Source organism: Brachypodium distachyon, chromosome 4 (genome assembly GCF_000005505.3).
Source record: "Brachypodium distachyon strain Bd21 chromosome 4, Brachypodium_distachyon_v3.0, whole genome shotgun sequence".
NCBI lineage: Eukaryota > Viridiplantae > Streptophyta > Magnoliopsida > Poales > Poaceae > Brachypodium > Brachypodium distachyon.
This window is the reverse complement of record NC_016134.3, coordinates 27,375,953-27,448,041: the sequence shown is the minus strand read 5'-3', so window position 1 is coordinate 27,448,041 and position 72,089 is coordinate 27,375,953. Positions and strand designations below refer to the sequence as shown.

Sequence of the window (72,089 nt, the reverse complement as noted above, 5' to 3'; positions counted from 1 at the left end):
TACCTGTAGTAGTGCAACATTTCCTCGGGGCCATTGAATAATCGAGTCACCCTTTTTCACCTTGCCAAACCCATCAAACAAGATGACAACGTGAACGCATTCCAGTTAAACAGGCGCATTCTTTTGATATCTTCCACAAGTGCATAATATTCTTTGGGTACAATGAGTCCATTATCAGGCGCGAGCAGTATGCCAATAAGGACTAGGACAGAACATCGGAGGAAGTCGTCATCCCCCGTCCCATCCCTTACAGTATCCTTGATGAGTTGGTCAATCACAAGGTTGTGTGTTTGTCTACTAACAAACCTCGAAGGAATGTGATCTCGTACGTCTAAACCTTCTTCAATTAAAACATCGTCTACACCAAGGCTGGTGTTAACTAAGCCTAAAATGCTTGTGACATCCCGGTGATCCAATGAAATTGAGCCGTACTCTGACTTTTCTATCACGAATTTTTTAGAGCTGGTATCAAATCTTTCAATCATGTACCTTAAGAGTCCTCATGTGCATCTTCACGGACGGCGCACCCTAGGTTGGTACCGGTAATGAATTTTTGCCGTTGCGCGGGTGTCCATCTGTTGACAAAGAGCAACCACTTCTCAACGGAGCATCTGATCTCGCCACACTCCTCCATACTGTATGGAAGAAAAAGAAAAATCGCCGGTGATCAAACCCTAGATGCAACCGAGCAGATCGGCGTATTAGAACATGATGACGCCATAGATGCGATGGAACATACCTATCAAGGAGCTGGCGTACGAGACAACGAAGGAGGATTCGACCGTTGACGCTGCAGCAAGCAGATCCTTTCTGGCCGTGAGAGTCGATGGGCGGCGAAGTACGTAGATCTCAAAGGTGGCCGGCGAAACGGGTAAGAAGCGGATCGTCCTGCCTACGGATTTCCCAAGCTGATAAGAAGCAGTCCATAATTTACGTCGTGGTAGTTACCTAAATGCTCGCACGTACGGCGTGATGATGGATGCCGGTTTGGACCAAAGTAGCCGGGCCGTACTAGGCGAACCAGCCCAGCTACGATAATAAAAAAGAGCCCATTGCGTGTCAGCTACTGGGCAAACCGGCCCAAATATGATAACCATCAAATTTAAATGAATTTGAAATTGTGCATTATGAAATTTAAATATGAGATTAATAAATCACATAATATTGACACTCTGGCAATGAATTCACAATTTTCTCACATTCTTTTAATTTGACACATAAAATTTAAATGAATTTTAAATTCAGAAAATATGGAAACATCTTCAAATTGAAAATGATTTTGCATGCACGCAATACACACCGAATATGGTAAGTGGACCAAACTTCAAAATGCCTTCGTATCTCCAACATCTCCAAGAGGTGCTTCAGAAACAACTCGGAGGCTTATTGTGTTTTATACATGAAATGCATTGTTAAATTGTGCATTATGATATTTAAATATGTGATTAATAAATCACTATATATTGACAATCTGGCAAACAATTCATAATTTTCAAACATTATTTTAATTCGACACATCAAATTTAAATTAATTTGACATTCAAAAAATATGGAAACATCTTCAAATTGAAAATGATTTTGCATGCACACAATACACACCGAATATGGTAAGTGCACCAAATTTCACAACATTTGGATAAAGTTAAGAAGTCAAAATCTCAAAATGCCTTCAAATCTCCAACATCTCCAAAAGATATTTCAAAACAACTCGGAGGCTTGTTGTGTTTTCTACATGAAGTGCATGGTTAAATTGTGCATTATGAAATTTAAATATGTGATTAATAAATCACTATATATTGACAATCTGGCAAACAATTCACAATTTTCTAACATTATTTTAATTTGACACATCAAATTTAAATGAATTTGAAATTCAAAAAATATGAAAACATATTCAAATTGAAAGTTCTTTTGCATGCACGCAATACACACCGAATATGGTAAGTGCACCAAATTTCACAAGATTTGGATAAAGTTAAGAAGTCAAAATCTCAAAATGTCTTCATATATCCAACATCTCCAAGAGGTGTTTGAGAACCAACTCGGAGGCTTGTTGTGTTTTCTACATGAAGTGCATTGTCAAATTGTGCAATATGAAATTTAAATATGTGATTAATAAATCACTATATATTGACACTCTGACAAAGAATTCACAATTTTCTAACATTAAATGAATTTGAAATTCAAAAAATATGGAAACATCTTCAAATTGACAATGCTTTTGCATGCACGTAATACACACCGAAAATGGTTAGTGCACAAAATTTCACAAGATTTGGATAAAGTCATGAAGTCAAAATCTCAAAATGCCTTCATATCTCAAACATCTCTAAGAGGTGTTTCAGAAAAACCTCGGATGCTTGTGGTGTTTTCTACATGAAGTGCATTGTCACATATTGATAATGTTTTGATTTTTTTTATGTGATGAATGTGTCACTAAATATTGATACTTGAAAAACTTCACAATTTTCTAACAAGTATTTCATATTATTAAGATTATTTTAATTTGTGACAAGAATTTCCATTTACCACCCAAAATTGAAATAATTCAAATGTGGTACGAAATAAAGCAAATTGGGTTTGGAAAATCTGAAAATCCTATTAAATACCTATAATGTATTCATAAGACGGTACAAAAAATCTTAGCTATAGAACACGAGGAAATTTGGTTCGAATTCGCCATAACAATTTACAGCCGAATTTACAAAACGTATATTGGTCATTTTTTTCGGTCCTTCTTTATTAAATGTGCCTGTCACGTATGCTAACCGCCGAGTCGTGCAGTCTTCACGGCGGTTTCCAAGGCCAGCGGAATCTCGCGTCTTGACGGGCCGCGGTTTTCGCACATTCTGCAGTTGCATCTCCCGACGCTTGGTTTTTACGCGTGCACTAAGGCCCCCAACCAACCCCGGTATGCCTCCCTCCCCGCTAAAAGCCGGCCGCAAGCGTAAATCAACGCCTCCACCGGAAACAAGCCGCCTCGCATCCCCTTTTCCTCTCTCTCCTTCCTTCCTCAACGAGAACCCATGGATACCACGCCGCCGCCGCTGCCTTCACCCGCGGTACCCGTGCCCCATTGGCCCAGCTGGAGAATGTTGCAAGAAATGCAACTCCGACCGGATCCACTCCCCCGCGGGGGACCCCGGACTCGTGTGCCCTCGAGGCGGGGCAACTAAATGCCCGACATCTTCCCGTTCGGGCATAACCAAGGCCGCCGCGGATTTCAGGGGCGCGGCAATCCCTACCACGAGGAGAACTTCGTGGAGAGCGTCGGAGAATGCTCCACGGGAAGCGACGGCGAGACCTACACGGAGACCACGCCGGCACGGGATGAGGCGAAGAGTGCCCGCTCGACGCAGCGACGGGCCTCCCGCCCGGAAGACGGAGCCGTCATGGACAGTGACGGCGCCGACGCATCCAAGGAGTTTAGTATTATTATTTTACAAAGTTTAAAATAATAGATTAACTAGTCCTCATATTTCCTGTGTAATCTAGTCTTTTACTTTATGAACGTGTTAAGTACTCCGCACCGTAACTGCCGGGATATTATTCCTGCATTTAAATAATTGCAAGTGTTTTTGTATTAGTTATAGTTACGTCGATTTAAATAATTGCAAGTGTTTGTGTATTAGTTATACGATACGTCGATTTAAATACTTGCAAGTGTTTACATGATTATCGGCGCGTTAATCCGCATCCCATGTGGCTGTAACTGTGCCGGGATATTATTTCTGCTTTTAATCTTACCCTGGCGCGGTTACGTCGTATTGCCTTAACCACGATTCATGCAATCAGACAAGGTAAAATGCCAGCGAGCCAACGGCTAACCAAAAAAAAAAGTTTGGCCTCCCCTAGGTGCACCACCCTCACATAGTACCCAATGAGGTGCTTAAGCATCAGCGCTGAAGGTTTCAGAAGGTACTAGGTGTGGGTGATGCGAGAGTGGAAGAGGCGCTGCTATTGATTTTTGCGTTCGGCCGAACCCTTTTATGCCGGTGACGGCGCCACTAAGGGGGCGAGGTGGGACTAAACCACCCCCCTCCCTAGCGCAAGCGATGAGTGCGGACGCTTTTGGGCCGCGACGCTAGCATTTAACCTCGTCTCGGCCCAAAAGCACGCGCGCATCGCTTGCGCCAAGGGCATGGGGTGTTTTAGTCCCACCTCGCCCGTTTAGAGGCGTCGTCACCGGCATAAAAGGGTTCGGCAAACCCTAGAATAACATTGCATCGACCTCATGGACTAACTAGTTTGTTCGTACCTCTGGTTCCAAGTCGCTGAGGACTTCATCAAACACCGACCCGTTATGGATTGGAGCCACGCTGTAGTCGGCCAAATCGTCGAAGAAGTCCCAGTCGTGCGGCAGAGGAATGGGGTCGAGGACGCCGACAACGTCGTCCTCCTCTAGGCGGGTATTGGACCCCGCGGCGATCTCGGACGGCGAAGATGTCACAACGCAGTCACACCTTCCTTCTCCTCGGTTGCATCTGCCATGATCACAACCTCCTCCTCCTCCTCCTCCTCCTCCACTGGATCTGTCACGACGGCAACTTCCTTGACAACAGCCACGACGTTGTCTGCTCCGTGCATTCGCTTCATCGCCGAAGGTGGTTGTGTGTCCGGGGCGGTTTTTTTCTTTGCTAGATTAGAGGAAGTCGTGGGGGCAAGTCGATGCGGACGACGCGGGTTTTATTCCATAACGGGTGCGTCCAGGACATTATTTCTTTCCCTAGATTAGAGGGAATAGTGGGGCAAGTCTATGCGGACGATGCGGGTATTATTCCATAACGGGCGTATGCCGTCCGAGGACGTATACACGTCGACGCCAACCAATACAGCCGCGTACAACCCCTTGTGGCCCGCATGGGCTTTCTAGTGCCAAACGTTGGTTCTACGCGGCGATATTTACAAAATTGCCACGGTGGGCGAAGGAGTACGCGTCAATCCCAGCTGTCCTTGTGTTTTCGCCCATCCGACGGGGGTCGTATAGAATGAGAAGTGTTAGGACAATATAAACATGAGACACAAGAAAAACATATGCAATGATCGCAACTAGGGCATTACAGAAATGATCAAATTGACGTTTTTTCGCCAAAATATATCAATGACAAGGAATCTAATTTTGATTATAGGATTTAAATTGTGGGTCATTGAACTTAGCAAGGTGATCAGTTTAGTCCTCGAAGTTGCAAAAAACGAACCAAGGTCACCCGACTTTGCCTAAACTGATCACCCCAGGTTCCAAACAGGTATCGCCAAGTACGCGCTGACGTGGACATAAGTGGGACCCATACAGGTGGCTGCCGGGCAGCCCGTCGGTCGCTCTGGGAGCTGGAGCTGCACGTGCCGCCGTGGCGCGCGCGAGAGCCGCAGCCGCTACGAGCTCGCCAGTGTCTGCCTCATCGCGGACGGCAACGCTTCCGGCGCCCACCGGGATCAATTGCTGTGTCGCCGGCGGCGAGGATCAAGTAGCACGAAGAGAGATCCATTGATCAGCTCCGGTTCCTACAAACACTTTGGGTTGCTCTGAAGAGGAATTATTTGTTTCTGTACAGAATTTTCCGTGGGGGTATGGAAAGAGCAATTTTTTCTTGTAAGTTATGAAAAAAGTTATTGGAGTTCTATTTTTGATCCGAGAAAGAACCCACTCTAGGAGACTTCTGCTCCCGGAGTGCCACATGTCGCGTGAGCGCACGGCCGCACACACAACATCCACCCTCTTTTACTGTTTGCTTTCAACAATGTAGAGCAAGTATAACAAGGTTATGTAAATGGGCTACAAGAGTTTAAATATTAGATATATATTTTTAGTTTGGAAGAAGAGAAGGGCAGAGAGAAAATGAGTGGGCTATAAGTTTAGTATCTAGCTGCAGCACGTGTTCCAATAAACCATGTGAGATGCATCGTTGGTCAAGTATTAATAAAGTAGTACGGTTTTATAATCAACCACTATGCATGCTAGTTATTGCATTAATTATATATAGATGACATGACACCAACTTATAGTCCAATAAACCATGTGAGATGCATCGTTGGTCAAGTATTAATAAAGTAGTACGGTTTTATAATCAACCACTATGCATGCTAGTTATTGCATTAATTATATATAGATGACATGACACCAACTTATAGCCGATAGTTGGTTATACTATTAATCTTGTTCTTAAGAAGATAAATATGGAGACGGAGCCACCAGAATTCATTGAAGAAACTATATATTCGTAACTAGTGAATATATAGAAGAAGCAGAACATCCTACTCTCGATCATAGTAATAAGAGTGGGCACGAGAGGCATCAGAAATTCATTCACCACCACACCGGTATCTTGCATGGTCTACCAATTTGCGTGCTACTACCCTTTCATTGCAAACTATAGTGAGCTTCTTTCTAAGCTTTAGGGCGAGCTTTAAGTTTGAAGTCCCAGCTAGCTTAAGCCAAAACGGAGGCGAAACTCCTGCCGCGCTCTCTGAGCAGACCATCAACCCAAAACATCGACCTCGCTCGTCAGCCCTCGCTAGCTCCACGTTTCATGATAGTTCCGCCTGATAACTATCCTCACTGGTAGCTTGTACATATATTGTTATTGGGCCTTTTGCATTGTTCTTCATCCTTTTTTAACTAGTTGCTTGTACCGGTCCTTCTGCATTCCCCGATCCTTTATTAATTTGTTGCTTGTAGCGGTCTTACCCATCTAATTAAGTTCTTGCCATGCATGTGCGATGATTTTGTTCAGCATGATAAATATATCGTCCCAAATAATTCTTGAAAAAAAAAATGGTACCCATGGATGCTAGGCTGCTAGCACGGGCAGGTCACATCTCAAAGAACAAGGTGATGATGAGTGGTCAGCGTTCCTCATTGTGCACGTTTGCATTTAATGTACCGTATTTCATTAAGTCTTTTTCTTCTTCTGATGTACAGAATACGTGGCTGCTTAGCAGAAGAACCATCTGTAGGATTACTGACACTAGCTGTCTCTTTCATTTGGGAAATTAGAGAGGAAATATATATATCGAAGCCTTGGCACAACATTCTGGCCATCAATTTCAAACCGTTTCAAACTTTCGTGGAACTGTACAGAATTTTGTTTATTACCACAATGTGAAATTTTGTCGTGATCCAACGCTGGACTCTTCGGAAAACTTGAAAACAGCAAGTGTTAGTTTGGATTTCTCACAGCCGTGCGGGACAGCACGAAGTCTGACTTGTTCACATGTTTGCCACTGCCTCAAGAAATTTTTCGCCAATCCCTTTGGTGGTATTGCGTGGAATTATGTCTACTACGAGCTCCTCAAAATTTCATCGCGATCCAATAACGTAATCTCTGGCAAACTCCAAAACACAGAGTGCCTTTTGGAGACAGATGGAAAGGAGAGAAGGAAATATTATTAAATGCACATCGTACCCTTCATCGGCCCTCCAAATTTTGAGGCCTGTTCTCCTGGCGAGCTGTGCACGCAGCCGGCGGGATGGAGTAGCAGAAGGTAGCGAACAATGAGATTGGATTGTGGGCGCAACGACGGATTTGTGGCGTATTCGTCCTGAGGCCGGGAATGTCTTATTATATAGGCACGCATGCGGACGTTGGTTTAGAAAACCATCAATTTAGGAACCTTCAGTTTAGAACACCAACAGACGTTGATTCAGAAAACCTTCGGTTTAGGAAACCAACCGACGTTGATTTATGAAACCTTCGGTTTATGAAACCTTCGACAAAGATTTTGCCATGGGCCTTTTGCCGTGGCCTTCAGCAAAGGGGAACGAACGGAAACGATCATGAGTTTCGATTGAAAATGAAGGGTGTGTTTGGTTTGAGCCCACGCTTGCCCTACCAAAATTTGGCAAGCCAAATGATATGTTGTAGTTTTGGTTGCCCTTAAATTGGCCAACTTTGACGAAAATATTGAACTAGAGTTGGCTAAAAAAAGTTGGCTTGCCAAATAGTTGGCAATGATCCAAACAGCCACCAAATTTTGGTTAATGACCAAAAATTTGGCATGGCTCACATTGGAAGCAAACCAAACACAATGATCTTTGTCGGCTCGGTAGTGTTAGACGAGCACAGAGGGGGCTTTCAAATATGAGTAAATAAAACAAGAACTAGCTAGCTCGTACATGCATATCTTTCGTAAAAAGGTTTAATGAAATAGCACACATCTGTGCACTGCATATAATCATTGTATATATTGGGCCCAAATAGATGGCATACATCAAAATTTTAACATCCGTGGTTCTCACAAGAGCCAGTCTTCTACAGCAGTTGCTTAGGCTCTGTTTGTTTGGTCTTAGTTGCCAAAACAGGACCTTAGTTGCCAAGGTTTGAAACTTAGCCTATATACCGGCACTCGGCTTATAACCTATATTCTCCCGTAGTGTGTACATATCTCTCGTCGAGCAGCCAGAACTCACAGGTTGGTTTGGCCCGTCAAAGATGTGGACCACTGCTGACATCCATCTACCAGCCCGTCAAAGATGATACATCACGGATAATTGATTCTCTGTGATCCTTAAGATCTTAACAGTTCACTGGCCGGTGGAAGCCAATGTCTCGGCACTCATTCTGGTACAGACAAGGCCAGGGTCGGTCTTTGCCTACTTCCGAACTGAAGATTTAGGGACGGGGCAGCGCACTCTTCATTTTCATTCGAAGCTCATGAATGTAAAGTACATTCCGTCCTTGGACGAGCACAGGGTAATAAAGAAAGAATTCGTGCGTGCATTTTTCTTTTTTCTTTTCTAAAAGGAGGACATTTCCTCGGCCTCTGCATTTCGTGCGTGCGTATTTTCAATTAGGTAGCCTTGTGCAATATATGTCCGCAACTCTTTCTAATTTACTAGTAGCATTAACTTGCACAGATATGCCAATTCACTGCTACTTGCGGGTACAAATGTGCCAGCAATTACTGAACCCGTCATTGTTCAACCAACCTATCGTATTTTTTTCATGTACTTTCTCTGTCCCAAAATTAGATTTTTATAGAAATCATCTCACTTATTTTAGGATGAGGGAATAACAAACTTACAGCAAATGGTTTAATGAACAGTATGTAGATATATAATAAGTGCATATATATAAGGCCTGAATAGGTACATCGAAATTCTAACAACTGTGTACTACAGTCTAGCTAAGGATAGCTGCCAAGGTTTGAAACTTAGCCATATAGGGTTAGAAAGCATCGGAAAAATATGCGTGTGTGTAGTCACAGTATCGAGTTAGCAGTTAGCGTATGCACCTTGGCCAGAGGAGATTGTGAGCGAAAAAGCTTGGCCGTACGCTTGCTCTTGCTCCCCGTCCTAACATAAAGATCGTTGAAGCCATAAATTAATTTTCAAATAATTTCAACACTACCCTCGCATTTGCAAGGGCCACGGTGCTAGTTTATAAATAAATGTATATACACTATTACTGAAAGGGTTATTAGTGGCGGTTCAGAAAAAGCCTCAAAGATGCGTGCTACTGCTGACGTCCAACTACCAGGCCGTCAAAGATGACCCATCACAAATAACTGATTCTATAGTAGTGTGATCCTTAAGACATTAACAGTTGATCACTGGTGGAAGCCAATGTCCGAGCATTCATTTTGACATAAACAAGGGGTGGGTCTTTACCAACTTCCAAACTGAAGATTTAGGGACAGAGCAGGGGCACTCTTCATTTTCATTGGAAGCCCGTGAATGTAAAGAAAGCTCCCTCGGACAAGCACACAGGGCTTAGTCAACTAGAACAGGTTAAATAAAAGAAGAAGAGTGTGCAGGCATATTTTTCAATCTGGTAGCCTTGTTGAATATACATGCAAGAACGAGATGAAACGTGTGCATGTGTTTGCTATGAATCTTTATAATTTACTAGCATTAATTTACATAGATATGCCAATTGCTACTTCCTGGCATTCATGTGCCAGCAACTAATTACTGAAACATTCAATTGTTCAACCAACCTATCATACTTTTTGCATGTAACAAATTTACTGAATCAGAGTTATAAGTCATGCAAAAAGGTTCAATGAACAGTACATTTTTGCACCGCATATAATAAGTGTATACTTAGCCATACAGGAGTAGAGGAAATTGCATTAGAGATCCTTAAACTTGGCCACCATGTTCACTTTCAACCATAAACTTGCGGATTTGAAAAACGGCTCCTTAAACTTGACAAATTGGATCATTTTAGTCCAAAATGACAATTTCAGACCAAATTAGGCCGCGCTGACATCTGACGTGGCTCGGGAGGTTCTTTTTGCAAAATTGCGGCTTCTGGAATCTTGCGTTGGTCCCCCCGGAAAAATATGGGTTCTAACCCGCAGCTTAAATCCCTAACCCTAGCCTCAGAAATTCCCAAATCTTCCCACTGCTCTCCTGAAAAGCAAGCGCCGGCCGTGTCGCTGTTCCAGTAGTTGCCGCAGAAGCCATCGACGTCATTCGTGTGGACGTTGATGGAGCCGCCGTTCAAGTCGTCGTCATCTACGCGATTCCATCTGTGTGGGTGTCACTAGTTGTGCCGTCGGAGATTGTTGACAATCGCCTCCGGCAGTCCGGCCCTTCTGTTCCGTCGCTTCGTCTCCCTCGGGCGAGGCAGTGTAACTGAGGAGGACAAAGGCCCAACGGTCTAACACGCAACGAGTGAGTTTTTTTAATAAATCAAACATGCCACCTCTTTGTAGCGATTCCTGGACTGCGGGTTATAGGCCAAAAAATACCTGGGGTTCAATGAAAGAAAAACAACGGACGCAAATTTGCCAAGAAGACCCACCCAGTCACGTAAGATGACAGAGTAGCCTAATTTAGCCCGAATTCATCAATTTGAACTATAAGTGAACCCACATGCCAAGTTTAAGGGGACGTTTTTCAAATCCGCAAGTTTATGGACGAAAGTGAACATCACTGCCAAGTTTATGGATCATGCATGCAATTTCCTCTACAGGAGTATATAGGGACCAAATGGGTATTAAAATTTAATCATCTCGTTTTCACACAGGGGCAAGTTCTAAGAGCTTTAGTTGCCAAGCTTTGAAACTTAGCCATACAGGATTAGAAAGCATCAGGACAATATGTGTGTAGCCGCAATATTGAGTCCGGAGGTAGCATATGTACATTGAGTCTTTGTATTGTGTTCCGACTCATATTATCCTCGCTATGTTGTGATGTGATTCTGGTGTTGTGTCCTGCATTGTGTCATTGTATTGTGTTCTGACTCATATATATTATCTTGCCTATGTCGTGACGTGACTCATATTATCCTGCCTATGTCTTAAGTCAAGTAGAATTATTAGAACAATATAACCATGAGACAGAAGATAACACAATGATTGTGCGCTAATAGAACATTACAAAAATGATGATTTTTTTGCCAAATTATATCAACGACAAGGAATCCAATTTTGATTATCTCATCATGAGAAGCCCTGTAATTTAGATGCCCTGTGCAATAGATGTTGGAGTTCTAATTTCTGACCAAAAGAAGAAAGAATCCACCCCACGGGAGAGTTCCCCTGGTTGAGGGCCACATGTCAGGTGGGCGCACACACAACAGCCACCCTTTTACTCGTTGCTGTCAACAATTGAAGAAGTTAAATGCAGAGAGGGAGCCAGCTGAATTCATTCATGAAACTATCCGTAAACAATGGATAGAAGAACCACAACACCTTTATTCTCAATCATATCAAACGTGTAGGCATGAGAGACATAGGAGATTAAGTCACTGTTCTAGTACCTGGTCTATCCATTTGCGTGCTCATTGTCCTTCGAGTGGCACTACGGGAAAACATGACGTTGCCGGCGGCAACATTCTCTGCCGGCGGAAGCAACTATGCCGTGGGCCGGCGGAAAAACCCACAGCATAGGTGGGCCGCCGGCAAATCCTTAGAAAGGCCGTCGGCAAAGGACGGCCAACGGTAAAGAAACCCTGCACGTGGGCCCGCGTGCGAGGTTAACGGCGGACGAAACGGCCGGCAGGGAAGGAAAAAAAAGGCTATCTTTGCCAGCGGCCATCAAAAAATGCCACCGGTAAAGTGATTCGTTTTTCCTATGGTGACATTCAAGTTTAGACGCGCCGCTTCTCTGAGTTGCCCATCCACCATTTTTCGTCGAGTCGTTGGTGACAAAAATGTTTGCCTCCGAACAGTTTTCCGAGCTTCTCATGTGGCCCTTGCTGATTTCCCTCAAACAAAATTAAGCTCAGAATGCTACCGCGTGACCCCCTATCTAACTCCCTCGTCCTGAGCCGTCTCCCCCGTATTGCTGGTGACCCTCTAGTCGCATGCCCTTAGCTCTCTCTCTCTCTCTCTGCTGTTCCTCATCACCGTACACAGCTGGTTCTTTGACATGCGGGCTGCCCGTGCTAGTATACAAGGGTACATCATGTATTCAATTTCGATTTGTATCCTTTTTTCCGAACCATTTGTGCTGATATATTGATGAGAAGAACAAAACTATAAAAAACATCGCTTCATGGCAAGTACTTGCATGAATAAGACAGCATTCGTGCAAGACATATACAAGCAACCAGTTCATAAAGGATCAATGTAAATAGACGAAGAGTAATATGTGTGCAACAAGTTACCGGTGAGCATAGTTTCAGGTGAGCTATCAAGAAACGTTGAGCTAGCAAGGACCGAGGAAGGACTCGTGTCAGATGTATCCATTTTTATGTCATAGTTCATGATAATGTATCCATTTTTGTACAAAGGTACATCTTGTCATGACAAACAACATTGTCAAAGAGTTTACAAATTTTTGGTTATACAAAATGATTTTCTATTTTCCAAATGCAAACAATGGAGTATTTTGCGAAACAAATACACTTAATATGGTTCCAAATGGCACATATACCATTTTCACACAAAGTACAACTTTTTTGAATTTTAGCTTTCTTGATGACTTCTCTTATTTAAATGAGTTTCTAACGATTTTGCAAAAGTAATTCCAATTTGAACTAAAAGTGTGTGATAGTTCGTTCCAAATAAATTAAAAAATCATTAAGGTACCCAAGTAAGTATTGTATAAAATTCATAAAGGGTGTTGAAATATTGAAAACCGTTCAAAAAAAATTCTTAACAAAATAGACTATGAGGTATGAATGTTATGTGTTTCTAGCCAAATGACCAAAGTTATGCCCATTAATTTCTATGCCATAATTCATGATATTATATTCATTTTTTGCACAGAGATGCATTTTTCCATGTTAACAGTATTGCCAAAGAGATTTACAAATGCTTGGTTTTAAAATAATTAATTTTTTTCATTTTTAAATTCAAAATACAATGTTTCTAGCCAAATGATGCCTCACATACCTACATAGCCATTGAAGTTGCATGTTTGTTGTACCAGTGTCCAAAAATGTCTCTCATCCCGTTGCTCTCTTACCCTCCTCTTCTATTTTATAGTTCAAAAGGTGACAGCACATTTAACAAAATATATGTACTCACTCCGATCCATAATAAGTGTCACTGATTTATGTACAAGTTTGTACTAAAGTTGGACTAAATCAGCGAGTAAGACAGGTAATTGTGGGAGCTTCTTCACATCACACGGATCACATGCCTAGATAGGTGCAGCCCATAGTAATATCCGACCAGCCACATGTGTCAGGAGGCAGGAGTGTTTTCTTTTTGAAAAAAAAGAAACAATAACTTAGGAATTTACTATACAAATTAGGAATCATTTTCACTCTATTGCATTTCTCATGTCGAGATCTTTCAAACAAGGTCACTTTTTATATGTTTTTGTGTCTCTTAGTTTTCATGTCTTGTGTCTTTGTGTTGCCTTATTTTGTCATAGTTGATTTGTTTCTCATAGTTGTCCTTTCTAATGTGTCATGTCTTATGTCTTTGTAAACCGTTGTGTCTCATAGTCGTTCTGTCCAATGGCTAGTAGTTGTCATGTCTTACGTATCATAGTTAATTTGTCTCATGTGTCATAATTTGTTTGGCTTGTCTCCCAAAAAAAAAATTTGTTTGGCTTGTGTTAGGTAGTAAATACATACATACGAGGGACAGTTCAATGATAGCATGCAACTTGAGCAGTATAAAAATGAGCCATATCAGCAGATAATCTAGCCATTTTTGAAGATCTTATTCTTGGAGACAAATTGGGGAAAATAGATCGTAATAATTTAAATGCTCGCTTCAAAAGTTGGTGTGGTCTGACTTTACTATCAAAGGACAAATCACTCTAGGCCTCTAGGGGTACTTCCGCCCCTGTACGGTGCCGCCTGTCATGCAGGAGGCCGCCTATATGCAGGGGTCACTCTTCACTATTCGCTTCAAACAATTTAAAGTGTTAAATACAGAGATCGAGGGAGTTAGCGGGAACCATTCGACAAACCAGATACCGCGCGATAGTAGAGAGAAGAATAAGCAGAATGATCTTACCCCAGCATAGGCATGAGAGGCATCCGAAATACAGACACCACGCGTATGCTTGAACATGTCACTAGTGTGGCACCTCCCCTATCAGTCTTCTTGTTTTGATCTCACGGTGCCGTTATCACAGACTCCCAGGCTAGCTAGCTCGATGATAGGAAGCCTTTCTCGAGAACGCAAATGGGCTTTCACTCTAAACAGGTACCTAAGAGAAGAGGAAGACCGAAAAGATTCAGAATGTTGGCATGAGCAGGTTGAGCAGCGATTTGCGTTCACGAGTTGCCAAGAACTATGGCTTTTGCAGAACTACTTTTTGGCATGAAATGTGGCGGTTGCAAAAAGTTTTTTTGCCATGAAATTTCTGTTTCAAAAAAATTTATTTGTTGCAAAAGAATTTAATTTAATTGTTGCAACTTGATTATTCCCACTGAACAGGTCTGTTGCGATGTGCTGTTTCTTACCACGATATGTATAATTTTTGGTGTAGTATACCTATCACCATGCGACTCATTGCAACAATAAGCTTGTCACTTTGCCACAAATTCATTAATTTTAGTGCAATAAGTACCTTTTGCAGCGATTGCGTGTAGTAGACAGGAACACATCCATAATAGATCCTAGCTATGGACGAGTTTTAGTACAGATGCAAAATACAGATAGCCTAAAAGAGGATCAAATCTCTTCGTCTTCTACACTAACAAAAAAACTCGGATTCTAAGAAAACTCCAAAACATTTGTCATGTCGCCAAATATATTCTAGTTCACAACTACATCTTCCTTGTCGCATAAGTCTACCCTGAAAAAACAGAGCACATTCACATCGCTGGGTTAATTTTGAAGCCCACAGGATTATCCAGAATGCATCATCGTATATTAGAACAGGTCACGGACAAAAGACCGCCTAATTGATCTAGGTACTCATAGTCATAGCCCTCTGAGGGGAACCTCGGTTAACCGAGGCGAGAGACCAAATTAACCGAACAAACTTCGGTTCTTTGAGTTTGCTGACCGAAGTTTTAAAAGGTTCTTCGGTTTCGGTCGAATCGGTTTCGGTTTCCAGTTCTTCGGTGATCGGTTTCGGTTTCTCGGTTTTTAGTCCCACCCCTGGGGAACAGCATAGGGATCAGTGATGAGAACGACGTTCCAATTGAGTAGGATGTGCCTGACAGAACATCACATAGCTAGCTAGGAACTATAGAGCACCAATGCAATACATTGCCTGTATTTTTTTTTCCAATGAACATGTACTATAATACTCCCTTTGTTTCTAAATTCTTGTCGCTGTTTTAGTTCAAATTTGTACTAAAACAAAAGAATTTAAGAACATAGGTGGTATCTTCTAATTTTTCCTATGCTCTACCATGAGGTTGGTCACAGAGTAATTGACACTAATTAAGACAGGTATATTCTTCTCCATTCATCATGCATTCGCTGACATTCATATTTGTTTGGCATATCCTCTCTACATGGTGCTTTGTTTCCTATTTGTTTGGTATTTTAATGGTATAGGAGACTAATTAAGTGATGAGGCTTGCTCCTGCATGTACAACCCCCCAACCCCAAAATCACAAGGGTATGGTGGTCTTTTCACGTTTTTCCTTCTTCTTCCTATTGCTCTCCCGTCGCCTGCTCTGTCTTTCCTCCTACATCCTCTCTCTCTCTCCCAATGTATCCGTTGTCACAAATATTGTTTCAACGAACTAACCGGTGGCATTGTGTGGAATTGTGTCTACTGCGACTCTATGAAATTTCGTCTTGATCCAGCATTGGAATATCCAAAACACCGAGTGTTGTTCGAAATTCTCACGACTGTATGTGACAACACGAATGTCTGAGTTTTTCGCTTATTTCTCGCTGACTCAATAATATTGTCGATGATCCCTTCCGTGGAACTATGCAGAATTTTGTCTATTATTACAATGTGAAATTTCGTCACGATCCAAAAGTGGAATCTTCGGAAAACTTGAAAACACCGAGTGTTTTTTGGATTTCTCGTGGCCGTGCGGGACAGCACGAATTCTGCTTGTTCACATGTTTTTCACTGCCTCAAGAAATTTTTTGCCAATCCCTTTGGTGGTATTGCGTGGAATTATGTCTACTACGAGCTCATCAAAATTTCGTCGAGATCCAACAGTGTAATCTCCGGCAAACTCCAAAACACCGAGTGCTTTACGGAGACAGGTGGAAAGCAGAGAAAGAAATATTATTTAATACCCATCGTACCCTTCATCTTTTTTATGATGGGTATAGAGTGATCTGGACCGTCTTTATGTTTTCGTTAGAAGACGGGGGTGTACAGGAGGAGAAACGTTAAGTGACTTATATTAATGGAAATCAGATGGGTGTCTCTCTTTTCCAAAAACAAAAGGCTCTGCAACCTCATTGTTGATTTATGCAAAACAAATTACACATGTAGAAAAAGATGTCCTTAATTACTTCAACATCTCCAGCGATAAATAATATCTAATTTTTATTTACCATTATTAATTCATCCAAAATATAGTTTCCCCACCGTGGAATCATGTGTTACGTTTTAGCCAATCTCTTTAGTACCATATTGCAGTCACATGAACGAAGCGGCAAATCTGCAAAGGAGAGTAGATTAACTTCCCTTTCCCAAAGTCTCATAAAAAGCCTTGAAAGAAACGGGCGCAACTTATGCCCATCAATATGCTTAGGCCGATAGGTTGGTGGTAGGCTTGACAGAAAGGTAGTAACTTATATGTCCAAGAAACAATGTAAAAGGAGATAAATACCGAGAGTGAGCCAGCAGGAATCATTCAACCAACTAGAAATGCACAGTGCAGACAAGAAGCAGGAGATCGTATTAAGCGTAGACATGAGAGGCATCAGCAATTCAGCTACACTGCATGTGTTAGGACAGGTCCGTGTCAAGAGAGCACTGAGTTGATCTAGGTTCTCACAGCCCTCAGAGCTGAGTTCGGTTGGCACCATCGGATCAATGATAAGAAGGAAGCTCGATGGTATGCTGGATGGGCCCGACAGATTGGCGAGAACCAGCCTGCCACGAGCATGCATTCCGATGAACCTTTGGCGAGGAATATGCAACGTCGTTAGAGTTGCCGCGGCAGCCTGTAACATCACATCAATTCGCAGAATCAGCACCGCCACAAGCCTACGATTCTCATGCGCCCACGGCGACAGGCCATTCTAATCAACTCCAACCACCGAGCCATATACGCCTTGCAAAAAGTTTAATGAACAGTACATTTGCACACTCCATATAATAAGTGTATATATAGGGACCAAAGAGGTACATCAAAATTTTAACATCCGTGGTTCTCACAAGAGCAAGTTCTAAGGGTCTTAGTTGCCAATGTTTGGAACTTAGCCATATAGGGTTAGAAAGCATCGGGAAAAAATGTGTGTAGTCGCACCATTGAGGATGCAATTATAATTAATCATATGTCTTTCGGCCTGCATGGCAGATTTCTTCAACTCCTTGATCATCTTGTTCATGATCTCAGTGAAAGGTCGAGCAAATTTCAAAGCTTCAATGTTAGGGATTTCTCGTCAAATTGGGGGATTCTTTTGACAGGCGAATTGAGGGATTTTTGGCCTGGCTGTGTGAGTTGCTCGAGGAAAAGGGGGATGGAGTGCCCATATGGTTTTGTGAAAAATCGCGAAGGATGTCTTTCAACGAAGCCCATGGGGTGGGTCCCACTTGGTCCACGTCATTGCCTACGTGGCAACTTAACCACTCGTTAACTTGGCGTTACCTCTTTTAGACCTCGGGTGCTCAATTTAGGCCAAGTTGGTGACCACGGTTCAAGTTTTGCAACTTGAAGAATAAAATTGATCCCCATGCCAAGTTAGGCAACCCCAATCTAATTTCCTCTTTTGATATCTGACGAGATCAAGCACAATGGTGAAACGTCTTTTAATTTAGATACCCCGTTAAAAAGGTGTGGGATTTTCAATTTTTCACCCAAGTAGGAGTAAGAAAGAACCCACTCCATGAGACTTCTGCTCCTGGAGTGCCACATGTCGGGAGGGTGCACGGCCACACGCACAACAGACACCCTCTTCTACTGTTTGCTCTCAGCAACTTAAGAAGATAAATACGGAGATGGAGCCAGCAGAATTCATTCAAGAACTATTCATAAATAGTGGATAGAACAAGCAGAACATCTTACTCTCGATCATATTTAGCGTAGGCATGAGAGGCATCGGAAATTCATTCACCACTACATAGTTGTTCCAACTTCGAAATAATCAGTGTTATGGTACATGGTCTATCAATCTGAGCGCTACTTCCCTTTGAGTGCAAACTCTGCTTCCCTTCTGTAGTAGTGCTAGCTTAAGCCAAAACGAAGGCGAAACTCCTGCCCCGCTCTCTGAGCAGACCATCAACCAAAACATTGACACATCTCCCTCTCATCAGTCTCAACGTTTCATGATAGTTCAACCTGAGAACTATCCTCACTGGTAATTTTTTGCATTTATCCTTTACTAACTGGCTGCTTGTAGCGGTCTTATTCATGTAAGGTCTTGCTGTAGAGAGATTAGAGGCAGGGTGGCATGTAGGCATGGAACAAGAGGGTGCGGACGCAATCATTGAGGGTGCGGAGGATGTGTTCAGCGCGACCGTTCTGTTGAGAAGTGTAGGGACACGTGAGACGGAAGACAGTGCCATGAGTAGCGAGGAGGGTGCAAACAGTGAGGTTGTCAAATTCTTTTCCATTATCGGTCTGGAGGGCGTGGATGGTTCTACCGAATTGGGTGGAGACATAGGAAAAGAAGGAAGTTAAGGTGGTGGAAACATCGGATTTACGGCGGAGAGGAAAAGTCCAGACAAAATGTGAATAGTCATCCAATATCACAAGATAGTAAAGAAAGTCAGAATTACTCGGAATTGGAGAGGTCCACACATCACTATGAATTAATTGAAACGGAAAAGACGCTACAGTGGAGGATGAACTAAAGGGAGGACGAACATGTTTGCCTAGACGACAAGCTTCACAAGAGTGAGACTCTGTTTTATGACAAGAAAACGAAAATCCTTGCATTATTTGGCGAAGTGCGGTGGAACTAGGATGGCCGAGGCGTGCGTGCCAAAGGTCGACACCGGCGGAGAGAGCGAGGTGGCTGGTAGCAGTGGAGGACGGCTGAATGGGGTACAGGGCGTCGTCGGGGCTGTCACAACGGTGGAGGAGCATCCGAGTATGACCATCCTTCACAGAAAAGCCGATATCGTCAAACTCCACAGTCACAGAGTTATCACGAGAAAGACGTTTAAAAACGACTAAATTCTGAATAAGAGATGGAGAAACTATGACATTATGGAGAGAAAGAGGCCTAGAGTAAGACGGGAAATTGGTAGAACCGGTGTGGGTGATCGGAAGAGCATGGCCGTAACCGACAATGATGCGGGAGGAAGTGGTGGTGGGAGGTCATGTGTAAGGAGGCGCTAGTGTCCATGAACCAATCACCACCGCCACCGTATGAGCCAGTGTTGGGGGCGGAGTGGAGGGCGTGCATCAACGCGGGGTCGACCTGCGGCGGCGACGCGCCGTGGAAGGAGGGCGCGGTGGAGCCGGGCGGGGCGGTGTACACCGGAGGGGCGCCGTACTGGGGCGCCGCGAAGAACGCCTGGTGAGTCGCTGGTCGGGGGCCCAGGATGCCAGGGTGCGGGGCCCGAGGCACCGGCATCATGTAGGCGTGGACGACTCCAGTTCAGGGATTGTGGCCCGTGGTCCAGGGCGGCGTGGGCGTGAACCGCTGGGGAGGAGTCAGGTTGGCAGGACCGCCGGTGCGCTCGCCGCCGTTGCCACCACGACCGCGTCGACGCTGGCAGCCGCCGTTCCCGCCGTTGCCACCCGTGGCAGGAGGAGTCTGGTAGGCCGGCGGCTAGGGCGGGTCGGGTGGGGGAGCCGACGGTGAGTGCGCGGGCGCTCCACGGGAGAGGCCAGCGGCTAAGGCGGTGTGAACCGCGCGAGCCCGCAGGTGTTGTTGCAGCCGCTCCTCGTTACGAAGATAGGCCACGGCCTGCTCGAAGGTCGGCGTGGTGAGCAACGTGAGGTTGGAGGCGGCGTGGCTGAGATCCTCGCCAAGACCAGCCGCGAGCGTAGAGAGGAGGAGGGCGTCAGTGAACGGAAACTCCAAGTCACGGAGCTCGTCGGAGAGGATCTTGAGGCGCAAGCAGAAGGCATCGAGGGAGAGATCGTTCTGGTGGAGGCCGAAGAACTCCTGCTGGAGGAAGGTGATGCACTGGATCTTGTTGTCGGTGAAGAGGCCGGTGATATTCTTCCATACGTCGCGCGCGGTGTCGCCATCGCGGACAACGGTGTGAAAGATGTCGGTGGAGACGGTCTGGAAGAACCAACGGATGATGGTGGCGTCGATGGTGCTCCAGTCAGGGTCGTGCGGCATGGCGAGGAGGTCGGTGGTGCCGTCGACGTGGTCGAGGAGATCGTACTCACGGAAGAGGAGGCCGAAGTACATCTTCCACGCGAAGAAGTTGGCCGCGGTGTGGGAGAGCTTGATCGGCACACGCTCGAAGACGGGGACGTCGCGGATGACGACGACGGAGGGGCCGGCGAAGGGGTTGGAGCTCCCAGACCGCGAGGAGTTGAAGGGGTCGGAGGGGCCGGAGCTAGACATCTCGGCCGTGGCAGAAGCGTGGACGCGGCGGCGCCAAGGGGAGGCGGCGCGGCTAGGGTTAGGGTTAGGATCTGTTTTGAGGCTGATACCATGTAGAGAGATTAGAGGAGATTGCACAGCTCCAATAAGGCCGGCTGTCACGTGTATATATATAGGAGGCATACGGATTACAACCCTTGGTGTACAAAGAAACTACCAAGAAGACCCGTACACATACGTACATCTCAACACTTGCAATGCATGTGCGATGATTCTGTTCAGTGTAGTTGCTTTGCTCATAAATATATCGGCACAAATAATTCTTGAAAGAAAAAAAAGGTACCCATGTATTCTATCACGGGCAGCTCACTTTTCAAAGAACCAGCTGTGTGTAAGGTGATGATGAGTGGTCACCGTTCCTCATTGTGAGCTACACGGTTGGATTTACCGTATTTCATTCATTTTTTATCTTCTTCTGACGTACAGAATACGTGGTAGCTTAGCAGAAGAACCATCTGTAGGATTACTGGCATTAGCCCTCGCTTTCATTTGGGAAATTAGACAGGAAATACATTGAAGCATTGGCAGTTTGGCACAGCATTCTGGCCATCCATTTCAAACCGTTTCAATACAATCTTATTACAGGGATATCATGGCAAGCATGTAATGCAAATGAGGTAACTCACATTTTCCAAATTCTAGTGGGGAAAAGGCTAAAAATGCCTTGAAAGAAAACAACTTGGTGTTATCCATCTATGCGTTGGTCCATGGGCCTGGCGTTATGCATAAGAAATTCATATTGGAAGCAATACAATAAATAAAGCTTGACAAAATTATACTGAAAGCGAGGTACGGTAACCGCTGCATACGTTGCAGGAGTATTACCACGACAGCAAAAGTGCACGGAAAATAACATGGCAATATCATAACAAACTACCCCAGGTTGAACTACTCATATTTCACGCAGCTGAAACCAAAATTGGATAACTCGAAAAGACGAAACACGGCAGCAGCCTTGTCACATCATGCATAACCATTTGCTTGTGAATAACCAAATTCATCAGAAGCCCAAAATCTCTCAGTTATTAAAGCAGAAACCTGCACAGAAGCACAAAAAAATTCACAGCACGCGGTCACATGGAGAAATGACGTAAAAACTGGACAGCAGCATTAGCCTGCAAAATTACAATGACATAAAACTCTGGATGTGTGGAAGATGCATGGTGCCTTCCTGCTAGAAAATCACAAGTGGTGCCCTTTCTGCTACTGCATTGAAGAATCTTCTGTGCATATTTGCACTAGCTGTACCTATACTCCCGATCTGTCGAAGATGGCGGCGAATTGGACTAGTGCTCAAGCTGGGATTTATTTATATGGCCGAGCTTCTTCTCGATCAAGCAATGGTGGTGCTCAATCCTGGACCTGGCTAAGTTAGGAGGAAAGCAGCATGGTAAAGCAATCTCCTCGGTCACTTTGCTGGTTCTTGGGAGGTCTGGAAAGAGAGAAACCATCATATTTTTCAGCACAAGCTTCAATCTAGTTTAGGTGTCCTGAATATGATCAAAAGGGGAGGCTGTTATTTGGGAGAAGGCCGGCGCAAACATTGCAGTTGCTTTACTCTGGATCTGACGTTCGGTACGTGATTTTACCTCTCCTTTTCTATTATGTAATCTTTGACCTGGGCTATTCAGAACCTGAACCTCTATGGCAATAAATGGATCGTTGTATCCGTTTCGTCAAAAACATAACTCCGGATAATAAGAAAATGAAATTACTACCTCCGAACGGGTTTACAAGGCCTCTATTGGGTTTTGCCAAACTTTGACCAACAATTATGCAAATAACATTTGAGATATGTATATAAAAGTTATGCCATTAAAAATAGTTTTGCAATACGAATCCAACAATACATCTTTTTTGTCACAATAAACTCATAGTAAATATGGCGGTCAGGGTGCTGTCACCCAACCTGTTTTTTCTGTTGTCTGCTGCTATTTGATGTGTAGTAGGGATTTGTTTGCATCTGTAGTTGGACAGGAAGGAGCAGGGTAAAGTTTTGTTTCGTGGACTAATGTAATTTTTGGTCAAAGTATGACATAAAATTCCGTGCGGACCTTACATACCCGGACAGAGGGAGTATGAGCTTTCAGTCTAAGCACAAGATAAGACCTAAATGAACACTAACAACATACACTCACACAAAACTTAGATACTGATAACAAATATAGTTTTGCAAAGAAATAGATTATGGAGATTTCAATACAAAACAAAAACAGACGTGCCAACAACAAACCAACTTCAAATCAACTCGCAAAACTAGCCATATCACTTTTGCTACTCAAGCTTTCCATATCTAATTAATAAGCTTTAGAGAATCATATTAAGTATCACTACAGGACATACATTCGCTTGGATTGCTAGCCCCTTGTGATGTTGACTTGCAGGTCAAATATACTAAACATCTTTAAAATCTTGTAAACCCTCTCATCGACCTCCATGCATTTGATTTCAACTATATCAAGGCATTCGGATATTGCAGGCAATTTTTCCATTGTAAGGTTGCTTTCATCCAGTACCATCGTATGTTGGATTTTCTGCGGCAAACAAAAATCAATAAATCTACACGTAAAGCTTGAACTGCTAAAAACTATCTACCTAAGCTCAGGGTACCTCGTCAAGTTGAATCGTGAGCTTCTCAAGAATTGGCGAGTGTTTGAGAATGGAAATTATTGCACTGAAGTTAATTGTCACACACCAATAATTGAGCAATAGTCTTTAACTTGTCAAAATTAGGACACCTGAAATCGGTAAACTGTACAGCGTGTAGAGTCAGACCATTTGTAGGTCATTTATTAGAAGTAAAAATAGAAAAGTACTCTGTAATATAGCGAAGTATACTTGAATTAGAGAAAAGCCTATAAGTAAACCTTTAAATAAAGAAATGTGAGGCACATCGATCACATGTTCCTGCACATCTGTAGAAATAAATGTGTGTGTGTGTGTGAGAGAGAGAGAGAGAGTGTGTGTGTGGCAAGCTATCAATGGTTCGGTAAAACCATACATCTCATGTCTTAAGGCTGCATTAATTATTAGATAATATACTGCTGCATAACATGGCAACATCCTCAAACTTTACTAACTCACCTGCACTCAGAAGGACACAATTAATGATTCATGTGCCCTATTTGGTGGTAATGCTTGCAGGCTGGATATGTATGGTTTAGACTAATTACTAATTAGTACAAGAAAATTCCATGCCATGTGTGATTGAATGCATCAGGAGGCAGCAATTGGGACGAGAAAGGGACGGGAGGCTGGGTCGGCGTTGGTTAAGGAGCAGTTGTGCGATGGGCGCCGCATGATGCGTAATTACCCAGTCAATTCCAGCCGAATCACAAGACAAAATTAGTTCATACAAAAAGTCTAATATGCTCCTAAAGATGTATGGACAGATTTGGTTGGTACTCCTACTTCTCATTTAGGATTACCAGGGACTGTAAAAACTCTCTTTCATTAATGAGATTAGCAGCTTTTCATTGCATGCCAAGTCTTGCATTTCTTTGTGTGAGCTCCTAATTTTCTGTATATTGGTACAGAGTAGGGACTCAACAAGAGAGATAATGATGAAGTACAGTATTGAAGCGTGTACCTTTGAAAAGGGAGCTATCAACTCTAGGTGTCTTGCACTTGACAAACCACCTAGAAGCATGCAACCACCATTGTGATCATCATAGCCACTGCAGTCCTCACATACACCACAACAGTCCCCGTTGTTACCTTTATCGCAGTACGGAGCAAATCTGCAATGTAGCCTAACAAATGCAGTTTCGAGCAAAGGCATGGACTCAAGCAAAGGAGTTGTATCGCTGATATCCTTCAGTTTCAGAGAAATGACATGTGGTGCTGAAATACAAGTCCGGACGTCTGTCTTTGTAGAACTTGCAATGGGCGATGGTCAGGCACTTTACAGATCGGGATGAAATCCTGGTTGCACCGATGGTGCAATCAGACAACCGTAGATCTTCCAGCGATGTGCAGCATGAAAGATCAAGAATCTCATCTTCCACCCGTGCTTGATGATGCTCCAATCGTTTCAAGATCCTCCAGGCCATCTAGTATGATCATGAGTCCATAAATGTTGATATGGCACTCATCAAGAGGAACGTGGCGATTGAGCAGCAATCGTTCAATCAGCCTTGTCAGAGCCATCAGCCGGTACCATGGCATGGTAAACCCAACGGAGGCCCGAATGTGAAGGCTGTGCATGAACCTCCAATGGTGATGCCAGCCCCTAGCGAGGAGGCTCGTCCGCACGGCCTCGCCCGCTGGTAGGAAGCCAAGCACGTGGTGGATGGCCTCATCCGGGAGGGCACTGATCCGGTCACGGTCGCTCTCCGCCGAGGCTATCTCGATCTTCCTGCTCCCTGGAGGCATTCCGTAGAACAGGCGTCGGGCGCCTCGCTGCACGAGTGCGGAACACGCAAATTTAGGGAGGATCCGAATTCAGAACGAGGCAGATGAAGAACCATGTGGCAAAGAGCATCATGCAGGACGTCCGCTCACCTTGCAGCAGCTTATCTCGCCGTCGGCGCGGGCAGCGGCAAGGAAGAGGAAGAGGTCACCACCGGCTGAACAGTAGGAGACGAAATGAAAAACTAGCACAGCAGCAAATATAGTTGGAGAGAATCCGAAGAGCCCACATTGATATTTCTTTCGTTTAGTCTGTGTTCTGGAATCCGAAGAGGAAGAGGTCACCACCGGAATCGAGGAGGCTCCAGGCGCAGGAGTCAGGACTCACGTCCGGCGCCAGCCCGGCCCGTTGGCCCGAATAAATGGGCCTGGACCAGGCGCAGCCGGTAAAGCCCGTGAATAAATGCAACTTCCCGGCTCAAGTGCAGCACAAAGCCCTGTCGGGCTGGCCCGGCCCCAACAAAGCCCGACTCAGCACATGAGCCAAATCAGTGAAAAGAGGACGAAAAAAGGTTGGGCTGGACCAGATTAGAGAAAAATGAAAAAAAAAATTGGGTTGGGCCCAAATATGAAGAAATCCTGGGGTGAAAGAAAAATAACATGGTTGAGCCTAGGGGTGGGAATGGGTCTGCCCCGGCTTAGGGATTGATATCTCTTTCCATCCACGCGCAGTAAAAGTCATCCGGTTCCCATCCCCATTCCCCATCTCAGGGACCAATTTGTTTCACCCCCACCACTCATTGGGTGCAACATACCCACGTGTTCCCCGTACCCGAGTAAACAACTTTAAACTAAAAATCAATTATCATTAACACAACAGTGACAAGAATAAAAATAAAGGTTTGCCTGAGGATAAATATATATATTGGGAAAAATCAATGTCAAGTCACCTGATTAGCGGGATTAATTGGACATCAGGTCACTTAATTAGAGAAATTTTACCTGATTTTACTAAATCTAGGCCACACAATGTATGTGAACCGGGTCCCCACGAGGTTCGGATCTGGCGACTACAAGAACGTCCCCCGCCCCGCTATACCTGTTGGGAGGTCATTGGTGACGTGGTGATCCCCATGGGGACTAATTATGTACCCTACCCGTCCCCTAATAGAGGAAAACCCCATTGGGGGTTGGGTAAACAGTCCCCGTTGCCATCCCTAGTTGAGCCTGATTTGAGAATGTTAATAGGCCAAATGTATTAATCCTAAAACAAGATAAAAAATATAAACGGGTCGGTGCCGTCCCGACCCGAGGGCCTAAGGTTAAAGCCCATGCACAGCACAGGCAAGGCCTCGGGCCGGCCCTGTCTGATTATTTTTGTGCATGACCGGGCTCACTCGGCCCAAGCCCGCTGGGCTTTCAGGCTTTTGAAACAAGCCCGGCCCGATGGCCATCTATGTTCACATCGTACGCAATTTATTGGACAAGAAACGTCGTACTCTACTAGTATTGTGGTATGCTCACGAAACCTGAGGAGTCGATTCCGATTTGATTTGAGCCAACCGTTATCATCTGTAAGGGCGTATACAATGGGATGATGCCTCATTGTTATTAACAGGCAAGGCAACGGGGGATAATTGTTAACGTGGAAAAAAGATGAATAAAAAGGGCACAAGTCACCAAAAGATGATCTTTTCACGAGAAAAATAAGACAAATATAAAACAAATTTTTCATTGTACTGGATTTCACTTTTTTTAACATTTATGTAATTAATTTATTTCTCTAATCATTAATTGTACTCGTGTATCCGATGCGTCACAGCCAGCCTATTCTAACCGTGCGTGAGCGCTCGCAGCACTCTAATTTTGCAAACTACCCCTAAATATTTTTGGCAGAAATCAATCCACCGTCTTCTCATGCAAAAAGCTCTCCACGATGATCAATGATCAATGAGTCCACGTCGCCTTCGCCCCGGAGTGATCAGTCGTCGCCTTTGCCCCTGCGCTCATTGTTGTCGTCACCTGTTTCTAGAAATCAGTATTATCCTTAGGGCCATACGCCAAGACCACGGCGACTGCAACGTCCCGGCCAATTCTACTTGCAAAACCGCTCGAACTACGCTTGAACAGCGATGGAATTTCGGCTGCCTGACGTGTACTCCCTCCATCTCATATCAAGTGACTCAAATTTGTCCAAATATGATTGTATTTATGTCTAAAAAACGTATAGATACAAGTAATAGAAAGTCACTTAATATGAAATGGAGGGAGTACCATTGATTCTTTGGGCAGCTAACTGCTGCTAGATGCACCAGGTGCAAAAACCTTACAAGAAACGCATCGGGCTAGCGGCATTAGAACATCATGTGTTAGGTAAGGAACGCCTCAATCGCCAATAAGAGAAAGGCAAGATGAATTTGTTTTCTAGCTATCTGAAATTTCCATTCACAGCAACTTACAGTCACTTGTTTCTAGAAATCAGTATTCACCAGCGATGTTGGCAGTATGCAAACATTCTATATTCAGATGCCGGACAAGCACACCCAAAAAACATCGCTGTCCACGAGTGATAATCCAGAGGAGGTCAATCTGCAAGTACTAGATACATAAACAAGAACAAGGAAAATTCACACAAGTACTCCCTCCGTGCCATATTAAATGTCTCAAATTTGTTCAAATAGCAATGCATCTACACCTAAAAAACGTTTAGATACATGTAATATTTTGACATTTAATATGAGACGGACTGCAAGGGACCTTTGGCTCGCGTATGTAGCAGACCGGAGTCGTCAGGTGGAGGGGCACCCACTGGAGGAGCCTGGTCCAAGTGGCAGGAACGTTGTCGGCGACAGGCCAGAGATATGCATAGGGCGCAACGATCGCTCGAGGGCGAAGGCTCGCTTCGGGGTGATGGCAAGGATGAGAAGAATGGATTGATTCGTGCGAGAAGTGTTAGGCGTGGTTGCAAAATTAGAGTTTTGAATAAAGCGAACACTAATTGCAATGTTTTCTAAAAAAAGAATTAAATTTACCTCAAAAAAAAAGTTCTCTAAAACTAAACAGACACGCCCCGCCCAACGCCACGACTCCGACGGCGGCGACGGCTACTACGAGCTGGAGCACGGCGAGTACGACCACTACGAAGGCCGCACGCTGTTCAACCTCGACCCGCACGTCGACCTCTGGATCGAGCACGCCCTGTCCGCCTGCCGCGCCCGCGAGCTGTCGGTGCGCTTCGGCGAGGACGACGCCAACGTCGCCCTTCGCTTCCAGGCACCTGACGGCGTCAGGCTCTACGATGAAGGGCTCCTGGACTTCACCCCCTGCGCCGCGCTCCTGGACCTCAGCCTCACGCGCTGCCGCCTCGCCGGCGAAAAGGCCCCCTTCGCCGCCTCAGCGTTGTATCCTGCCACATGGATCTGGACGTGGAGTCGTGCCGTCGATTGACGGAGCAGCCGGCGGTAACACAACGGACGGTGTCCACGCCGAGACTCCGTTATCTACAAATATCCGATGACCGTCGCAAACTAAATAATCTCGAGCACCCGACTCCTCCTTCCCTCCAGTGGTGGACTCCTGATCCACAGGTTTTGTCCTACTTTCAAACAAATCCCGTGGTGTTTTTTTCCTATCTAGGACCTGATCACTAGCTTTCTCCACGGCATGCTAATAATCACCAGGATGATATATACTTTAATTTTGTTCTAAGCTAGTCAAACTATCTCGGTTCAAAAATATAAAATAATCTAGCTTTGTACTATGTCAAATTTATTAATTTCTGACCAAGTTTATAAAAAAAAATCTATCAATCGACACAACTGCAAACTTTGTAAAATTTAAGAAATTTGACTTAAAACAAAGTTAAAGCACATTATATATATTTAGAAACAGAGGGAGTATAAAATAAAATGTGATCCGACATTCTTAATCCTTCTTGTGCACTGTATGCAGACAATATTACCGTGGGATTTGACAGGGTGCCCCATGCTTAGCAAGCTAAACAGTCCGGAAAATAACGAATTGTGCAAGTATGATGCATCTGGACCCTCCTGCCTTCTTTGGCAGACACCATTGCTAAAGGGTCTCATTTTGCAACTTTTAGGGTATGTTTATATGATCATGTTCTCAGATATGGTTACCTTTGGGATTTTGCATTTACCATATGCAAGTTTGTGACATAAGTTTTATATGATCATGTTCTCAGATATGGTTACCTTTGCGATTTTGCATTTACCATATGCAAGTTTGTGACATAATTTTTTTTTTCTTGTTCTGAAATCAGCCCTGCAGTCAAGACGAAAACAGACCTAAGTTATATTACATTGGAAGAGTCTGTTCTTGAAATGGAGGAGCGCTACTATGAGAAAGAGAGGATCATCAAGTGTAGGAAGGTTGACGCAAGGGTTGATGAAATTGTGAAAGCATATCTTTGGGTGAAACCATAATAGCTAACAAGCAATCCTAAGGTAAAAAGCAGATGTAAACCCAGTTTCTTTGTGTACTTCCTTGTGTGAATAACTAATGCGGAAATTCACAAAACTTATTAGCTAGAAAAATGATCCGAAAAGACAAGTAGCACTACTATATAGATATGCTCATACGTGACGGACCATGATTTGAAGTGAAGCAATTTGTATACGTATATACATTGTTGTTCTATATTCTAGCAATTACAAAACTTGTCAGATAATTCGTAGTATTAAGTCTATACTATTTAGGTAGCTGATAGTAACATTCAGAGTTTTGAAGTTGTTGGAAGTCAGAACAAAACCCTGGATTCTATCACCGAAGCAGAACGAAAGTTTGGAGATTTTGTTAGCCACACGAACCAAAGTTCCTAGCTGCCGTATGATGTCTTTATATATGTTCAAACTGAACCGACCCGGCACCCAACAGGATACGGATTCATATCCAACACAACACCATCCATTCAGGAAAAAAAATGGGTTCGGTTTAGACTCTAGAATCAAAACGATCTAATTAAATACGAATACAGATCAAACTATAAACTGTTGAAACTCTTTACAACTCCTAAATCGACTTGACTCGAACCAGAAACTGAAATTAACAGGTCGATCGTAAGCTTACAGTGGTTTTCTTGGCATTTTGGATCTGTTTTTTCCTTTAATTATCAATGTATATGCACTAAAGTAGGAAAGCATCCGTGTCAGTATATCCAATTGCAGTTCTTACATATATTTTTTCTAATTTCTAATGAGACCCCGCGCTGAACTGAAAGTGCTTTTGTACAGGAAAGTTTGGAAAAGCGAGAGCCGGGAGGATTGGAGCTGTTGATGGATCTCATTATTCTAAATTATGGCAAGGTTGCTACTGTGTTTTGCCAAATTAAAAGTAGCCGTGATAAGAGGAAATTACTAGTTAGCCTAATGGCAAATTATCTCCTGGGCCAGTCCGAGGAAGCCTAGGAAAAGGTTGTTTTGGATTTATGATAAGTTTCTTTAATAAGGGGTTGATTGGATTTAGATAACGAGCTCTCTGTGATATCTGATGATGTTAACCCTACTTTTCAAAATCTGGAAAAACGTATCTTAATAAAAATAAAATTGGTGGTCATGACACGTCTGGGCGCCGTTATTATCATTTTTTCAAATTCTGACTCGATGCCCTTTTTTTTAACGGTTAATTGGATCTATGCCACTATCTATTTCACCGGTTGGAGATATGCCATTACAAAAACTTACTTGGAGAAATGCCACTCTGACTTTTTTATACCTCTATTCATGCCATTTTGTCCAATACCAGAACTATACTGGTCTAAATACGTATAGATATAACTCTATACGAACAGTTTTTTCCCATCCCAAGTCAAACAGTTCTATTCCTCTTATTCCCACGCGCTCCTCACATCCCGTCCCCAACTGTGAACTCATATTACTGTTTTTTATTTTCTGTAATTTTTATATACTTTTCTGAGAAGATTGAATTTCGGGCCAAATTTAAATTTTTTTAACCTTTATGGTGCCTAGAAGACTCGAACGTACCGTTGAACATTGTAAATAGGGGTATTATGGTAAATATTTCTGTACACGCTGAAATACATGTATTTTATGAACACTTATTGCTCTTAAGTGGACAGAATGGCATTGATAGAGGTATAAGAAAATTAGAGTGGCATTTTTCCAACTCAAAGTTTTTTTTAATGATCTGGAAGCCTTGCATGGCTCGGTCAAAGTTGGTATTGGCAGTGCACTTGCCTACTGTACAATTGGTGGTTGGGTCATGACACATCTGCCGTCCAATCTAAATCCAACGGCTAGCGTGACACAAAGGCAAAGGCCCGTGACTTCTCTGTTTTGGCAGGGAGGAGTGCGGTACTGTGGTTGTCGGACGACGTGGTAAGCGGCAGCAAAGCAATGTCATGTGTTTCTGTCCACGGGTTCATCACTCACGGAGGTGGGAGATGGCATCTGGTTCTTGCAGGTGGGAGTCACTCTCCAGGGGTTCATCACTCACGGAGGTGGATGATCCTGATCCTGAGCTGCCTTGATGCTGGCAAGATAGTGAGCGAATTGAATCTGTCGATGACATTAAGAAGGAATTCAAGCCACTCGAAGTGACCTTTGCCGACGGTGATAACCAGGCCACCATGGATATCCCTCCAGAAAATTATATTGTGGTCACGGTAAACCTTCGAAGGTCACCTAGGAGAAAGATCTTCAGATACACATTAAAGAAGAGCTAATTAATATGTCTGCATTTTTTGTGGCGGGCATCCTCAATGGAACAGAGATTGGTCTGGAGGTGTGCCTAAGTTCTCTCAAAACATTTCACACTTGATCCATATTTGAATGAAGTTTGTACATGGGAAAAAAGATTAATGGGATTAGAGCTCGGGTCATCGTGAAGAGAGAGCAAAATGTGGCAAAGTGTTACAAACCCCTCCGATTGTGTCCGTGTGAAACCCTAACCCCAAAAGGTGTGTTTCTGAAATTTATTCGGCATTTTCAACCCATTGGTGTGGCATTTTTCAAAAGACGAGAATTGCAGTGGCATGTTTCAAATTTGCCAAAATTGCAGTGGCATATATCAAATAAACCAAAGAACTTATATTAAAACATCCATACACTACCAAAGCATGTTTACCGAAGCATGTTATTACGCAAATATGACCATTATGGTTAAAGTCTTACACAGTCAAGGGGGCAAATAGCAAGTAAAGTTTACATAACTCATATATAAAGATAACAAGTGAAGCCCAAATGAACCTATTTGCAAAGACTGGCAGGTGGTATGTGATCAGTATGCATGCACAATGAACTTATATCAAAACATCCATACATTAACGAAGCATAGTATTACACAAATATGACCATTATGGTTGAAGTCTTACACATTGTCTCAAGGGGCTGAATAACAAGTAAAGTTTACATGGAAATTCAAACATAACACATGAACCCAACAATATATACCAAGCCCAAATCAACTTGTTAGGGGTTGAGGCCTCGTTCTTGTCAGTAGCCACTGGTGTTCTCATCTTCCTCCTGGCGGCAGAAGAGACTGGCCATGACGAGGTCTGTGCACGACGGCTTCGGGCTGCGGGAGATGTAGGTGAAAGAGGCTCCGTCGCAGGGGAGGCGTGCGAGTTATGTGGGCCCAAGTAGCGACGTCGGCAGCAAATCCATGCCCGAGCCACAATAAGACCTGTGCTTAACCACTTACAAAACAATTGGGACTCAAACGCGCAGTTTCAAAAAATTAGGACTAACTTGAGACCTTCACGGAAGAATTAGGAGCTCTGATGCATTTTACTCTCGTTTGTTTCACCCTCAAAACATAAGCTAAGTTGGTTAGTTTCCCTTTTTTTTCATTACAGAACATAAAGAGAAGGTTTAGCTCCAATTACACGATGTAGATATGTAGCTAGAGAAGGTATTCAGTAGTATCTAGTGATTCTGTACTAAAAAATTGAGCTGTAGTAATGTATTCCACTAGCGGTCTAGCACCACATGATATAGGCTCTTCCTAAAGAAACTATCGTGCTAAGGCATTCAGTGGTATCTAGTGATTCTGTACTTAAAAATTGAGCTGTAGTAATGTATTCCAGCAGTATTCTAGCACCAAATGATATAGGATCTTCCTAAATAAATAATCGTGCTAATTAGGGCATGCATTCGGTTAATATGGTCACAACGGTTCGGTAGTTTCGGTCCCTTCTGTTCATTCATTTCTCCAAAATTAGTCAACGAATCTTCTTAGAAAAATAAACATGGAACCTAATACACCCACAAAATATCGGTTCAGTTTTTAGTTAACTGAATACGCCGAATCAATAGCAAAGAATCATTGCGGTTCGTCAAGAATATGGCGTAGTTTTCCATCTTCTATCCCTGAGAGGGGATCACTCCACCTTTCTTTTTCTTCTTCGTTTGAGCAGATTATCCGCCAAAGCCTAGCGCAGGAAATAGATCCCAGATGCGCGGATGGCCTTGGCTACGGAGCTGAATTGTCTTTTATTTTTCCTCTTTGATTTCTCGGCATTAATAACCGAAGAGAACACTGGTCACTGAATAAAATAATTGTAAAACCGCACCATTCTCCAGAACCTAACTTAGCCTCTTCAAGAACAAAAGGATAAATAGGTGGAGGAAAAGAAAGCGACAACAATAGTGACAACAACTTTAGGAGATAATAGTTTGCTCACCTTTGTCATGTTTCCTTCACTCTCCGCCTTGACATCGTCTGTCGCAACCGTCTCGCCCTAGGTGGGCTGCGCCTCCAACTCTACCTCCTTGGCTGAGGATTTCTCAGCCAAAATCCTCTCCTCTTCACCTTCATTAGGCATCATCTCTTCTAGTCTCATTTGCACAGTACGACATGTCATCATCTTCATGGTAGCTCCAACAGATGGGCCGGGCAGGCGAGATTGTATGACGAGCTGACAGATCCCGTGTTGGTCACGCCTTCCTTGACTGTCGCTTTGGCTTACTAATTAGTTCAGGCTCCTCGAAGTTGATAGTACGAAGAGCACACACAATCAGCGGCAGTGACGAGCTGGATCCTTCGACGACCTTGTGGGCAGACAAGTCCGCCGCGAACTTGTCTGCCCACAAGGTCGTCGAAGGATCCACCTCATCACTGCCGGTAATTGTGTGTGCTCTTCCTACTGCTAACTGCGAGTCAACTAATTTGGAAGCCAAGGCGACGCTCAAGGAAGGTTCGACTGGCCTGAGATCTGGCAACTTCTCATACAATCTAACCTGTCAGCCCATCTGTTGGAGCTAACATGAAGAGAATGACACGTCGTAGTGTGCAAATTAGACTGGAAGATACGCTGCCTAATGCGGGTGAAGAGGACAGGGGTTTTGGCAGAGAAATTCTTAGCCGAGGTAGAGTTGGAGGCGTAGCCCACTGAGGGTGAGGCAGCTGCGGCAGATGATGTCACCACCGAGAGCGAAGGAAACATGACAAAGGTGAGGAAACTATTATCTGCTAAACTTGTTGTCACTATTATTGTCGCTCTCTTTTCCTCCACCTTTTTTTCCTTTTGTTCTTGAAGCAATTAAGTTAGGTTTTGAAGAATGGTGCGGTTTTACAATTCTTTTATCCGGTGACCGTCGTTTTCTTCGGTTATTGGTGCCGAGAAATGAAAGAGCCAAAATAAGTGAGAATTCAACTCCGTAGCATTGGCCATCTGCGCATCTAGGATCTACTCCCTGCTAAGTCACTAGGTTTTAGCGCATAATCTGCTCAAAAGAAGAAGAAATGCTACGCACTAGGTGACGTGATCCCCTCCCATGGATAGAAAGATGGAAAACTACACCATAGTGATGATGAACCACAACTATGCTTTGTTATTGAATCGGCGTATTCGGTTAACCGAAAACCAAAACTATAATTTGTGGGTGCATTAGGTTCGGTATTTTTTTCTAGGAAGATTCAGTTGGTAATTTGGAGAAATGAATAAACATAAGAGACCGAAACTAGTGAACCGACATAACCATATTAACCGATATGACCATCCTAATTAGCACGATAGTTTCTTTAGGAAGAGCCTATTACATTACTACAGCTCAATATTTGAGTACAGAATCACTAGATACCACTAAATGCCTTCTCTAGCTACATATCTACATGGTGTAATTCGGTTAAACCTTCCCTTTTTCTGTAATAAAAAAAGGGAACTAACCAACTTAGCTTATGTTTTCAGGTTAACACAAACAACAATGCACTTTTCAAAGGGTATTATGAAGGTAAAGCACATTCCAATCATTGGCCTCGTATGTTACAACCGGAGGATCAGCCTTATCAAATAATTTTGAAGAGCTCTAACCAAGCATGGATATATGTATATACAAGTTATACAAGTTCATTCTAGGTACTCACTTGGCTTTTTGATGTTGACAAAAACGGAGGAAGATGAGAACACCAGCAACTACTGTGATGATTAGTACGAGAACTAGGGCGCAATCCCTAACATGTTGGGCTTGGCATGTATATATTGTTGGGCTCATGCATTATCTTTATGAATTTCCATGTGAACTTTACTTGCTATTCGGCCCCTTGAGACAATGTGTAGGACTTTAACCATAATGATCATATTTGTGTAATACTATGCTTCATTAATGTATGGCTGTTTTGACATAAGTTCATTGTGCATGCATATTGAACATGGCATACCCCTTGTCATAGTCTTTGCCAATAGGTTCATTTGGGCTTCACGTGTTATCTTTATATATGACTTATGTATACTTTACTTGCTATTTGCCCCTTGGCGCAGTGTGCAAGACTTTAACCATAATGGTCATATTTATGTAATTTTATGCTTAAGTAGTGTATGAATGTTTTGATATAAGTACATGGGTTTATATGATATATGCCACTACAATTTTGGCGAATTCAAAAAAAGCCACTGCAATTCTCATCTTTTGAAAAATGCAACTACAATCTGTAGATTAATTCTTCGAAAAATGCCACTCGAATGGGTTGAAAGATGCCAAGTAAATTTCTGAAAGCACAGCTTTGGAGATTCAGTTCTCTCACTATCTTGCCAGCATCGAGGCAGCTCAGGATTAGGATCAACCACCTCCGCGAGTGATGAACCCTGGAGAGTGACTCCCACCTGCATGAACCAAAAGCCATGTAGCTATACGTACTGATTGTTGTTCAAATGTATGGGAATCAAGTCAACTTGTACCGTGATACCAAACATACCGCTGAAACAAGTCGAGCATATGTCTCCTCAAGAACAATGCTGTAGGTGCTACCGCTATCGAAGACGACTTCCATTGGCTCCTTGCTTACAGTACGTTGAGGTTGAGTGTGCTGTGTGGGCCGGTGAGTAGTAAATCCTGAAAGGAGAATAAAAAGAGCAGTTTGGTCATGTAATTGTTTTTCTTATGAACAGGGATTGGTCATGTAATTGAAATTAAAGTAACATCTAACTTCATCTAACTTCTTTCAGACATGCATGTTATGTACAATATGAAGTCATGGTTAGTTATATTAGACCATTGGAACCCAGGTCATGCCCGAAGAGGGCACATTGTCTCCCCCAACAAAGAGGTAGGCCCCTCCATGGACGCTGAGGCAATAGACGACGACATTCTCGGTGATCACCCCTTGTTGCTTGAGCTGTGAGACGAAGTCCCCCGTTCCCGACCGATCCTGAGGACGCCATCCACCGGTGTCACCTCCTGCCCACCTTGATGGCCGTATCCACAGCTGCATGCAGGCACAAACGAGATCACTATATCATGAAATTCACCGCAATTCTTCAGTGGTTTCAGACAGTTTGCAATGTTACCCGAAGGCAAGGTTGAGGCGGTCGTTGGTGGTGGTGGGGAGGGAGAACGTGTCGGCGAGGAGCACGCCCATGGAGTTCTCACCGTTGGTGTATTCTATCTCGTAATCACATTGGTTAGGGTCCAGGGTGCAGTCCTGCTCGATGTCCAGGTCTTTGTGCACTTTGACACATCGCTCGTCTCCGCATAGCAGCTTGTTCATCCGTCTTGGTTTGTACAGATCGTGTGGTACCTGTAACACCAAAAGACCATGATCAATTCAACCTCACATGCAACTTTGACATCCATGCTGCAAGATGAAAGATTCAGGACCTAAAACCATGAAACTAGATAGAAACTAGGACACAAGAGGCATGCATGAGGCTACGTACAAGTAGTACAACAGGTGTGACAAACTCCACTCATAAGTCATGCTAGTTTCTAGGTTGCTAGCTAATGTCTCAAAAAAATATTCATGCTAGTTTTTTTCGATAAGGGAAACCACACCGGCCTCTACCTCCATTGATGCACATAGCCAATATTCATACTAGCTATTTAGCTAGGATTCTAAAATGAAACTGTAATGACTCACTTTATCTGTGTAGGGGTGTTCAAAATCGGTTTAGATTCCATGCGCGCAAACTGACAGTTCATTTTTTTTGCACTAACTTGCTCGCTCAGGTGTTGAACATCAAAGGAATATGAATTAGCGTACCACCTGACTGTTTCCATGGGTTCAGCTCAACCCGTTTCTGAACAGCCCTAACTCCAGTGTACCTGGTGGCAGCTCCGGCAGGTGGTGTCGCACTCCAGCCACGTGATGAGCACCCCCACCGGTGTCGACGTCGAGGAAGTAGGGTTTCGCGGGTTCACGAATGTTCATGGCAATGTAGAAACGGCTGTATGTGTACGTACGTACACAGGCAGAGAAAGCATGTGAAATGCTGCAGCAGAGAAGTTGGAGCACACAGATTGCACACAGATTTGGAGGAAATTAAAAGATTGTAACTTGGAGACGAATTCAAAAACTCAATAGAGAATTTGTATAGTTGTCATTCTAATTCAGGCATACATTCTGAATTGGTATATCTTGACATTGTAACTTCAATGAGTTTCATACAAGTAATCAAGAAGAATCAAAATCGCAGCATTTTTGGCAGACCAATCACTAATGCTGTAATGCATTAGCAGACATATGACTGAAAAGCCATTTCCTATGTAAGAAATAGCGATCCTCTGCATGCAGTGACATAATAAACATTGGGAGTATAAGGAAGAGATGTAGGTGTCGACGGAGGAGGTTGCGTACCGGACAGGGTAGGTGTTGCCAGGGAGCTCAAACACTACAGAGGAGGCCGATGACCAGAACCACATGGCAGCGAAGGTGGAGGAAGAATTGAAGCCAGAGCTCTGAGAAAGGAGCAGGATCAATTCTGGTGCCGAGCAGGTATTTATAGCCGTTTCCTTCGGAGCTTAATTGTCAACAGTACTAATTTGCGGTCATCCGCCAGGGACTTCAACTTCAGTTGATTTCTGACACCAACTCTGTTTCGGAAGCAACTCTGTTGGAAGGACATAAGTTGCATGCTATGATGTCCAGAGATATATCAACAGGAACTGGTGATCTAGAGAAAGTAAACAAGGTTTGAACTTCAAAAAATAAGCAGCTTTGAGCATCATTTTGTGTGAGCTTTCAAAAAAGAGAATCCAGAAATTTTATTGAACTTATGAAAAAATTGGTTGAGTTTTAAAAAAATTTGGGGATACAATGCAAAACTAAAGTATAGGCATCCAACTGTACGTTTGTGACGAGTTCCAAAAATTTGTGAGTATGGTTCCGATTGTCTAAAAAAATTTGGGAATCGGATATCAAATATTTGTGAAGCGGATATTGAAAATCCATGAAACGTGCGAATTCGGCTTTCAAAGAGGTATGTGAGTCAGCTTCCTGAAACTTGCGAATCAGTGGCCTCAAAAGAAAAAACAGCAACACATGACATTGCCCTCGAATTAAGATCCAACGGCGTGCACGAAACAAAAGACAAAAAAAACATCCAGACTTTGCTGTTTTCAGAGATCCAAACAGCTGAAGCAATCTGAACTAGAAATCTACAGACTCAAGACTACAGACTGAAGAAAATCTTGGTAGCTGGATAGGTTATGGTAGGCAAAACTAAACAGATTATTAGGAGGAAAACTGTACCGGTTATGAGGGGAAAATCTGGATAACTGAACAGATTTCGAGTGAAAAATCTGTAGAAAGAACTCAAGCCAGAATCTGTAGCATAATTGACATTTCGTAGCACTTAACATTGAATGTCTGAAGCACTTACGGAAACATATCAAATTAAAAAATCTGCAGCAATAAGTGAACCGAAAAGACATGCAGTTTCTGTAGATCATTCTCCACTTCTACTTGAGGCTGGACCTTATGATCAGTGAACGAATTGGAGAGGCAAAACACTCAAAAATGCACAGAACACTCAAAATAGCAAGGGCAAAAACATAGCCGAATCATACCCCCGTTGCAGTCAGTTCAGAGGATGCGCTTGAGGATGCCCCATCAACTAGCAACACGATGGCCATCACCAAAGATCAATCACTGGCAGTGCACATAGGGGTGATTGAGCAAAGTTTTTGAAATATGGTAAATTTTATTTTTATTACAATAAGTTTTCCGGGTTTTGAAAAGTAGGGTGAGACATCAGAAATCAACGAGAGCCTGTTACCTAAATCCAAGCAACCCCTTCTCTAGATACAAAGAAACTTTTCATAAAACCAAACAACCTTTTCCTAGGCACCGATCCTCGGACTGGCCCAGGAGAGAATTTTGTCATTAGGCTAACTAGCAATTTCCTGTTATCACGGTTATTTTCACTATAGAATAGAAAAATACTGGTGATGACTTACGAGATTGTATTCTTAGGTTCATCTTGTCGTCACAGACAACTGCAGTAGTCTGCATAGAGTGCAAAAGGAGTAAGAACGTAGGAGACTATTTTTTATATTTGAGTAACAACTGCAGTAGCCATGATGAACAAATACTTGCACCATTCTTGAAGTTTGGCCATTTTTATAGTCGTAAGAGACGTCGATAGATTTTTTTATATATAAACTTGTTCAGACCTTAATAAATTTGACTTAAAACACGACGAGATTTGTTTGGAAGTATGACAAACCTGTGCATCAGGAGTCCACCAAGGCAGGGAAGGAGATTATTTAGTTTGCGAAATCGCTCGCGAGGTTCGCGGTCATCGGATATCCGCAGATAACGTAGACTCGGCGTTGATACCGTCCGTTCTGTCACCGCCGGCTGCTCCGTGAATCGTCGGCTGGACGCCTCCATGTGGCAGGACACGAGACGCGGAGGCGCTCCAGCGAGGGGGACACGAAGGGGACCTCGTCGCCTCCGAGGCGGCAGCGCGTGAGGCCGAGCTCCAGGAGCGCGGCGCAGGGGAGAAATCCAGGAGCCCCTTCCCGTAGAGCCTGACGCCGTCCAGGCGCACCGTGGTCAGGTGCCGGGAGGCGAGGAAGGCGAGGGGAGACCGCGGCTCCCACGCGACGCCGAGCTCGCCGCGCCGGCGCGCCGCGAGGGCAGCTCACAGGCATGAGCGGAGGGCCGGCGGAGAAGGCGGTGGACGAAGAGGAGGAAACTGTCGTGGAATGGGCTACGATAGCGCAAAATAAAAATTCTACCCATCCCATCCGTATCAATGCTGTAAATAATGGATCACGAGATTACCACTAGACGCGCAGATCCATAGTGGAAATAGAGTCGATGATGCGTGTCGATGCCGAGTAGTCGTTCGACCTGCTCCTCCTTGCCGATCCCACGAGCAGTTCGTCCAAGCACCGCAGGTGCAGCGCCTCCGAGGTATCCACACATGCAGGGAGGAATTCGCGGACTGCTAGATCCGATCAAAAGGTTTTGGGCGTGGAGATGTGACGGCCGAGTATAACTTGCGTCTGGACTGGTGTAACCCTAGCCGGGTTGGTCTCCTCCACTTATATAGACGTTCCTAGTGGGCTCAACACTTGAGATCCGTTAGGAGTCTAAACCCGATACGAGTTGGATCCGATCCAACTCGGTCCCCATCCCTTAAGCGTGTGACCCTTCAGGTTTGCGGTCAGTCGGACACGACTACGAGCTCGGACTGCGAGTCCGAGTAACACCTTACTCGTCCACCGACACCGACTCAAGTCGATAGTTGGTAACGGCGCCTAGCAGCACGTGCCAACTCCCGAGTGACCACAATATATATTGACGAACCATACAATGTGTCATATGCAACATTCCTTTTGCCTCACGATATGTGTGTCGAGCTCAAGACAAGTGCTTGTCATCCTTGTGGATAGCTCGACTCTCTTCTTGTTCCTGTGATACAGATTCCCGAACGAGTTAACACTTAACTCAAGTCGCATGGTCATGCTTTCCGAATCTGATCACTCGAGAGGGTCTAGAGATATCTCTCCGAATAGGAGGGGCAAATCCCATCTTGATCAACCATGACTCGCAGCATGCTTCTCAGCAAATCCGAAAGTTACCTTTATAACCACCCAGTTACGGAGCAGCGTTTGGCAACCCCTAAGTAGGCCGATTCACCTCCCAATCTCATGCGATGACCTCAGATTTAGGACTGGCATATACATCGTACTTGAGACTGACAAATGACAATCATCTCGTTGTGTCTCAGTGCGGGTCTGTCCGACTCCACAATCTCATTGCCGAGTCCATACTATCAGTCGGCAACACCTTGCCCTATGACTTGTGAGACATAGTCATCATACTGATTCACATTGCTAGTCTAGGTTATGTGTTCGCATAACCTCAATGACCAGAGATCATTAGAACAACATCATAGAATACATAGTCTCACAAACAAATCACGTAATCATATTGATTCACATTGGTAGTCTAGGTTATGTGTCCGCATAACCTCAATGACTAGAGACCATTAGAACAACATCATAGAATACATAGTCTCACAAACAAATCACGTAATCATATTGATTCACATTGGTAGTCTAGGTTATGTGTCCACATAATCTCAATGACCAGGGACCATTAGAACAACATCATAGAGTACATAGTCTCACAAACAAATCACGTATTTGTTGATACATATCAGTGATGATGTTCAAGGACAATAACAATAACTCATGAATACATAGGAAATAATATCATCACATGGTTGCCTTTAGGACATATCTCCAATAGAAACAATCGTCTTCGCTCCTCCGGGAGGGGCGCCGCTTGGGATCTCCAGAGTCCAGAGGATGTGGACGGCCGGGAGCTATCTATGGGCCATTTCGGTGGCTTAGGCTGGGCCAGAAATTTAAAGAAGGCTGAATGTTTTCGGCCGGTTTGTATTTACTTCAGGCCTGCACGAAATGGCCGAAATTCCGCATAATAAGGCTCTTTTCGGCCGAAAGCCAAAACCCTGTGTGGCGCCAACGGCGGGAGAGCAGGGCGGCCTGCACGCAGAAGCGTCGCCTCCGGGAGATCAGCCAGCGAAAACGCCTAGTGTCCACGCCGCGGCGATGGCGTCGTCTTCTCCGCCTCTGACCAAGCGATGCCACGTTGAGCGCCCACGCTCCGGGCGTCCCGAGACTCGTCATCACACTGGGAAGAAAGCTGCGGCTCGACGACACGATCGAGTAGAATTGCGCCCTCGCCCGGATCTGGCGCACTGTAAAGCCTCGCCGCGTCCAAATCCTCCGCCGCATGTGCCTCGTCATCTATGGGATGGATGAACAAGAGAATATGGGAGAGGAAGAGAGTAAAATCAGAATATTCTCTTTTTTTTGTTATTCTTCAAAAGTTGGACAGGTTTTGGGTACCAAAATTTCTCCTTCTCCTAGCGACAGACAATGATTTTGGATGTTTAAATATTGATACGCTGTTAGACATGCTCTAGAAAAGCAAGTATAACTCTACATGGATCTACAAGATGGAGGTGGAGGCTGAGCCCCTCTCCCCTCTCCCCTCCACTCGCGACACTGGGTGATGTAGGGCGCACTAAACTGTCAGTGAATTGTGGCTGGCAGAATGGATGGAGAAGAAGGGAAGAGAAACGAGGACGTAGGGATCTTGGGGTTTGGCGCGCTCTCGATCTTTTCAAAGCGTTTTCTTTTCTATAAACATTGTACTTATTATTTAATGAAATTGCAAATATTTTGCCTCCTTTCAATCTTTTTAAAAATAATCAACACCTGGCTCACAGTTTTTTGAAACTTGTCACAATGGTACGGTTGAATGCCCATTGTAAATTGTTGGAGATTCATCCTATATTTTAATTTTCTGAAAGCTCACACGAAATTATGCTCAAAAGCTAACTACTCCCTCTGATTCTAAATTCTTGATTCAAATTTGCCCAAATATAGATGTATCTATTCTTAAAAAACGTCTAGGTACATGTAATATTTCGACAACAATTTAGAATCGGAGGGAGTATTTTTTAAGTTCGAACCTTGTTTTACTTCCTCCGGTTCATGTTTCTGTTCCGGTACCCCAGAATTAATTAGAACCGTCCGTTTACTTTGATCTAAAGAACAGATTACTTGATACTGCCAGCTAGTCCAGCTTAGATGGATGGAGTATTTCTCAGAAAGAAGGGAGTAGCCAACCGGCAAGGGTATAAACAAAAAAAACTTCAGTTTCATCCTCCTCTCTCCTTGGCCGGAGTACTCAGAGAAAGGTTCCGACAGCGGCGGCGCGAGCTGGAATGACGGCGGTGGCGCGCGTTGGGCGGCCGACGGCGGCGGCGGCATGTCGGTCTGGAAGGGCGGCGGAGGCGGGCTGGGAGGCCACCGACGGCGGTGCGACAGGAAGGCGGGCGGAGGCACGCTGGAAGGCGGGCGGCGACTTGACGTTGGGAGGCAGGCGGCGGCGCGGGGTGGAAGGCCCGCGGGTGCGCGCAGGAAGTCGGGCGGCGGATTCGCGCGGGGACGCCGGCGACGGCGGCCCGGGCTGGAAGGCCGACCGAGGCGTGCTTCGAGACTGGCGGCGGCTTGGCTTGGGAGGCCGCCAGTGGCAGCGCGGGATGGGAGGCAAGCGGCGGCGACGCGAGCTGGAAGGCCGCGGCGGCTTGGTGCGGGGAGGCCGGCGATGGCCTGAATCGGGAGAGAGAGAAACAAATTCTGATTTTTTTTAATTTTATTACTAATGTGAAAAGTCAAAAATGCCCTTCTCTAATACGCCGTTTGGCCTCAGTGGAGTACCGTAGAATCTGCCTTAAATTTAAACCAAGGATTTTAGGAAATTTCCAATTAAGTTTCGATTGATGCAACAAATTTTTCCGATCCTTGCTTTAATTTTAAAGAAGAATCTTTGAAAACTCTGCAAAGCAGTCTGTTGCAACACATCTATCTGTATATTTTCAATACAAATCAGAGTAGCTTTGTGATAAAAACAATAAACCACAGATACTTTCTCTCCCTCCCACTCATAGCACAAAACAAACCAACTTTTGCATTGTCAAAAAAAAAGCCCACTTTTGTTGTTATCCATAACACTTTATAGTTGATAGTACCCCGCTCAGATGGGAAACAGGGAAAGGAACGATTTGGAATACTCCAATTGTCCAATTAAGAAGAGTTAAACCTTATTCCAGTTACCTAAAATGAAACAAAATGTACAGCTGGAAGAGTACTGGAATGACTCTTACTATTGCATCCAGCGCTGCCAATAAGATGCCAGGGCAGGATCTGCTTGAAAACTCATACGTGAAGGGGGCTAAAACCATTTAAACCAGTTCTGACTGCATCCAACAGCTAACATAATCAAATTTAGGGTGACATGATGCATGATATATACTCGTAAAAAAAGATAGCAACCTCATTGCTACAAACTACAGCGATATATGTATTACTTAATAACAAAGAGACAATTATCATAGATCCATCGACTATTGATCACCCAGCTATTCCTTCTGCTCGAAACTGAAACCTGTACAAGCATGAAAATACATGATAATTTATTAATTTAAGCCAAAAAGGCCAGACAGAGAAATGGGGAAGTTTCAAATTTGCAGCTGCTTGGTAAGAGATATAAAGAGGAATTGCATTTATCAAAGAAGTAAACTTGCAACATGATCTAATCATTGTAAAGTTAGGTGCATTCCTTACCTACATGAATTAATTTAGAAATTCCTTTGATTATTTGATAAAAGCTTACTTACCTGATAATTAGTCATGGAAAATATTTTATTACAAGCATTTGCATTCTCAAGATTATAATCGACAACTAGGTATTACATAGTACACTACTCCCTCCGATCATAAATTGTTGTCGTTGTTTTAGTACAAATTTGTTAATTTGTACTAAAACAACGACAACAATTTATGATTGGAGGTAGTATTTTTTAAGCGGATGTCGATATCAGTAACAGAAGCTACAGCATTAAGAAACAAGTAAAAGGCAGGTTGAAATTTTTACTTTTATGCAGGAGATTAAAGAGCACAGGAAGTTTTTACCCCACCTGGCAAGGCCTTCTCAAACTAAGATTAAAATATAAAGGGAGAATGAGTAGTGACAGCAGTTAACTTACTGCTGGATCGAGATTTCCACTGTTGGACATTAACATGGTCAGAAGGTACACCGCAAGAACTTAAGACCTTCACAACTTCACGGACCATCTCATCGATCTCATTACATTTGACTTGAACAATCTTAAGGTGCTTAGATGCAGAGCAATATTCCCTCGGTACGGAGGGTATGGAGCGTCCTTCCTGTTCCATTATATATTTGGCATTCTGCAGAAGTCAGAATAGTTCTACAACACTGGTCAATTAAAAATGCTAACTTTAATAACAAATATACCAACAACTCCTTTTGGTCAAAACTCAAAAGCAAGTATTGTGGTTGAATGTGTTGCACTCAATCTGTTTAAATTTTGACCAACAATATTGTCTATAAACGTTTCATAATCAATATGAAGAACATGAGTACATTTGTTTCTTAAACGAAAAAGATAGCAGTATTATAAATTCAATGAATCACAAATATAATGTGTGGAAGAAGTAACAACTATAATGCTTAGGAAATATATATACCTTACAGAGTTGAAGCGTCAGCTTCTCTAGGATAGGTGAGTACTTTAGAAAACAAATTAACACATTAACATTAGCGGCCAAGAACCACTCCTTGAGTAATAGCGTCTTCAAGTTGCTAAATGTTGGGCACCATCTAAAATCCCTTATTAACGTACACCGAAAAGGTGCAAACTGCACGGAAAAACTTGACTGTTAATTTTGAAGTACGTTTCAGAACTGATCAGCCAAAGCTGTAGATAAATGTGAAGACACTATCTTTTTACTCATAGAGAAAGTGGACTGTTGACCAAATTAATGGCACCACGGCATTTTATCTTAAGGTTACAATGCAAGCATGCAATTAAGCGTTTAATATGAATCGCATAACACTACATGTTCAAGAAGTCTGAAACTAGACTGAATCTCAATGAATAGCATAAAGGAACTGTTGCATGCATACTATTATGGGTGTGCCCATTGAAACATGATAACTTCAAAAAGCCAAGTCACCAGAATGTAAAACGAGCAAGAAGCTATCTTGAGTCCAAATATACATATCTAGTGATGGATACATTACTACGATAGAACTAAATTTTATGAATTAGCACAGGAGTACAAGCATACCGTTTTACCAGCTTCAACTGTCAACTCCAAATTTGAAGCGTCAGATAAACCGTCGAGAACCACCGAAGGGTCGTCATCATCCATTATGGTATAATCTTCGCAGCTTCTTCCAACTCTAATGAATGCTGAAACTAATGACGGCATGCTCTCAAGCAAAGGACACAAACCCTCGTCTAAATCAGCTATTTCTAGTGATAGGAGGCTCGGGGCATAAATACAGGCGTGGGTACTAAACTCAAAATCAGAGTGAGTAATGCTCAACCATTTTAGTGATTTGGAGGAGAGCCTGTGGCTGTCCAGGCTGCAAGATACCATCTTTAGATCCTCTAAAACCGGGCAGCATGAGAAATCCAGGAAGCAGCCTTTTAGCCTTACACTGTCAAGATGTAGTTTTCTCAAACGCTGTGAGATTAGAGGTGTATCACCCAGCACCGAGAGTTCATACAGACTGTACGAATCGAACAGCAGTGACCGGACTTGACAACACAGAGCTTGCCTAAGCCAGAGGTCGACGTGCTTACAATCCTCTTGAAAGTATGATTTGACTTCAAACCGACACTCCTCCAGAGCCGAGGAGTGGTCTCGGAGGTGCAGCAGATGGTTGACGAACTTATCCATCTCCTCGATGGTGTCGAACCTGTCCTGTTGGACAATGCACAGGCGAGGCACGGACCTCCAGAGGTGGCGCCAGCGCCGGGCCAGCACGCTCGTCTGCACCGCTTCGTGAGCCGGCAAGAAGGCCAGCACGTGCAGGAGGGCCTCCTCCGGGAGGGCGCTGATACGGTCGGCGCCGCTCGCCATGGATGCTTTCTTGTTCTTGCTAGTGCTGCGTTACGCCGAACAGGTGGTGGGCGTCCGGTGCTGCGGCGCACACACAGCAAGAGTTTCAACGGAGAACGGACGGGGGACGGTAAAGCGGCTTGGCAGAAGGTTGCTTGCCACCTTGGCTCAGAGCAGAAGAGAGATCACCGGAGATGGCAGTCTGACCTGATTTTTGCTCGCTGGCGTCCCTTCGGCGCCGGCGCGCGCACGCGGCAGAAGAGACAAGAAAAGTTACTGGGTAAAAACTGCACGGCACCTTAGAATATATTCCCAAGGTATATAGCCTAGAGGGAGTACAATACATCGAAAGTCTTAATTCTATTTGACAAGTGCTAAGTAGTTTCTAAAATTTAAAATGCATCTTTAATTAGAAACTTTTTTTTATTTTGTTCATTGCAGGTCCAAAATATATACTATTCCCTCCGTTCACATGTATCTAGACGATTTAAAGCATAAATACATACATATTTGGATAAATTTGAGTCACTTAATATGTGACGGGGGAGTATGTCACAAGGATGATATGGCCGTTGAACCAACACCACATAAGCATGTGCCTACCTGCCGAGTTACCATGTCGACAGGTAAATTTGCAAAATACCCCCCATGACTATTAGGATGCCCATTTCACCGGTTGGCCAGCATGTATCGTCAATACATATGCGATTGAATCAATACATTGATCACCCACATGGTAACTATTTTTTTTCTAGATATGATCATATAGGAAGAACATCTAAACTGACCGAATCATAAGAAGACATTTAATATAGAAATATAAGGAAGCTAGTTAACTTGAACTGTGGATTTCAAACCAAGTATGGATTTACATTTCAAAAGTAACAGCTTGAGAAAGTAATAAAAAAAATACTCGGTACTCCATCTATAACACGCATACTCCATTTAGTAAGTCCTATAATATTTTTGCAGGTTATTCTCCGGCGTCACAATGGCTCCGTACTTGGTCTCTACTGCTTCCTACGGAGGGATAGGGATGTATGGATTTTGGGTGCAACCGTTTGGTGATGCTAGCACGGGTTTCTTCAGCCAGTTTGGGTGGTGCACCGACTTTCGATTTGAGGACTTCTATGTTGATTGCTTGATACTTTAATCATATAATGGTCGTGTGCATCGATCCGTACAGAGCTTGAGGGATTCCCTACTTTAAAAACAAACATGATAAGCCATGGAAAGAATTCCGGTTTGGGCGCCCATGCCTTACATATAACCAGCTGCGTCGCGGTAGCAACCATGCCCGCGAACTGCACCTTTTAGGCTGACATGGCCAAGAATTCTCCGGTTGGCTAAATCTTCCAGAGGATTGAGTCTCCAGTATCTACAGTAAAATGGCCCTAAATATCCTGAGTGAAATGAAAGGTGAACTCTTGTAATCTGAATGTTAACCCTGGACGCGATGTTAATCTGCCGGATCAAGGAATTATCTTGTAAGGCACTCGTGACACGCCGTTTTTTTCTCCCTTATGGAGAACTGATCATGAAAAGGCAATATAAGACTTATCTGACTAGAGCTCTACGGAGTCTCAAATTTGGATGCTTTTGGCTTGGAGCCCATAATTACCTTGCCAAAAATTTGGTTAAGGTTTTTGTTTGATCAAGAGTTGGCCAACTTTGACAAAAAAAAAAGAAAAAATTGAACTAGAGTTGGTAGTGACATGTTGGTCCAAATATTGGATTTCATTCAAACAAGTACCAAATTTTGTTCAAAAACCAAAAATTTGGTAGGATAAAGTTTGATCACCATCAAAACATACCCTTTGGCTCCAATCCCATGATGATGGAAGTGGCAGCGTAGAAAAGGTCCATGTCAACACTATTTTGAGTAGAACATGCAAATGTCAACACTATTTTAAGTTATTGGATATTCTAGAGGATCTTGAAGAGGCGTGTCTTTGCACGTCATCCTTTGGCTCTGAGCTTAACATTGTCTCTGGATATACATGGTACTCCCTCCGTCTAACAAAAGATGTCTCAATTTTGATCAAATTTGAATGCATCTATACACTAAGTCATGTCTAGATACGTTCAAATTTTGACACACTTGAACTTTTGTGGGACGGAGGGAGTATCAGAATTTCTTGTTAATTGCCACCAGCTTTATTGTAATAATATAGTTAACTAGTATTTGACTTCCTGTTTCTGAGAAAGATCGGCCCGAGCTTGTGGTGAGCTCGGCAAAGTGTGCGAGCCTCAATGGCGATAGGAGGCGAGACGCTCCACGGTGGATGGCAAGCTGCGGAGCGCGGCGGATGGTGATGCGCCCAATGGGAGGGATCGGAGGTGCGAGCGCAACGGCGACGGCGCAATACACGCGGTGGCCGGTGGGTGGCAGCCTAGGGAGTTAGTGGTGGGCACGGCCGCGTCAGCTGGTCAGCAGCCGGATGGAGACGGAGGAAGTAGCTCGATTGAGAAGAAAGGGAGGAGATAGCGCTAGCTGTTGAGTATTGAGCTAGCATCATATATAGTGCATACGGAATAAAGGTTCATCGATGTGTATATAAAAAACGAGGATTCCAAACTATTTATGTAAAAGACAGTTGGTTTCCTTTAATGAAACCGGAGGGAGAGCCCTCTGTTTGTCAAAAAAATAATATAAAAAACGAGGCATGGCAAGTAAAACAGGATTGAGAACTCAAGTACATAGCCATAAGAAGCCAGACAGTAACAATAATATTCTCCAGTATTCTCATTTATTTTACTTAGCACCAATCTTGCGTGCGGGCTCGCGCGTGTGTGTGACATATATGTAACCTAGTAGCTAGCTATATATTTAGCTATGATGAGAAGGGGGCATGGCTTCATGTACAAAGGTATTGCCGGTCGGAGGAGGGGGAGCACGGACCCTTATCAGGGTAATTCCAATCGGAGTGGACAGGTACGACGGAGGAGGATAAAGGTTAGGCACCGGGTTCTCGCCGCTGGGAACATCGGACTTGACGGGGTAGCTGATCTCATGAGGAGGAGAGGGAGAGCCGTTGTGCACCGGGTTCTTGCCGCTGGGAAGTTCGGACTTAACGGGGTAGCTGATCTCATGAGGAGGAGAAGGAGAGCCGTTGTGCACCGGGTTCTCGCCGCTGGGAACTTCGGACTTCAAGGACTTCGCCGTATGTCCGGGTGCAGGAGGGCCATCGTTGTGTATCGGATCTTTGCCCTTGTGAACCGGTCGGGCCATCGCCGCCGGCACCGAGGCAACGGTAAAGGCGATGGCGAGGAGGATGAGGACACGAACGTTTGCACAAGGAGCGGCCATCTTCAATTGTTCTTCTAGTCGTGGCTATGCGTGCGTGCGTGCGTGCGTGCGTGCGTGCTTGCAAGATGTTGCGATGGTGTCAAGGGATTGCTGTGTATATATAGGACCGGCGGCTCATCTGCAAAGGCATCCATGGATGATAAAATTTCTATTTTGGAAGAAGCATGCATGCATGGTATGTTTACTGCGAGCATCCACGGTGGATTGGCGTCTGGCAAGCTAATTCGCGATATCTTTCCTTCCATTTTACATTCCAAAATCGAATTCCCTTTCGGAACGTCCATTAGCTGATATGTTTCCTAGACAAGTGTAGGTACGGTTAATTTAGGAAATAAAACTCGATTTGGTCCCTAAATTGCAAAAGGGGAGGAGTTTTCCATCTTGACTGCAAATAGTATAGACACTGGCAGAGGATCCGTGCGTTGCTACGGAATACAAAATAGACATACAAAGTTATATCATATAAATTTGTGGAGTTATTACGTGATTTGATTTCAGTTTCCAACATCACGGTAAGGTAAAAAAAAGTCTGAGCTCTGGTGATCGTCCGTCACCATCTTAGACTTCGGTTGATTCACTCGAGTTAGGATAAAGGTAAAGCATCTTATAATTTGAAACGGAGCTAGTACTTTGATTTGGCACAATAGAAATAATAAGAAACAACACCCTTCCATTTTTCTTGGTACAAACCGTCAGCTACATCATTCTTGGCATGCCAACAGGGCATCAGCTTAATCGAAATAAAAAAAACTGAAAATTAAATATAACCTAGCCTCCTACAATGTGGTCTCCTATATTCACCAAGAAAATTAAATGTGGAGTATCCAGATTGCTAGGTTCAATTTAGCGCCACTTCAAGAACGACAACATAAATCAATGGGATTCGTTGGTCACCATAATTTTCACAAGCACTTATCATAGGCTCTGCAGTATTCAGCTCAGGAAAACAGGCTATGCAGTATTTCAGTTCAGAACAGGCTCTGCAGTATAACTTGACTGGTATAAAAAACAAGATCAACCGTGGTATTGCAAAAATCAAGTTGAAAGAATGGCTTAAGAAAAAGACTAGAGAATGATTCGATAATCTTCTAGCTTTGTACTTGCAAGCAATTTCATCTCTTGTATGTTTTTTTTTCTGCCTCATTCTTCTGAAAATAACTATGAAAATAGCCGTCTCTTTGTTCAGACCATCTTGAACTCATAACTCATGACTATGGCTGTGTCCTTCTATATGAAACAATTTGATTAATAAGGAGAAATATTGTATTACTTAAAGAGTCCATCAATCAAATAGAGGTGATAAATTCTCCAAATATATGAAAGATAACGATTGACAAATTATCTCCTCAAGATCAAGAGTCCCAATCAGATTCTCCATGGAGATTTCCTGTCTCTTGTGTTTCAGAGAAGTAGCAAAGTTCCTCCACGAGGGAGGAAGCTTGACGATGATGCCCCCCGGCAACAAATTTGTCGGGTAGTGGACACTTGAATTGCTCAAATTCCTTAACCATAGTCAGTAGCTCATGAGGCTTGTTCGACTATAGATCGGTTTGCAACCATCTTATAGTCAAAGAATTGCTCCATGACGCACAGCTCACTACCAGCATTAGATGAGCTGAATTGTGCATCGAGCGCATCCCACAACTTTTGGCATCCTGAATGTGCAGATAAGCATCAACGAGCTTATCTCTCAACACACTTATGATCGCACTGACGACTACAACACAAGCCTCATTATACAATTGCTGAGGAGAAACTATTTGAGTCTTCCCGTGTTGCACCGCCAGTATGTGCCCATAGCCACGAGCCACATTTGACATTTATACTGCCACCTCTTAAAGTGCACTCCAGTAAAAACAGGTGGTTTCAATGCAGCAGCAAATTGAGCCATTGGAAATTGCCTGCACATGTAAGATTTTTGGATTGTTGAATGGTATTTTTGATGAATATTTAATCCAAAAAATCGTGGCATAAATCATGTAGCATATTATATCATGCAAACTAGACAAACTAAAACGCAACGCACATCGATGAAACTCGTCTAATTCCACGGCATGAATAATATAACTACTGATTAAAATCAAGAAGAAAGAGCAGATTACATACGGTACGGTGCCGTTCTCCAGATTAGGTTGTTCCTTGTTGATGAACTTGTTGAAGTAGGTGACGAGTCCAGCGACATCGATGTTCACGCCAGCTGCAGCAGTCATCTTGGCAACCTCCTGGGCATCTGCCAGCGCCTGCACTTGCATCTGGGTAGCATCAACCGCCTGTTGTTCGATCTGCTACTGTGAATTTGAGCAGCCTGTTGCTGCCAAGCTTGGAGTTCAGCAGCCTGCTGCTGCTGAGCTTGACTGGCAGTCTGCGCCGCGGGATCACCGTTGAGGTCCGCCATTGGTGGTGAAGAAGTCGATGAAATAGTGGCGTGACGAAGCGAGCAGTCGCGGTAGAACGCTCCCCAAAAACCTTATCGACCGTCTCCCGGGCAGAATCTCGAAGGTCAGGGTTTAGGAAACCAATCGACGTTGATTTAGGAAACTTTCGGTTTAGGAAACCAACCGACGTTGATTTTGGAAACCAAAGATATTCCCTTGCTCACCTTGCTACTAGGTGGGATACCAACATTTCTTATATATTGGTCCAACTCCCCCTAAACTAGCAAGATGGGATTATCCAATTTCCTCATCCCACTTCATGAAGGGCTTTTGAGATTTTCCAGGAATTAATTTCAGATTGGGTCTTGGGCCAAATCCTAACCTCGGGGCGAACTGTCGTGGTGGTGTCACGGCAGATGCCATAGAATGGCTTATGTTGGGCCGATGGACGAAGCAGAAACCGGAGGAGGGAGGACGTGATGAGAACCACGCACAAACACAAGAACACGCACACGGTTTACCCAGGTTCGGAGCCCTCTTGTTAAGGTAAAACTCCCACTCCTACTTTGCAGTATTTGCTGAGATAGCGAAATCTACAATGGTGCTCCTTGAGCAGTTTCTTGAGGAGGAAGAAGAAGAAGAATAAGGGGAAACCCTAGATGTCTAAGTGAAGGACCTCTCTCCTGGGAGGGGTAGTGCTCTTATTTATGGACCGCCAATGTCACACTGACATGTGGGCCAAAAGCTAACCTTATCTTCTACAGGCCCCGCCGGGCACGTTCGTCGGTTCCCTCTAGGGCGCACGGCAGGGGACAAGGCAACTTTACTTTTCCTGGCGTCTGGCAACACGCACAATAGCCACGCGCCGACTTCCGTCATCGGTTCTCTTTCGGTGCTTCTTTGTGCAGTCGCATGGCACCGCGACGTAAGCAACGACTGCTTTCCCGTGATGAAGAGGGCGTTGCTTTACTTTGCGTCATCTGACAAGGATAAGACCGTTGACGCATCTCGGCGCTGGCCGAGATCGGACTGTTGATGCCTATCCTACAATCACACAAGACAAGATAGACACGCCGGCATACATTTGGTATGCCGGCCTGGTATTAGTTCGGCTTAAGGATGCCGGCGTACATGCCTGTGCCGGCTTTGCCCTCGTTATCTCGGCGTGTGTCGTCATGACCCTACCCGGGGTCATCCCCTCGACACTAGTCCCCGAAGCTGTTGGGGTCCGGCAGGGAAAGAGGTCGGGCCACGATAGTTTCCCACACTCAAGCCACCAAAACCCACCGGGGCTGAGCCGAGAAGGATGCCGAGACAACCCCGAGTTTTCTTAGCCGAAATCGGGTTATTCCGACATATCGAGTCGGCGTGCTTATTCAGCCCTGAGCTGAGGTTCCTTTCTTCCTCGTGGCCGGCAGTAGAAAACTCGTTTCTGCCGACATTAGTGCCACCTATTGCTCACAAACTGCACTCTGCTTAAATAACAGGAAGATAAGACCGAAGCACTGCCGGCGCGCCTTTCGAGGCGAGCGTGTCGTCCCATCAGATAGGAAAACCAGCAGGGCATTAAGAGAGGAATATCGGTTCCCACGCGGATCCTTATCTCCCCGGATTCGGAGGGATTTATTGCGCCACGTCGCGCAGTAATCGCGCGCGTGCGCCGTTAATGGGGTTGATTGCCCCCATGATCGTGCGCAGCCTTACCGTTGGCCACAGAGATCGTGGGCGCGGAAGATCCGCACCCCATTAGTGTGCCGTGGGTATAAATAAGGGGAGGGGGCGAGGGTGAAAACTCTTCACTTTCCCACGACGCCCTCGCTCTCCTCTTGCTCTTGCGCACTCCGCCATTGTTGTGAGCTCCAAGTTCTTTTGCTACCGCGCCTCCTAGCTCCCAGCAGCCGAGCTCGCTGTTGCATCCTCGCGCGCGCCTGCTTAGCTCTCCGCCGCCGCTTTCTTGCCCGCTCGTACCTTGCGCCACCATCTCCTCACTGAAACCCTAAACCGAGATCTGTTTTCCGAGCAATGGCATCTTCTTCTCGTGATGCCACCGCCGTCGACCCCGCAACTCAGCACATCGAGGAGGAGACGGGCTCGGAGCGAGCCGGCTGGGAAGGCTCCCATGTTTCGCCGGCGGACATCGACTGGCTCCGCCGCACCCGACAGATCCCGGAGGAAGTGGAGTGCCGGATCCCCGGTGACGAGGTTGTGCTGAGACCCGAATCCGGTGAGTGTGTCATCTTCCTTGCTCACTTCGAACGTGGATTCGCTCTCCCGGCTAGCGATTTCACTAGGCACTTTCTAGATTTCTTTGGCCTCCAGCCGCACCACCTTCCGGCAAACACCATTCTTACTCTCTCGGCGTTTGTCACCTGCTGCGAAGCTTATCTCGGCCTCTGGCCTTCTATCGACTTGTGGGCCAAGTATTTCATGTTTCGGCCCCAAGTCCTTCCCGATAAGGACAATCTCGGCGCCGCTAAGCCCATGACTCAGTGCGGCGCCGCCACCGTCATACCCCGGCGAGGTTCGGCCTTTCCTCGGATCCAGGGTCTTGAGTCCTGCAAAAAATGGCTCAAGACCTTTTACGTGAAGAAATCCTCCGACACCGACAAGATCAATCTGCCGGCATTCATAGTCGGCCCTCCGGAGGAGAAGAAGAACTGGAAGCACGATCCCAAGGACTCCCTCCCCGAGATCAACGAGGTTCATGCCGGCATCCTCGAGCTTAAGGCGAACGGGATGACGGCCGACGACTTGCTAGCGACATTTGTGTACCGGCGGTTATGCCCGCTCCAACGCCGGACACACATGATGTGTTACTATAGCGGCCAGTTCGACCCGAACCGGGTATCAACCGTCCGGCTAGACAAGCTAGAAGTCCGACGCCGAGTTAAGGCGATCGCGAAGATGAACTTGTCCGAGCACTGGGTCTGGGGTATGCCCGCGTTCAGCCGGAAGCACCGTCCGCCCCCGGTAAGTCTTTATTTGCGTATGTCTTCCGTTTTTATCCGACATAATGGCTATGCCGGCTTCCATCTGACAATGACTTATCTCGGCGCAACTTTTATTACTTTGTGCAGAGATTTACTCTTCAGCGCAATAAGGACAGGAATTCTCCGAATAAGCACTTTGGGAGCGAGCGCTTGTCAATCGACACGGAAGATCCGGACTCGGAGGACCATATGCCGATTGCTCATGCCGGCCCTCGTCGCGCCGGAGGTAAATGACTACCAACATCTTCTCATAGATATTAGAACACTTATCACCAAAATACTCATGCCTGCATTAACTCGGGAACAGCTGACTCGGATGATCCCGCCGCTGCTGTGGCGTCGGGTCCGACTGCTCCTGCGGTGCCGGCCCGCGAGAAGCGCATCACCGAGACCGGTCTTCCGAGGACCATGAAGCGGAAGAAAACCGCTTGTCGGCAACCGAAGCCGAAGCCCATGGTCGTTGGGTAAGATTTGCAGTCTCGATTCCTGATGTCAATATTCTTCTTAACCGTCATGTAGATAACAAACCTTCATTCCTGCAAGGAGGCTCTGACGGCCACGTAGTCTCAGACGTGCATTGCGTCTAAGATCCCGGTAGCTTCGTCTCCGCGTGCCGAGCCTTCAACTCAGGCCACGGGAGAGACCGAGACCGCCGTAGATCCGACATCTCCCGTCCGGGATGTCGGCCCTGGCATCGACGCTTCGAGCGTTGCACAAGCGAGGATGTCTACGGCCGCGACTTCGGTGACCGGAGCAGCTCCTTCGTCGGCAGCGCCTGAGGCGCAAACATAGCCGCAGGCCACGGAGACTCCCCAACAGCCGGAAGCACAGCCACAAGGACCCCAAACCGCAGCAACACCACGATCGCCGCCGCCGCAGCCGCAAGCTACCCAATTAGCGGCTACACGAGCGAAAAAGACCCAGAGCTCCGCTATCCCGGCGGGACAAGAGCCTCCGAGTTCTTCCAGCTCGGCATCCATCTGGGGTACTCAGGGAGTTCAGCCAACGCCGCTGCTGGCCCCACGGTGGGCGCCAACTGTCATGGTGGTGTCACGGCAGATGCCATAGGATGGCTTATGTTGGGGCTGATGGACGAAGGAGGAACCAGAGGAGGGAGGACGTGATGAGAACCACGCACAAACACAAGAACACGCACACGGTTTACCCAGGTTCGGAGCCCTCTTGTTGAGGTAAAACTCCTACTCCTGCTTTGTAGTATTTGCCGAGATACCGAGATCTACAATGGTGCTCCTTGAGCAGTATTCTTGAGGAAGAAGAAGAAGAAGAAGAAGGGGAAACCCTAGATGTCTAAGTGAAGGACCTCTCTCCTGAGAGGAGTAGTGCTCGTATTTATGGACCGCCAATGTCACACTGACATGCGGGCCAAAAGCTAACCTTATCTTCTACGGGCCCCGCCGGGCACGTCCTTTGGTTCCCTCTGGGGTGCACGACAGGGGACAAGGCAGCTTTACTTTTCCTGGCATCTGGCAACACATACAGTAGCTAGCCACCGGCTTCTGTCATCGGTTCTCTTTCGGTGCTTCTTTGTGCAGTCGCCTGGCACCGTGACGTAAGCAATGACTGCTTTCCCGTGATGAAGAGGGCGTTGCTTTACTTTGCGTCATGTGACAAGGATAAGAACGTTAACGCATCTCGGCGCTGGCCGAGATTGGACTGCTCGAGCCTATCCTGCAATCACATAAGACAAGATAGACACGTCGGCATACATTTGGTATGCCGGCCTGGTATTAGTTTGGCTTAAGGATTTTGGCGTACATGCCTGTGCCGGCTTTGCCCTCGTTATCTCGGCTAATGTGTGTCGTCATGACCCTACCCGGGGTCATCCCCCCGACACGAAGGGGTGGGCGAACGAACATGAGCGGTTTCACAGGCGATGAAGGTGGGGGTGAAGGGAGCGGATGCGGGGATGGAGGGGGACAGGAGATGGAGCGGGGTGAGGAGGGGGGGGGGACTGCATGCGCCACATGAGGGAGAGGGGTAGAGGGGCGGCGGCGTGGTGAGGAGGTGGGGACGGGCGGCGGCGAGGTGGGGTGAGGAGGGGGAGAGTGGCGGGTAGATCAGTTTTTTTTTGTTAGGCATGGGACGAAGGAGGTTCGATGACGGATGAAGAAGCTCGCTGCCTCCGCCGCAACTGTGGCCGACGAAGAGAAGGGAAGCGGCAGCAACATGAGGAGGAGGGGCGGATCTGCTGTTTTTTTTCCGTTCGGCGATGGAGGAGGCTGGAAGAAGGGTTGACGTGGGGGATTCAACAGGGAAAGTGTGGCGACCTAGACCTGTAAGGATCCAGAATCTCTGTGTATTCTGTACTTGTCCCTAGATCAATAGCTAGTACACACAGTCCAAGATGAAATACCAAAAACACATGTCTTTTTATTAACGATAACCAATAATCCAGAGTACATATTCTATTACACAACGGAAAATCAAATTGAACACCAATGAGTCCATCAACGCCACAGGCTTGTTGAGTATAGACCCGCGACGCTGCGTAACCTTTCTTCATACGTCAACATCTGCACATGATAGGTGCAGGTCAGTACATTGAATGTACTTGCAAGTAGATACCTGTAAGGTTAGGAGAAATGCACGTACATGCTTAAGGATAAGTCCTAAATAGGCTTCTACGGTTTCTTTTGCAAAAATCCAGTTTTGGATTTTGAAATAATCATAATACTTTTTCTTTGGAAAACTCTAACTCTAGAATTTTGTAGAAAATAGTTTTTGAAAACTAATATGTCAAGTGGAGTTTGCACCACAAGACATAACTCTACGATCTGTCATCAGTGCTTCGATGACTCACAAAGCTTTCCCTTACTATGCATTCTGGGTCAAACTGACACTCACATAGTAACCCTGACTCATTCTATGGATACTTCCATCGAGTAGAAACTCATTCTGTGGATACCATCGAGTCAAAACAGTTTTTGGTTTTTGAAAACAAAACTAGAAGATCTCCTCTTGACCGGACTTAGTAGCTCAAAATTCGCCCGTAACCAGGGGCATGGCTAATCGATTAGATTGACACTCTGCAGAGGTTTGTACACTTTACCCACCCGACACAATCAGTCCAAAGTGTTGCCTAACGACAAGCGTGCACAACAGGTAAAGATTGTGACGAAGTCTTTCACTAGAAGCCCCCTATAGTTAATCCTGGCACCGCCCGCCCCACACATGAGCGCATTGGCCCCTTCTCCGAATGACGATACCCAAGTAAGGGTTTACCGCTAGTTACTTGACTAAGCCAGAGCCATAATAGCAAGTGATTGTACAGGTACGCTTTTGGTATCCATTGGAAAAGACTTGAACTTTTTGATACTGGACGGCGGTCCCCACCGAAAATCCTGAGCATCTGTAGAGCCGAACTGGATGCTGCCCTTGTCGACAACCAAAAATGGTCTCACACATACCACTCCGCCCAGTGGAAAACATTTTTGGGTTTTATTTTCAAAATATTTTTTAAAACACTCTCGCTCATATCATTAGACTTTCTTTTTCGAAAAGTTTTGTACCCTCCCGATAGAATATATAGCGAGCAAGTTTGAAAACATACATACTATAATTTTAGGGTAATTGGTGGCATGACAAACAACCTGTAGGCATACTACATAGGTCATAACTAATAATTTGCAAACGCATTTTGAAAATACTTTATAGAGAATAAGACCTACACATGCATTCTTACAATTTGTAGAACAAAGTAGCATATGCAAAAATATAGGATTCTAGATGATCAAAGGTATCACTTGCCCTGGCCTGTGTTGATACAAACTTCTTCTTCACGACACTTAGCACAATCGCACTCCGAATCATCTATCGCGAAGAACAAATAACAACAATAACCACATTGTTCGGTAACTCCAAATAAATCCAAATGAAGAACCAAAAGTGATAATCAACGATTATCTTTATTGCTAAAGCATAGGATAGGGTTTCGGAAAGGATGGAATAGTTCGATAGGATTATAACTAAGGAGTAATACTATGCCCTTAATATCCCACATGTTTTATTTATGAAAAACATGAACAATGCACATCTCACGATCCAACTAAATTATGGCAAGATATGCAACATTATGACAAAGCTATCATGCAAACTATGAACTTAGGTGAACATGATAGATAATAGAAAGCATTTAATTGTTGTTCTAGCATGCTATGCTGCTGTTTTAATGAAAGTAATTAATTTCAATGCATGAAGTTCATCTATGCAATGCAAACACAACTCTACATGTCATATATCAATGCTAGTTGATAAAGCTACATGAGAGTTAATTTTATTAGTTGTTTCTTATTAAGATGCAAAGGCTAAATATGACATAAACCTCATGATGCAATTTATAGGTAGGAAAATAGTTTTACACAAATACTTTAGTGATACCCAAACCTAGAAAAGAGAGGTAAAGAACCTAGGGTTTATGATAGCAAGATTTGAAAAGAGTCTCTAAGTGGTTGGGACAAAATAGAGAAAGGAAAAGTAATCTAAATAAGTTTAAGACATGGCATGTTCGACCAGAACATAACATGTGATAGATGCAAAGGAAACTTGGATTAGAAATCGGTACAAAAGGCTAGCATTGAATTGGAGTTGAAACAGTTTAAGTTCTGGCTGTTAACAGATACAAAGTTATACGGATCATGGGATACTGTAGATGATCATGAAGAGGTGTACAAAGGGGTTCAGAATGTAGGGTTGGATGCATTCTTGTCAAAACAGAAAGAATCATATAGTTTGTAGCAATGGATCAAATGATATAGGCTTTGGAATACAACTAATCAACAAGACAGACAGACAGTGTTAACAGATATGAAGTTTGGTGGAAGACGCACTAGTGTAGATGAAACACTCATGCAAGAAGCGCACTGATGTGTAGAGCATGATCTGATGGAATAGTCTGCAAGAATTTGGAAAGGTGGATAATCCAGAAGCAACATGCTGTGAATAGTAACTTCCGACGAAGATGCACTGCAGAAGATAATCCAGAAGGGGCATGCAAACTGATCTAATCTGTAGAGCACGACGCGGCATAAGCATAGCAGAAGAAATCGGATAAATAGGATGTACGGTTGATAATCTACAAGCTATAGAAGTAGGCTAATCAAAACAGACTGCAGCTCGAAAAACAGAACAAGAAAGCTCACCGGAGAAGACGAAGTTCGCCGGAGTTGATGGGATTCGGCGAAACAGAGGCTCCCTAAAGCTGGTATTAGGTAGATGGTGTTCTAGGATTCGAGAGGGATCTAATGGTGGTGATGGCTCGGAATAATTTGGAGCAAGGTGGTAGGAATTGCTTTGGCGTGGAATTGGCGACGAAAACTTGAAATTGGCGGCAAGATTGACTGCGGCTTCGAGCTAGGTTTCGAGGGATTGGTTGGGGCTCTCGAGGGCGTCCGAGGGGATCTATTTATAGGAGGGATGGAGCTTGAGATAAGGCCGGCGACGGTGGAGGTTTAAACGAGTCGGTTTCGCTTTAAATTTGGAGGAGATGGAGTCCGGGTCGATTTGATTCTTGTTGGGATAGATTTCTTGCCGTGTGGGGCACGAACAAGAGCAGAAAACGCGGAGGAAAATGGTTCGGGTGATGGAATCCGTGGTGGAGGCGGCCATGGAGTCCAGCAGGAGCTTGGGCTCGGGCTGGGGGAGGTTGGGCGCGGGGCAGGAGATGGCTGCGGGCGGCTGGGATCGGCAGAGGAGAGAAGAGGCCGCCAGGGAATGGGCTGGGCAGCGGCTAGGCATCCATGGCCCTCGGCCAGGAGGGGCACAGGCAGAGAAAGAGCACGGGAGTGCTATGTGTGCGTGAGGAAGAAGAAAGGAAGGAGAGAAAAGAAAAGAGAAAAGAAAAGAAAAGAAAGAGAAAAGAAATGGGCCATTGAATGGGAGATGGATGGCTGAGATTAGAACATACATCTTCGGTACACTTAAGTGAAACGGGTTTCAGCGGAATACGCTTTCACTAAGGGAAAGTGCAGTCCCCGAAAATAGAAAAGAATACGAGAAAAGACATACAAAATACTTTTCTGCGTATAAATTGCCAGAAATTCAAATAAATCAAATAAAATACCAAACTTATCCGGAAAAAATTCCTGAAAACTAATTAGCTGTTTAGAACGCAATAAAAGTAATTTCCTCATGGAATAAAATATTTCGAATAGGTTTTAATGCATATGAACCTCAAATGAACTCCAAATAAATCTAGAAAATATATCTAAGATCCAATAAATTTCCAAACGGGATTCTAACACCAAATAAAGCTTATGTGTACCAAATTATATGTTCTCCAACTTTATAATCTGAAAAGTCACATTATTCCTTCTCATTAACAAATAGGCATGTGTTGGAAAATCATATAATTGATTTTAACGCCAAACTAAGAACATGCAGAGTTTTGAAAATGTTTTCTCAACTATAGGATTAGGAAAGTCATGTTATTCCCACTCTTGAATAAATGTCGAAAAATCATCTTCACGTGAGGATGTCATGTTACCGTCTTCTCTTTATTTGATCATCTCATTTGGAAATTAAAAGAGTATACCAACATAAAATCAACCAATACATAAATGAAATATTAAATATGTTTTCCAACTATATACTTGGAAAAGTCATATTGTTCCCTCTCTTTCACATTTAATAAATGTTGGGAAACATTTCAAATTGATTCAATAATTCCAACGATGCTCTCAAATGGTCATGGTATATAAATTGGAAATTTGGGATACAATAAATCCTTTATAGGATCCCCAAAAAGGAATAAGACTCATTTAGGTTTTTGAAATCCCATATAATAACATAAGATGCAAAAATGGATCCAAATTAAATACTTTTGAATTTGTAAAAATCTTTCAACCATGTGATATAATTTGGATAGTCATATTAATACACTATTTTGTTATAAAATTCAAACATGCTAAGAAAAATTCAAACAAGTCCTGAAAATTTTAAAATTCTTCAGAAATTCTCAACCAAAATATGTTAACATTAAACAAATTAGATAAAATAATTAATATTAATTAACATTTCAAAATGGGAAAATTTTGGGATTTTACAGACAGCTCGAGGAAATAAATGGTAAAGGGAACGTTACGTATTTTTATAGCATTTTGCAATGATTTTTGAATATTTTTTCAAACACAACTCTGGTGCTAATTATTTACAGGAGCCTCAAAACTCACGTTAAATGGCAAATCTTCCATAGTTGGCCCATAGGTCAGTGTCATCATGGCAATGTGGCCCCGCAGCACACCACACAGTTCGCGTACAAAAGAGTCGCCCTTGCTCTACCTGTAATATAACACCGTGATGGCACAGCGCAGGGCAAAGAATGACACCCCGACACTAACTTGAGTAACCTCTCTGTCACAAACCTCATCAACCAAGGGATTGAGTCATGTGTTAAAGATTAGACAGAAGACTATGGTGTTAGGATAAAATATTCAAAACTTGTGATAAATTGACATAAGAGCATCTCCGAGGGACCCTCCAAATTCTCCCCATTTGTCCAAATCTGTTCATATGGGGATCCAAGAGCAAAATACATTCAAAAGTGGTTCACACTGCCCATTTCTTCCCCAAATTTGGGAAAAGTACGGAGACTTCTCATTTGTGCAAAACTCATCCAAATTTTGTCCACTTGTCTTTTTGGCCCACATGTTAAAGACTCATAAAGAGATAAATGGGGGTTACCATTGGACAACTTGATATTTTCGATAACCCCATTTGTCCAAAAACCCCTCAAATGGACAAATGGGAAGGACAAATGGGGGCTCACCCTTGGAGATGCCCTAAGTGCACCTTTTTTCGGGCAAAGAAAACATCTCAAACATAATAAAAATTACATTGAGATTCTTGAACCACCGAACGACTACTAACGCTGCCAGAACAATCCAATGATGTGTCTTTGTGCGTGTGCCCCTGAGGACCAGCGTCCCGAAGCTGTTGTCATCGTTTTCGAATCATTTAATCCATCCAAAGAACCTGACGCCAAATCTCGCCAGCGTGCATGCACGCCATGAAACCATGACCTCGTAGCTCCGAGGAGATGGCAGGAATCTATGCCGACATTTTGTCGATTTCATCACGACGAACGAACTCAACGGAAATCGGAGCCCGGAAGACCATCTCAATAGCAAAGCTTTGCCATTCGCTGAGCACCGCCTCCGCGAGGACCACATCATCTTTCATACGCCTCCGGACAATACAAAGCACCATCAGAACGAGGTCGAGGTGGGGAGACCTTATTCGAATTCCACGATGCCGTCATCATTTCGGTGACGCCCGATCCTTGTCCTTGATACAATGACCTACCACAGCCTGGAGACGAGAAAAACTACAACTCCACAAGTAGATCGTGGCCTTCTTACACGTCTTCACCGGCCAGTGGAGGAGGAGAAGACGATGATTACCAGCGGAGGAGTCAACTGGAGGAGAGGTGACGGCGGAGGTGGAATCCTAGTGCGTTTTCTATGGCACGTTCTCAGCTGGCCCCTCCAGATAGATGTCATAACTCATAAGTGCACTTGAACATGGGGTTCATTGTAATTCACTCTATTAATTACCATGGGCCATGGCCATCTCTACTACATGCTCTTCCTAATTCGGATTAGCATACAGTGCTAACAACAGCCACAAAGACAGGTCTGAGTCAGGTTAATATTTTTTGTCAAGCTCTCCATGCCACAATTATTGGACGACTAAATCACCATGTAATGTATGCAGCAAGCCGGACCCCTTTAAATATGTCCAACCAAGATATGTTCTGCCAAACATACAACTGGGAATGAACTGCTATGTCATTTTCATTAGTCCAACCAAGATATGTTCTCAGCCCAGACAGCAAGGGAGTACATACAAATAGTTGGCATAATAAAACATGACATCACAAACCAAGTCCAACCAGTTGGCATAATTAAACAAGTCAGCTTAGCTGATTTTACACTGTTTTACGATCGGAACGAGTCTGCAATCCCCACATGCAAAAGACACCAACCAAACTTTAGCCCAGCCTTTCCTCGTAACCAATTCCTGTACATACATGAGAAGAGGTGCTATCAGTTCAGAGGGGCATCATATGGAGATAAAATTGTGTAATGGATTGACAAGGATATTTAAAAGAAATGCAATTGATATGGTGCGCCCTTCACCGGTTGGCCAGCATACAGCATGATATAATAACTTAATTGTAGATATGCAATTGACGACCCAAATAATAACTACTTTGCTAGATATAGCATTCTAGCATTTTCAGCCCAATCATAGCAAGGCTGCAAGAACTAAACTGATCGAGTCACAAGAACACATTGAATATAGAAAGATCAGCGCAGCTAGTTAACTCACATGTTGACGGTGCTCAGATCAGTTTGAGATTAATCTGCATGACAATGCTGCTCAGAAATTCTAGAGTTTTAAACTCTCCAATCAACCTTTCTACACTTGATTTCCACTATCTTAAGGTTTTCAGATATTGCAGGTAATTGCTCGAACGAAGAGTACCTTCCTTCTGTTTCTTTTGTACATTCTGGTCCCTGTAGTTAGAAGTATGCATGAAGCCAATATCGATACATACATAACAAATGTATTCACCAAGATCAATCAATCATCAAGAAAAGCTCTAATAACACAATTATTGTAGACAAATAAATCTTGTACCTCAGATAGTTCAAGAGTGAGCTTCTCAAGAACTGGTGAATGTTTGAGAATACAAGCAAGCGCAAGGAAGTCAGTAGCGACACACCACTGATTCAGCAATAATGACTTTAAGTTACTAAATGCCGGGCACCATCACAATTCCCTTTTGAAAATAAGCTGGTCATAGTGAAATATAGTTAAGTAAGGACCTTGAAAGTGCATGATCCACTGAAAGTAAAGAGCACAGTAAGTTTGCTTGGAGATTTGAAATGTCACAACCAGAAAAAGTAATCATAGATACTCCATATATATAACACATGCCCCATTTGGAAAGTTTCTAAACATATTGACCATGCAGCCCTATATAATATAAAGTCACACCATGAGTAGATGAAGAATGTGAACTCTGCATATCAGTAACTTTGTATTCTTAACTAGAATTATGAAAGAACTAAAAACCCATCAGTATTTATATGAAGCATACCAGCTACATAAGAGGATAACCATCCTTACATATCTACTGAAACGACAATATATAAAGCTCATATGGTGGCAATGCCAATGATAGTTAGTGTTGATTCATAAATACCTACACATGGATGCATATCGTAATATATAAGCAAGAAGTTAAAAGAAACACATTGACGAGGGAATGACCCTTCGAGTCCTCAACCTTCATATACCCGATACAGCCCAACAGGGGGTTCACTCGAAGGCCCATCAAGTATATGCAGGTCGAGTCCCTCAAAGTGCGGCTCAAGCCAAGGAGTATAATCTTTTTATATCAGAATAAACTGATTTGATTGTAACCTTCCCAATTATCACGCCCGAGACCTAGCCGCCGGTATATACACTACTACAAAAACGGTCATCAGTAACGGTCGAAAAAGTACATCACTAGCGGGACGATGATGGCATCATCAGTAACGGTCGTTCCACCCGTTAGTGATGATGCCATCATCAGTGGCAGTCACTCCCCAAGCCCGACACTGATAGGAATTTGGAGAAAAAAAAAAGCGGCCAGCCCCAGGCCTGTCCCAAATCCACACGGCACCCCTACAATATTTTCCCCAAATCACAGATAAGCACGGATTCCAAATCAATCAATCATGGATTACAAATCACAGATCAATTACGGATTACAATTCACAGATCAATCAATCAAGGATTACACTTGCAAAAAAGGCAGGAGTCTCTGCATCAATCAATCACAGATCTCACGGCGATGGTCGTGGCCGCCACCAAACTTGCTCCCCGAGCCTGACACCAATAACAGAGACGGTGAGAAACAGAGAGGGTGTGAGAGAGAATGAGAGGTGCTGAGAGAGAGAGAGAGAGAAACTATACTGGCGGCGGGGAAGGCGGTCTTGGCCGGAATCGGCGGCTGGCGGCGGGGGAGGCCGGATCCGGCCGCTGCTGGGCCGAGGGTGGCTGGATCCGGTGGCGTGCTGGGTCGTGGCCGACGAATCCGGCAGCGCCGCGCCCCGCTGCTGCTGCTCCATGCATCCCCACTGCTGCTGCTCCATGCGCCATGGGAGGAAGGGAGAGGGGCTGCTCCACGGCGCATGGAAGAGGAAGGGAGAGGGGCTGCTCCACGCGCCATGGGAGGAAGGGAGAGGGGCTGCTCCACGGCGCATGGAAGAGGAAGGGAGAGGGGCTGCACCATGCGCCATGGGAGGGAGGGAGAGGGGCTGCTCCATGCGCCATGGGAGAGGAAGGGAGAGAGGCGGCACCAAGCGCCATGGGAGGGAGGGAGAGGGGCTGGTTGGGGTCGGCAGGGGAAGAGAGAAGAGAGAAGAGAGGGAGAGACGAGAGCAGTGAGAGGCGGCGGCAGGGGGAATAGAGGGAGGGTGAGGGTGGGATTTAGGGTTAGCGAAAGGGTTATATAGGGAATGGATTGGGTTGGGCCTTTGGCCGGGCCGAGAAAATACATCACTGGCGGGCATGAATAAAAAGCCCTTCAGTGATGAGGCCAAACTAGATTTTATCATATACAAGTATTTTATATGACAAAATTGGTTCATAAATTTATCAATGTGGTATAATTTGTGTGAAAATTGCATAAGTTCCATTTTCAACCATATTAAGTGTAACTGCTTCATAGGTATCATATTAAGTTTATCATTTGGCTTGAAAGTCATAATTAAACATTCGTATATACTTGATAGTCCAAAGTCATTTTTTATAACAAAAACATTGTAAACCTCTTTGGCAATATTACTTCCGTGACAACACTTGTGCAAGAAATGGAGAATTATCAAGAACGATGGCATAGAAATGGACAAACCTTTGGTCATTTGGCTTAAAAACTAAAGTTCAACTATGGGAAAACAAGATTGTACTACATAGGTCATTTTCAAATGTTGCCATCCGATATTATTGTTCCACAATGTTAAGAAATAAAAAAAAGAATTTATAAAAAAGAATCACATTTTTTGATTTTTTATGAATTAGTTATGGATTTTTTAATCTTCGAAGGTCTTCAGGGGACATCAGTGGCGGGCACAGATGTAAGGCGCCACTGATGTGTGTTTTGGTGAATTTTGCAACTTTTCGCATTGGACCATTAGTAACGGGCGTACCGCGCCCACCACTGATGAGGGGTCATAAGTGACGGGTTTTGTGCGCCCGTCACTGATGAGGGGTCATCAGTGGCAGGTTTTGTGCACCAGTCACTGATGAGGGGTCATGAGTGGCGTGCGGGAAAGACCCGTTACTGATGAGGGTTATCAGTGGCGGTCGAGAAAAGCCTGTCACTGATGACTCATCACTTATGTTGTGTTTTGTAGTAGTGATAAGGTTAGGAGGGAGAGTCGGAAAGGGGGAACTTCTACACACACACACCAGATCCATCTGTGCATCATAGCTTCATAGCTACTCTATAATCTCGATCAATACAATACACCAAAAGTAGGACGTACGGGTTTTACCTTCCGAGGGCCCTGAACCTGGGTAAACCTTTTGACTCCCCTTAGTCTTTGTTAGTCGACGAGATCGCTGGTGCACCCCGTGCTCTCCTTCAGTCGAAAACCCTTGAGTCAGGGTATTGCCGAGGTTGCCCCTCGTCATTGGCGCCGACCGTGGAGAAGAAGTGCATCAGATCTACGATCTTCTCGACCATGTTGTTCTCAACCCACAACGCATCAACCACGGAGGAGTCGATCCGCTTCGGGTCCTTTAGCTTCTCAGCTCACCCGCCAGAATTGCCCTCCACTTTTCATGACCTCAATGGTCTTCTGGACCTATCGTTCGGAGGCTTTAACCTCCGAGTCAGTCACGAGGGAATTGTCAGCTTCACAGATCTGTCACCAACAAGGCAGATCTGCGATTCTCCAGAGGTGTCGCCGATTGATCCTTCACCCCCGATGCATTCACTGGGTGAAATAGGGCCAATTTTGGACAAATTTTTTTGCACCGAGTGCGATTCACATCACTCGGTGGTCGCTGAAGATCTCACTCCTTACAGCATCAATACCTGTTCGAGGGCAGCACTCAACCCCAATGACGCAATCGCGATCCCTCGCATGACCTTAGCACAAGTCTTCGCGGCGGAAGTAGGCGAGAGCAGTGGAGACGGACACCGCGCCGGCAGAACCATCTTCGCCGATGCGCGCGCATAGGGGACGTGACCAATGATCGCCCAACAATCATTCTCACGGCGGAAGAAGAAGTTCGGGTCGAGGCCGCTCTTAACGGCACTACCCCTTTACCAGCAGACGCCACGCACAACGAGATGATGGCATATCATCATGTGCTAAACACTATGCATGCTCGACTGCGAGATGAGCAGGCAGAGCTAAAGCGACGGAGAGAGATCGCCGACGCCTCGAGTGCTCGCAGACAGCTCTCAGCGCAGAGTCGCGGTGCTTGCTCCCGAAGCACCCCCAGATATAGAGCGCCGCACTATCAATCTCGGTTGAACAATTCCCGAGCGAGATCACATTGGCATGACACGCAGTCTGGACGATGAATTGATGACAGTCAATACCCAGGGGGAGTTGCTTCCCCGGACGCCACAAGGAGCCGTGGTCGCTGCAAACACGTACCTCCTATCCACTATGCCACCAGATGACGACCCGAAGGCGGCAATTCACAAGCAGGTCTTGGCCGGCTTAGGCCTCATCGGGAATGCCCTCATGGGCCCCAACTCGAACCAGATGGAGCCTCGGCGACACAGGAATGACAGTTCCCCACGGAAAAACAACCGCACGAATCCTCCACGATGGGGACAGGAAGAACAGCCTAATCGCCGCCGCAACACCCTCGTGCTAGGAGATGCTCGTGATATCATTACTCAGCAGAGAATCGATCGCGAACGGTCAGCCCGTGCTGGCCGTATCACAGAAGAAGAGGATGAACCTTGCAGCGCAGCCTGCTTTAGCCGTCGCGTTCGCAATTCAAAGATGCCCGACAATTTTTCAGTTTCGTCGAGCGCAATCAAGTTTGACGGATCTCAGGAGCCACGAGCTTGGTTAGAAGATTACCTTACAATGGTACGGCTGAAGGGAGGAATGAAGAACACGCCCATGCAATGCTTGCAGTTGCAGCTCAAGGGGCACGCTCACACATGGCTGGCTAGTCTGCCAGAGGGCGAAATCGGCTCGTGGGACGAGCTCTATCAAGTTTTCACCCGCACATTTCGGGTAACATATAAAAGGCCAGTTTCGTTGGAGGAACTCCGAGCGTGCACCTAGAGGTCGAGTGAGTCCATTCGATCATACATACAACGATGGACATCCCTAAAAAATGCAGCAGAAGAAATATCAGACGAAAGTGCAGTTGACGCCTTCAAACGTGGGTTGAAACGCATCACTTTTAAGGACGAACTAGGGCGGAGCAGGCCAAAAACAGTGGCAGATCTGATGGAGATAGCAAATAAATGGGCAGATGGAGAAGATTCAATTTGAAATGAGCACAATGCACTACCCGATGATGAAGAAGCCAAGAGAGGACACGGCCGTAACACCGAACGACGAAAGAAGCGAAAGGAGCAGGAGCCTAACGTTCCCGAGTTCGTAGCAGTAGAGTTTGACCGTAACGACAGTGGACGAGGTGAAGGAAATCATGAAGGGCAGCGGGATAAAAACTACCGTTGCAACTACCGGGATAGCAGCAAGAATCAGCAGTGGCAGCCTCGGAGGTTACGGGGAGATGGGCAACCCGCTTTATCGTTGACGCAACAGTTGTCATCTCCCTACCCCTTCCATGGTACCAGGGATGTCGATGGAAATATAAGGTGCGGCCACACACTATTCGAGTGCCGCCGTTTTCACGAGTTGCAGAACACATGCAGCCAGTTTCAGAATTCAACGGCAAGCAGGGATTACCCTCGGGGGCCAGGTCAGAATTCAACGAGGAATAACCCCAACCTTTGGCTCTGCCACACGCCACTCGAGCTGGGATGGCCGCGCACAATGCACCACCTCCCCCTCCATTGCCACCAAATTTCGCTGGATCCGTGCAACACACGCAGCCTGCATCACGGCCATCAGAAACAACAGTCGCAGCTGACACGTATCCAGCGCCTCCGGGAAATATATGCATGATACAGAAAGGAAGGCTGTCCATCCGACATCAAAAAGTTATCACTCGACAAGTTCATCTGGCTATGACCGAACCACCCGCCACCCTAGAATACCTCGACTGGTCCGAGGTCGCCATTTCATTCTCGCGGGCAGACCACCCACCTCAGATCCCGAGGCCAGGACAGTCAGCACTAGTCCTAGAAGCTCAGGTGGGAGGCTATGAGATGAGCAAGGTATTCAAGATGGAGGCAGTGGCATTAACATCATATTTGCGGATACACTAAGGGCGATGAACATATCTCTAACAAATCTCCAAGCTACAGACACATCTTTCCACGGAATTGTTCCGGGAAAACAGGCAGTACCATTGGGCCTGGTCAGCCTCGACGTCGACTTTGGCAACCCTGCTAATTTTCGCAAGGAACGGATCAATTTTGAAGTACTTGACTGGAAATCACAATACCATGTGCTTCTAGGCCGGCAGCACTCGCCAGGTTTATGGCCATCCCCCACTATGCATATCTCGTGATGAAAATGCCTGGACCCTACGGCATAATAACCATCCGAGGAAGCTTTACAAGATCGGACAATTGTGACAGAGAATTCCATAAACTTGCTGAATCATTCGGCATGCAGACATAACTCGCCTCTTTGAAGGCAACGACGGACAACGACGTACTTCCCATGATGAAGAAAGCGCC

General features: G+C 44.7%; 3 protein-coding genes and 2 long non-coding RNA genes across 7 annotated transcripts; all 5 read right to left on the bottom strand.

Moving 5' to 3' along the window:
* Window positions 1-20,229: 20,229 nt before the first annotated feature.
* LOC104585037 lies at window positions 20,230-20,982 on the bottom strand. The gene has a single exon (XM_010240941.1). The coding sequence runs from the start codon at window positions 20,980-20,982 to the stop codon at window positions 20,230-20,232; it is 753 nt and encodes a 250-aa protein (XP_010239243.1).
* A 966-nt stretch (window positions 20,983-21,948) lies between these two features.
* Window positions 21,949-25,744, bottom strand: LOC112268818. Its single transcript, XR_002960303.1, has 5 exons — window positions 25,525-25,744; window positions 24,611-25,422; window positions 23,632-23,773; window positions 22,270-23,555; window positions 21,949-22,059 (listed from the first exon to the last, which is right to left on the bottom strand). It is a non-coding gene; the product is annotated as an uncharacterized LOC112268818 (long non-coding RNA).
* A 10,416-nt stretch (window positions 25,745-36,160) lies between these two features.
* Window positions 36,161-40,657, bottom strand: LOC100841063. Its single transcript, XR_002960237.1, has 9 exons — window positions 40,292-40,657; window positions 40,023-40,071; window positions 39,633-39,714; window positions 38,422-38,674; window positions 37,831-38,011; window positions 37,136-37,365; window positions 36,841-37,053; window positions 36,544-36,680; window positions 36,161-36,451 (listed from the first exon to the last, which is right to left on the bottom strand). It is a non-coding gene; the product is annotated as an uncharacterized LOC100841063 (long non-coding RNA).
* Window positions 40,658-44,659: 4,002 nt separating this feature from the next.
* On the bottom strand, window positions 44,660-47,837 carry LOC106866637 (F-box/LRR-repeat protein At3g26922). Of its 3 annotated transcripts, XM_014902213.2 has the most exons (5): window positions 47,757-47,837; window positions 46,770-47,630; window positions 46,167-46,337; window positions 45,662-45,866; window positions 44,660-45,060 (listed from the first exon to the last, which is right to left on the bottom strand). In XM_014902213.2, exons 2-5 carry the CDS (start codon window positions 47,568-47,570, stop codon window positions 45,035-45,037), a joined length of 1,203 nt encoding a protein of 400 aa, XP_014757699.1. In that variant the 5' UTR covers window positions 47,571-47,630; window positions 47,757-47,837; the 3' UTR covers window positions 44,660-45,034. The 3 variants fall into 3 exon arrangements, with proteins under 3 accessions (XP_014757699.1, XP_024318701.1, XP_014757700.1); XM_024462933.1 differs by having other exon boundaries at window positions 46,770-47,824; XM_014902214.2 differs by having other exon boundaries at window positions 45,662-45,842; window positions 46,770-47,824.
* Window positions 47,838-50,379: 2,542 nt separating this feature from the next.
* LOC104585036 (pollen-specific leucine-rich repeat extensin-like protein 3) lies at window positions 50,380-50,859 on the bottom strand. Its single transcript, XM_010240939.1, has one exon. The coding sequence runs from the start codon at window positions 50,857-50,859 to the stop codon at window positions 50,380-50,382; it is 480 nt and encodes a 159-aa protein (XP_010239241.1).
* Window positions 50,860-72,089: the final 21,230 nt, after the last annotated feature.

What these genes read in the sequence shown, in the direction of transcription:
- LOC104585037 (XM_010240941.1), bottom strand. Translation starts at nt 20,982, where the DNA reads ATGTCTAGCTCCGGCCCCTCCGACCCCTTCAACTCCTCGCGGTCTGGG.
- LOC104585036 (XM_010240939.1), bottom strand. Translation starts at nt 50,859, where the DNA reads ATGGCCGCTCCTTGTGCAAACGTTCGTGTCCTCATCCTCCTCGCCATC.
- LOC106866637 (XM_014902213.2), bottom strand. Translation starts at nt 47,570, where the DNA reads ATGGCGAGCGGCGCCGACCGTATCAGCGCCCTCCCGGAGGAGGCCCTC. An exon ending in TGACGCTTCAACTCTGTAAG is followed by an intron (nt 45,867 to 46,166) that starts GTATATATATTT and finishes TGACTTCTGCAG; the next exon opens with AATGCCAAATATATAATGGA. An exon ending in GTGGAAATCTCGATCCAGCA is followed by an intron (nt 45,061 to 45,661) that starts GTAAGTTAACTG and finishes ATGCTTGTACAG; the next exon opens with GTTTCAGTTTCGAGCAGAAG.